Genomic DNA, 72,089 nt, shown 5'->3' with positions numbered 1-72,089 from the left:
CCTTAAGCGTCTCCTGAATTTTACAGCTCTGCTGTCATCTGTACCCTTGGATTCGCTGCGTGCTTGCCTCGTCAGCTCTGACAACTGCAGCACAGCAGCTAGAGGTAGGAAGTACCATTGAGATTGTGGTGCTCTGCCGAATACATGTGCATGCTTTTTTCTTTCTAAAGCCCCTTCACAAGTGTCTGGTCTGGTCACGTGGTGTTGTACTTCCGTAACAGGCAACTGTGGGAATGGTTCCCCTTCCGGCATCATGATAAGTACAATGTCCGCAAATGCCATGCTGACAGGGCCAGCTGGAGATAGTGGTGTCAGTCCTAGTAGCCTACAGAGGAAAATGTGCATGCTGAATGGTGAGTGATTTGTGGCCCGATGCCCTGTTGGGATGTTTGCTGCCAAACGGGTTTGACTGCTGGTAATTCATGGTATCCTGAATAGATGGAGTTCCCAGGTCTTGGAAAAACTTGTACTGCGTGCACAATACTGCTAACATTCTCACAGTAGTTGTCCCTACACATACTTCATATCATCATTAAACAAACACACACACATCAAAAAATGGTCACTTATGCTGGCAGTCACCAGCGTGTGCACCCACAGTGAGTGTTAATGCTCTGGCATGCAGCTGCACACAGGTGAGCCCAGTGTGGACAACTTGTGTGTAAAGTTTCCACAGAAAAGAATCACGCAAATGTTAAGAATATGAATGAGTGTTGTTAAGTGTGTATGGAGTGATGCATGCATGTTAGGTTAAAAGACAGGCTGTCTAGACAAGGAAGCCAGGTGTTTCTCTGAGAGCAGTTACAGTACAGAGGAACAGACACAGGGGCTGCTGGCTGACATGTTACGCAAGGGATTCCCCCTGAAGCAGCAGTCTGCTGTCCATGAGATCCATGAATCCCTGCTCTTGATTTAAACCATAAAGCTGGGGGGAAAACCCTTAATATATTATTTCAAGTGATCTATGGTGCATCAATTTATCGATTAACCTGTTCAGCACTTCGTTACGCGCTTCTTTACGGGTAATGAGTGCTACATAAATGCAATACTACCCATGTTTTTCTAATAACTGATTATCTACACAATGTTTGAAGATGGAGTCGTAGACCCTTTTTAATTTAAAAGTCTCCATGTAATGCATCTTATTTGAATGCCAGTCATTTGCATTTTAAATTTCTTCTGTTTTAGCACCAGGGATCGTGTGTGTGTGTGATTTGTGTGGGGGGGGTGGTCACTTGGGCAAGGGTCGCCCCCCCCCCAGAGGGGGCAATATATTCTATGCCATTTCTATCCCTAATGGGGGCGGACTGGACTATTTTTTTTTAGGCCCATCTGCCCTCCAAGGGGGCAGAGAACACTAGACACCAGGGAAAATTTATAAATGTTTGGTGGCGGGTGTTTGTCAACTGGCGAAGTATTTGCATTTGTGATTATAAAAGTTTATTTCTCCTTTTTGTTCTAGTTTAAAGCTGGTGCTTCCTTTGCTGTGGCTTGTTGCAGTTTTGGCAGTGGTTGTCCTGCGGTTTGCGTAGTTGCAGGTTTTAGGTAAGTAAATAAATGTACTCCAAAGGAGTATTGTTGCCATGCATGAATGACATGTTTGTAGATGGTGTACTAAATGCAGGATTGTGTGTAAAATTGTGATGTGTCCACTTTGTGTTTTGGGGAATTTCCTTTCGCGGGCACTAGGCCTACCCACACAAGCGAGGTACCATTTTTATCGGGAGACCTGGGGGAACGCTGGGTGGAAGGAAATTTGTGGCTCCTCTCAGATTCCAGAACATTCTGTCACCGAAATGTGAGGAAAAAGTTTTGGGTTTTTTTGCCAAATTTTGAGGTTTGCACAGGATTCTGGGTAACAGAACCTGGTTAGTGAGAGTCCCACAAGTCACCCCATCTTGGATTCCCCTAGGTGTCTACGTAAAAAAAATGCACAGGTTTGGTAGGTTTCCCTAGGTGCCTGCTGAGCTGGAGGCCGAAATCCACAGCTAGGCACTTTGCAAAAAACAGCTCTGTTTTCCTTGGGAAAATGTGATGTGTCCACGTTGTGTTTTGGGGTATTTCCTGTCGCGGGCACTAGGTCTACCCACACAAGTGAGGTACCATTTGTATTGGGAGACTTGAGAGGGGAAGGCTGGGTGGAAGGAAATTTGTGGCTTCTGTCAGATTCCAGAACTTTCTGTCACCGAAATGTGAGGAAAAAGGTTTTTTTTTGGCCAAATTTTGAGGTTTGCACAGGATTCTGGGTAACAGAACCTGGTGAGAGCCCCACTAGTCCCCCCCATCTTGGATTCCCCTAGGTGTCCAGCTTTCAAAAATGCACAGGTTTGGTAGGTTTCCCTAGGTGCCGGCTGAGGTAGAGACCAAAATCCACAGCTGGGCACTTTGCAAAAAATAGCTCTGTTTTCTTTTGGAAAATGTGATGTGTCCACGTTGTGTTTTGGGGCATTTCCTGTCGCGGGCACTAGGCCTACCCACACAAGTGAGGTACCATTTTTATCAGGGGACCTGGGGGAACGCTGGGTGGAAGGAAATTTGTGGCTCCTCTCAGATTCCAGAACATTCTGTCTCCGAAATGTGAGGAAATGTGTTTTTTTTTTGGCAAATTATGAGGTCTGCACAGGATTCTGGGTAACAGAACCTGCTCAGTGAGAGTCCCACAAGTCACCCCATCTTGGATTCCCCTAGGTGTCTACTTTAAAAAAATGCACAAGTTTGGTAGGTTTCCCTAGGTGCTGGCTGAGCTAGAGGCCAAAATCCACAGCTAGGCACTTTCCAAAAAACAGCTCTGTTTTTTTTGGGAAAATGTGATGTGTCCACGTTGTGTTTTGGGGCATTTCATGTTGCGGGCACTAGGCCTACCTACACAAGTGAGGTACCTTTTTTATCGGGAGACTTGGGGGAACTGTGGGTGGAAGGAAATTTGTGGTTCCTCTCAGATTCCAGAATTTTCTGTCACTGAAATGTGAGGAAAAAGTGGGTTTTTTTCGCCAAATTTTGAGGTTTGCACAGGATTCTGGGTAACAGAACCTGGTGAGAGCCCCACTAGTCCCCCCCATCTTGGATTCCCCTAGGTGTCTAGCTTTCAAAAATGCACAGGTTTGGTAGGTTTCCCTAGGTGCCGGCCGAGCTAGAGGCCAAAATCCACAGTTGGGCACTTTGCAAAAAATAGCTCTGTTTTCTTTCGGAAAATGTGATTTGTCCACGTTGTGTTTTGGGGCATTTCCTGTCGCAGGCAACAGGCCCACCCACACATGTGAGGTACCATTTTTATCAGGAGACTTGGGGAAACGCTGGGTGGAAGGACATTTGTGGCTCCTCTCAGATTCCAGAACTTTCTGTCACCAAAATGTGAGGAAAAAGTGTTTTTGTTGGCAAATTTTGAGGTTTGTAAAGGATTCTGGGTAACAGAACCTGGTGAGAGCCCCAACAAGTCACCCATCCTGGATTCCCCTAGGTGTCTAGTTTTTAAAGATGCACAGGTTTGGTAGGTTTCCCTAGGTGCCGGCTGAACTAGAGGCCAAAATCTACAGATAGGGACTTTGCAAAAAACATATCAGATTTCAAGGTAAAAATGTGATGTGTCCATGTTGCGTTTCCTGTTGCGTGCATTAGACTTACCCACGCAAGTGAGGTACCATTTTCATCCGGAGACTTGGGGAAACACAGAATAGCAAAACAAGTGTTATTGCCCCTTGCCTTTCTCTCCATTTTTTCCTTCCAAATGTAAGACAGTGTGTAAAAAAGATGTCTAGTTGAGAAATACCCTGTAATTCACATGCTACTACGGGCACCCCGGAATTCGGATATGTGCAAATAACCACTGCTTCTCAACACCTTATCTTGTGCCCATTCTGGAAATATAAAGGTTTTCTTGATACCTATTTTTCACTCTTTATATTTCAGCAAATGAATGACTGTATACCCGGTACAGAATGAAAAACCATTTATTGGCTCTGGGTACCTAGAGTTCTTGATGAACCTACAAGCCCTATATATACCTGCAACCAGAGGAGTCCAGCAGATGTACCAGCACATTGCTTTTAAAAATCTGACATCGTAGGAAAAAGTTACAGAGTAAAATGTGGAGAAAAATGGCTGATTTTTTTCACCTCAATTTCAATATTTTTTTATTTCAGCTGTTATTTTCTGTAGGAAAACCTTGTAGGATCTACACAAATTACCCCTTGCTAAATTCAGAATTGTGTCTACTTTCTAGAAATGTTTAGCTTTCTGGGATCCAGCATTGGTTTCACATCCATTTCTGTCACTAACTGGAAGGAGGCTGAAGCACAAAAATAGTAAAAATGGGGTATGTCCCAGTATAATGCCAAAATTGTGTTAAGAAATTGGGTTTTCTGGTTCAAGTCTGCCTGTTCCTGAAAGCTGGGAAGATGGTGATTGTAGCATCACAAACCCTTTGTTGATGCCATTTTCAGTGAAAAAAACACAAACGTCCTTCCTCAGCCCTTTTTTTCCATTTTGTTGAAAAAAATGAAATTTTCACAGTATTTTGGCTAACTTCTAGGTCTCCTTAAGGGGAACCCACAAAGTCTGTGTACCTCTAGAATCCCTAGGCTGTTGGGGAAAAAAGGACACAAATTTGGAATGGGTATTTTATGTGGACAAAAAGTTGTGAGGGTCTAAGCTCGAAATGCCCCAAATAGCCAAAAAAAGGCTTGGCACCTGAGGGGGAAAAGGCCTGACAGCCAAGGGGTTAAGCAATGTATCTGATCAGAGAGTATATTTAACACACACATTTCTGGGTGGGGCGAAACATATCCAGTTTCACCAACCAATTGCCTCATGTACCTTCTCTCCTCAGATTATGCAGTCACTTAAGTAAACCAGCCGTCAATCACCAAATGACAATTTAGGGCATATGTACAACACCCTTGCTGCACAATAACGCTACAGCAGCCTCACTTTTCTGATGCTCCTGCTGTGCAGTGTGCCGGCACATATTTACAAGGTCATGTAAAGCCACATTCCATGGCCTTTCATGGTCTTGTAAATATGGCCCCCTTTCACTCATAACTCTGCTTGAACGGGGCATTCCATGGGTGTTGCATGTGTTCCAATGCAACACCCATGGACTCTGACACATTCCCAGATGAATAAGGTTTCATAAACCTGGGAATGTGTCAGATTTCTGTGTCACCCCAGGGGTGGCATAAAATTGTCACAACAAGGATAAATGCCTTAATTTCTATTTGTTTTGTTGCTTTTTCTGTGTGTGCTGCCCTGCAACACACATAGAAGGAGGAAAACACCATTAATGATTGTTTTTGTGCAAGAAGGTGTACCTTCCTGCACATGAACAATCATTCCTGCAACCCAGGTGCCCTTGCACCATGGTGCAAGGGTTCCTGCGTTGGTGCAAGGCAGCCAATTGTGTGCCAACACAGAGGAAGGAACAGAGATGCGTTGTATTGCAGTAAATACAACTCATCGTTGCACTTTCCTAATGGCCAGCGCAGTGCTGCAAGCTGGCTTGCGCCACTCTGCGTCATTTTCTTGTAAATATGGGCCTTTGTCTCTTATCGATTTGATGTCTATGGTCCAGTGTCCTGGACTTCATGTGCAAAATGCAGGAGTGAGAATATATGAATAAATGTATGCATTTCTTTCTTGCTGGGCGGTCTCTAAATGAGGATCTGTGATTATGAAAATCATGTATGTATGGCAGGGCTGTGCTAATTTCAGATAATATCCTTTAGCGTAATTATGCAAGAGACAAAATGACACATACTGCAAATGCTGTATTTAGAGCTGTTTTAAACACGAATGCCTCCTCACATCCATGTTAGACTCGCCCACATTTGGTGCCAAAAAACTCAAGTGCCATGTGTAACAGCTGCTCACCTTCTGTAGGTTCACCTTGGTCCTGTGCCCCGGGATACGATTTTTACCAAATCGGATGTGAAATTGTGCACTGTGGTGCAATGGAATCATTTCTGGAATTTCGCAAAATAAGACTAACATGAAATGGTCGAAATTGCATGAGATAAAACCAGCATAAAAAAACCACCAAAGCCTACTGTATGGCTAACGGCCTCATCTAACATTTGTTGACAGGCCTCATTATTTTGTGTATAAGGAGTGCCCGTGGACAAAGTGTTGGGCATTTTCAACAATCTCATGCAAACTAATACAGGCATTTGTGGACATGACCAGTGGCTAAGGGCAAAATGCGTCCTACAGATTTGTGGAATGGACAATAAATAACATTTCACCTAGGATTTCCACCTAATAGATACACAAAGGCCTTTTGCAGAACTTGTGAACCTTACTTCGACCATGTTGTTGACAGCGCTGGAGCATGCATCTGCACCCTGCATCCTTTGAAATAAACCAATAAACAGTTACTCACAAGACAAAGAAACATTCATCTCTAGATGTCATAGTGTGTTGGAAACCGATTATCGCAGTACCACTGTGCTCACTGTAGTGTTCTTTTAGTCTGACCTGAGAAGTAATGGCAGCAGCACTCTAAACTGGACTTTTTCCTGTGGCCTGTTTGCTGGCCTGGCTTCATCTGGCTCAGTTGCTTGGGTCCGGCAGAATCACTGGGGTGACACGTTAGCCAGCAGACGTACATCACGCTCAACATGGGCAACACACACCACTGAGCTACACCGATCTTCAGAAAGTCACACGTTTCATGAAACATACTTAAAACATACTTACTATTCATGGGCTCTGAAAGGGCACTCGTGACTTTTTCGGTCACTTTAATGTTGTACCAGGAAAGCGTGAGCCTCGACAGCTTTGTTGGGTGTTCAGCACTCCAGTCATTTTTTGATAAATTGAGAGCAGATTTCCTGAAAATTACCTAAAATGCCAAAGGGAAAACGAGCAGTTCAGAAAAAGCAGTTTCACACGGCCTTTCCTTTTTCATATCACCTATCTACACTTTTATATTTAACTCCCTTGGTTTTTTTTTCATTTGGACTATTCCAAGTAGATTCTAACTCATATTGTGATTTACTATTTTCCTGGATGGTGCTTAGAGAAAGACTTAAAAAAGACACATGGGGGTTATTATGATCCCGGCAGTGAGTGTTAAGCTGGCGGTACATACCACCACATTATGAGATTGGCGGGTTAGCTGCAGCCAACCCGCCTCTTCTCCACTCATACCGCCATGGCAGTATGAGCCACCGGACCAGAGGTGTGTATCTCCAGCCCGGCGGCCTGCACAGTACCGCCTGCGGCATTATGAATCTGCTTACCACCATGGTTTTCGTGGCGTTAACGACACGAAAACCATGGCCGAAGGCCCTACCGGCGGCTCCCCCACCCTTTAACACTCACTCGACACCCTCCACCCCCCTCCATCCAAACAGACCCCTCCGATCCTCACAGGCACCCCACACCCCCTCCGATCCTCACAGACCCCCCCACCCTCTCTGATCCTCACAGACACACACCCTCACCCCCTTCAATCCTCAGACACCTGCAGACATGCACCACGCATACATCCAGTCACTTACACTGGCATGCACACATTCATACATGCATACATCCAGACTTGCTCACCTACATTCTTACAACGATCACACTGACATGCAGACACACACTCACTTCACCATTCTAACATGCATACACTCACACGCATACAACCACACAAACAACACAACATACACAGACCCATTCATGCACTCACTCACACATTTGTGCGCACACTCAGACACACACACACAACACCCCAACCCTCCCACCCCCCTCCCTTGTCAGAAGCCCAACTTACCTTGAGCGAGGAGGTCTTCCTGCAGGGAATGGGAAGGGGCGCAGCTACCGCCAGTATTGCCCCGCCAACAGAACACCGCCAGGCTGTATGAATTGTCATAATACGGCAGCAGCATTCTACTGGCGTGTCGGTGGTGGTAGCAGTGCCACCTTACCACAGTCCACCACCATGAACACTGCCGGATTTCCGCCCTTCTTGTGGCAGAAGTCCGGCAGTGCTCATAATATGTGGGACGGATGGTAGCCGCGGTGGCGGTATTTTGATGGCCGTCACCGTGGCGGTAGGTGTTTTTTACCGCCGATGTCATAATGACCACCATAATTCTTGCAAAACCATAGCTAAGAAGATCTTACTGATTCTTATGACAGGGACATAGCTTACATTACAGAGCCATTGCAGGTTTGAACAGCAGAAGGGTTATATCCCTCATAGACTCTGGATCATAAGAAAACAGAAGTAATTATCACTCATACACTGGGAATATATGGATGGAAGTGCTAGCATTTTGTTCTTAAACGTCAGATGTCGATTTATGATTACATTTCGATTTCAAAGGTAAGCTTTCCATGTTAGAAAAATTAACTTAACTCCCACAAACCAAAGGTAATTATTTTCTAGAAAAACACGTTTGTCCTGAAATAACGGCTCTTTAGCTCATAAATGTTCAGTGTCCAAACATCATTTTGTACTGCTACCACAAATAGATTTTGCCTTGCTTGACTCTGTAACCATCTCATACCATGAATATCTGAAACATGTCACGAATTCAGACTATTAGGCTAGGGCCAGCTTTATACTAAGGGCTGGCACGATCTTGGCATGGTGGTCTAATATTAGCTAGGATTCACATTACATTATAAGTAAGGCTCCCGTTTTATGGAATTTATTTTTTAACATTTCCATCTGTATTTATCCATATTTATTTTTTGCTTATTTAATCCATATTTATCCATCTTTATTTTAGGTTTTATGAAAGGATGAAGCTGAAACTAGTATATTTCCAGATTTATTTAACCGGTAAATGTGCACGCATGCTTGAAGGCCTGTCGGGTTTTAATGATGTGAATACCAGCAGATGATAAATCAATGCACTTATTTGAATACATTGAAATTTTAGTATCACTGTTGTGCATATCTACTGCTTTTAAAGCCTCTTCACTAAATTTCGTTTCTTATTTCAGCCCTCTTGCCCGTGAACCTGCACAGCTATTGGCCTGGCAGTCATGGCTGAAACCATTTAGAATCCCTCAAAAAGGAATCCAGTTTCTGTTTTTATCCACTTTAAAAAATAAATACAAACAGGAAAATTAATGGTTTTCTGTCTGTATTTAGGTGTAAAAAGTCAGTAAAAACGGAAAGCAGTGAGCCTTCATTATTAGGAGGGCAACTGGAACTATGTGATTTTTGTGTTTGCTGCATTTTGTGAATAGCATTTGCTACATAATCCATCGTCTGTGAACTTTATCAAAAAAGTGTGTTTTTTTTAGTTCAAAGTGATGAAAACTCTCTAAAGACGCAGTGAAACATTGCCATGCAGTGGAAGGCCTTTAGCAAAGGTTAACTGGTCACCTGTCTGATTTTGATTGCTGTATGTGGGTGCTACCTGATATGATGTGAAACCTTTGTCCAGTGTTAGTAAGTGTAAAAATAGTAAAATAATTTAGGAATACTATCACAAAATGTGCATCCCTCTGCCTCATCATTTGCCTTTTCTTGACAAACAAGTTAGTAAACCTTGCCACATAATTTGGTCCTCGAAAAACACGAAAGTCCATTGGCCCTGTTTGTAAGGCACCGAGCGACTGTAAGATTTATAAACAAAATAATCTTGGCAATTTGTTTTGGATTTCTGCTTTTAGGCATTTTAGAACTCGCATTTTTATTTACAGAGTAAAGCAAGGCATCACTGCTCACACATTATAATGTGTTTTTATTTCACAGACTCTCAGTGCAATGAAAGGTACCCAAGGCTAGTAAGTTCATTGTCACCAGTGGACTGCAGCACTTTTTGTGCCACCATTGCTTTGACACAGAGAAAACAAGGCTCCAGGTCTGCCATTACAGCCGAGTCGGGTAGGTTTTATACTGCCAAATCAACATGGCAAAATAACCCATTCGTCATGCTCAAACGTTTCCTTTCAATATTTGTAAGTCCCCCCTCTGGCAGGCCATAGTAGCCCATAAGACAAGGTGCCATATATTAAAAAGAAGGACTTGCCAAATTTAAACTTTACATGTCATCACAATGAAACCTGGAAACTGCTAATTTTACTGTAGTAAGGCTGGTAATCAAATTGGCTAACATGGAGTTTCACTAGCCCATGAGCTAGGGGCTAACGTCCATTTAGGACCAACGAATATACTACTTCAAGGTATCAAATTAATTGTTACACTGAACTCGACTTATTGTTGTAGTCGACATTAAAGTAAATTTTAATGCAAAGGGGACTTGAAGAAAGTCACCACTTGCTTGCCCCAAAGGTCTAGTAACCATTTCTGGTTAACTACAGCAGTTGTCACCCGAGACAGCATGCTGCCCTCCTGCTACATGGTGTGAAGCACTCCCAGGAGGAAGGAAAAAGGGTATGCTGGAGGGAGGAGGTGTGGCCTCCAACTGCCATGATGGCACTGGTGCACTGGCCATAGTGGTCCAGCTTCAATGGCTACCGTCTCTGAGAGGCAAATGTGAGCCACACCTTAGCTTGCCTGCTCTTTGTGTAGGTAAACAGTATGGCATCTCTTTCTGAGAAAGCAAGGGACCTGTTTCAGAACTGGTTCTCCAAGAAGGGTTGGCAATTAGCCTAGACCTTCCTCAAGGATGACTGGACACATGTCAAGGCTGAGCCCCAGGCTCTGTCACAGGGAAAGAAAGTCCAGAAATCTTGAATTTGGGCAGAGAGATGCGCTATGGGATTGTTTAATGCTAACCATACAGGAAGATATGTAAAAGTAGGTAGGGCTGCCATTTGGGAAACTGCTTAGCCAGACAGGACATCAGAAAGAGAAGGGCAGCCCCTGCTCTCCAAGGGCTAGTTGGCTAGCCTCCTGGTAAGCTTCACCAAGAGGTCTCCTACAGGTCCTGGATCCTTGGCCAGGGCTAGAATTGTCTCCTTCTGACCAAAGGACTGCAACTTGAGAGCTATAGCCAAAGATAACATTTTCTGAGCCCAGTGTCTGAGGCTCATAGACCACCACAACTTTCCAGTTTATAAGTAGCCTCAAACGCGTCTGAGAATTTAGAATTTCACCTGAACTCTTGAGTTCACCAATCCACTGACGTCAAACTCAAGAATGGACTCAAGCTGCAGAATACCCGCTAAACTTACTGTTGATAAGAAAGAGAACCAAAAGTCCAACGAGAAAATCTTGACTGGTACTAACCAAGCACCTGTCTCTTACCTCAAATTCCATCGCGGTTCACAAATGCAACAAGCCACCGAAAAAGGCTTCAGATGAGATGTGATATGCTGAAAAATACCAAGCAACACCACACAATTAATCAGCAAGTCGCTATTCTGTCCTGCACCTCATTTTTACACAAGCTATTAAACGTTCCCTTCTCGCGACAACTGAGGCAGAATCTATTATGAGCCTTAACAATGGAGGTCAGCAAACACAAACCACCGGTGGGGAATAAGGGTCAATATATATCAGCGTCTATGAAGTGCATATATGCCACAAAAAATGCATATTAGTTTGGCAGGACTGCCATCACATGGGCAGACATTCAGAATAACTCACAGGATCAATTTTTAGAACAGCTAAGTGAGCGGCTAATAACACCCTGAACCAGGTAAATACATTTTCTTTGGCGGTATTAGCCACAATAAGTACAATTGTGGATCTGGTGACTTTTTCAGTGGAAGGTATGCCCTCACTGTAACTTTCAGTCATTTGTAGACTTTCTGTCTGATTTTTCTATGCTCAAGAAGCCATTCTCTACTGCACAACTCATGGTGAAATTGGATGGTATGAGAAGCCGCATAAGAATGGCAATCGCAGTCCGGTTCAGTGGGCATACTGCTTCCATTCCTGGAGTTTCATGTTATAACCTAAGTGCTGTAGTCTTGTTTTGCTTTCATTGCAATAATTAGACTAACAAACATGAAAACAATGATTTGTTGGTGGAAGTACAGTAATGCAAATGAAACTACCTGGAGGGAGATGTCACCAGCAGCAAAATATATCAAGGAATATTCCACCGGATTGCCGGTGTTCCATATATTGGCCAACCACAGAATATGCACAGCATGATCCTTATGTAAGATACAATTTATTATCAAGCGAATACAGAGTGCTTCTGGCTTAGACCAAGGAGGTATTCACAGGAGCAAGGGTGTAAAGGCCAGGATTTTCCCGATGTGCAGGTCTCATCTGATGTGGCTGTACAGGTGCTGTGCTTAGCAACAAAAAAGTTGAAGTTTGCCCCACCACAGAGGATACATGAACATCTCCTCTTCTCCACGTGCAGCAGGCGAATCATGTGGTCTCTAATGTGGTGTATTGCTCTAGCCACATGCTTAACCTTGCTTGGACAGATGTATTAAACATTTAAAATATTTGCGAAGTGTGTAAAAATACTGCAAATACTTCTGTGTGTGCGTATAACAAAAATAATTGTATTTTAATTCTTTTATAAAAAAATAAAGCTATTATGAATAATGTTTGCATTTTGTAAAATTACTTTTCTTTACTGAAATATTTTATTAAACTACAGTACAAGTGTTTTACAGTACAGATATTGTATTACATATTGTTTATATAAATAGCAATCTAAGGAAAATAAATAGGTTTCCGTGAAAAACATTATAAAATATATATTTAATGATTTGCACTTTTTATAGTGTATTATTTAGGAACATAAATGTTTTCAGAAAAATATTATGGTAATATACTTTGTATTACACATTTTGGCTAAGTGTACTGTTTTTGTTTACATACTATGGGCCTCATTCTGACCCCGGCGGTCTAAGACCGCCGGGGCCAGGGTCGGCGGGGGCACCGCCGACAGGCCGGCGGTGCCCCGCAGGGCATTCTGACCGCGGCGGTTCGGCCGCGGTCAGAAGAGGCAAACCGGCGGTCTCCCGCCGGTTTACCGCTGCCCTTAGAATCCCCCATGGCGGCGCAGCTTGCTGCGCCGCCATGGGGGATTCTGACACCCCCTACCGCCATCCTGTTCCTGGCGGTTCGCCCGCCAGGAACAGGATGGCGGTAGGGGGTGCCTCGGGGCCCCTGGGGGCCCCTGCCGTGCCGATGCCAGTGGCATGGGCACGGCAGGGGCCCCCGTAAGAGGGCCCCGCAAAGTATTTCAGTGTCTGCTAAGCAGACACTGAAATACGCGACGGGTGCAAACTGCACCCGTCGCACCCCTGCAACTCCGCCGGCTCAATTCTGAGCCGGCGTCCTTGTTGCAGGGGCATTTCCTCTGGGCCGGCGGGCGCTCTTTGGAGAGCGCCCGCCGGCCCAGAGGAAATGTCTAAATGGCCGCCGCGGTCTTTTGACCGCGGTGCGGTCATTCAGCGGCGGTACCTTGGCGGACGGCATCCGCCGTCCGCCAGGGTCATAATCAGGCCCTATATGTTTGTAGTTGATATTATGACAGCAGACATTTTTGCACACACTATTTTTGTATTTATTTTTCGTAGTCTGTTATTGACGTTTACAATCGAGGAATGTGAAGTCAGTATTTTTGTTAATTGATGTCATTACATTATTATGTGTATGTCACAACGTTTTGGTATTTGTTATTGTGATATGAAATATATAGGGCTTGTATTTCTCTTTAAATGAATGACAAACCTGCAAAGTCGTACCTCACAGCACAAAGATGGCATTTCACAAGCTCGGTATGTTAAACTCACCAGTCATCCATTCATTGTCCTGTTTACTGAGACTGCCAACAGATAACGTAAATGAAACCTCCAAGAGAAATATAAAGCATTTAGTACCCATCTGTTTGTAATTTTTGCAAATGTAGGGAATGAGGCAATATGATAGAGTCATCTGCCTAGGATCACAAATTGTGTTTACATGGAAACAAAGGATTTGAAACCAGGGTGTCACATTAGTCACCACTCTATACCAGAACCACCTTTTGTGCTGAGTTCAACTGAAATTTCATACTGGCTGGCAAATGGTTTTAGTACAACTAAAAGAAAACGGTCTAGCTACGTTAAGGCTGGTTTCTCTCGCCTATTGCCTATCTTTCTTCACTATTTTCTATTTTATCTGTGCTTTTCCTGGTCCTATTGTGTGGTCCCTAATCACAAGGATGATACAAGCTATATGTCTGAGGTATGAACTCATAAATCTATCCCTGCAGCTCCTAGGAAATGATTAGTTAAGAAAACCAGAATGTAAATATGAAATTCAGTCCACCGAAGCGATAGCTATGGCAGTAATGTCCTTGTTGTCTGCTGCTGGCCATGACCTGCCACCCCTCCAATCCCTAGGCATGGGCCCCTCAGGATACAACACTTTGGTGAATGTTGAAGAGCAATTCCTGGCTGCTTTGACTGTTCAGGCAACCTTCTCACTTACGCTCTACCGAGTAGTCTGCCCAGACACCCTCCCTTTTTATTAGGACTAAAAACACAGCCAGCCATGACTGACAACAAATTGTCTCTGGGCCTTCCCACCTGCTTGTAGTGTGTGGTGAAATAAGGCGAAGATTACTTCTACAGCAAAATAAATCTCTTTTCATCATCTTTATGCCAAATATCCCACAAGAGCACAAGCTCCAATCCGGCCTTGCTCTCAATATTCCAGGCCCCTACTTTATATCGAACCTCAACATTCTACAATTCTATTACATGTTTCATATTCTAGTCAAGAAATACTATACTTTTTTGTGAACAATACTCCCATTTCTACAAGAAGAAAGGAATTAATGACATTTTGTAAACGTGACAAAATCAGAATTATTTATGGTTTTACAAATCTTCTACTATAATTTGTAATGGCATCACCTTTGTCACTTTCCAAACTCTTCTCAGTACAAGTACATGTAGAAGAAGGAACATCCTGTTGTAACCTATTAGAACAAAGAATTGTTAAGAGTAGTAGGACTAGTTTCAACATTGTCTGACAAACCCTGGTCCTTAAATTGAGACGAAATACCTAAGAATCATCTTCATTTGATAACCAATGCATCATTAGACCACGAATATTCATCCTTATCTTCAATGCTATTCAGCATCATCGTTCAAAAGTAACTTCTAACTTCGTTTCAACCACACCACAAACATATTCCACAACAACTTGTATTTTAATAACACAGGGCTATTGTCAATTTATTTGACTCTAAATGTAGCAAATGCATAATCTCCCTTTATGAATCTTGTGTTGTTTTTTTTCCACAGTTACCCAATCATTAACCTTTATATTTTTACTAAGAATTATTTTCACTTTATCATGGTAGGACTTATTTCGTTGTTGAACCTTAATACATTATCTCAAATTTTCAGATTACCATCCTGAATTTTAATTATACAGCCATCAATTGAAATATCAGTAAGCAAGTACTTCAATTTGGTTTTGCCTTCCCATGATCCTAACTAAAGGAAATGGTGAAAATACTGTAATTGCATTTAACATATTGTTGTAATTTCTTACTCTGCCCCTTACACACTTTTCTCCATTCAGATTGGATGCAATAGCCATCTGTTCACTGTCTTTCATAAATCTATTTACTGGTTCCACATATCCATTCAAAGATGGAGAATCTGATGGTGTATTCTCCTGTCTACTGCCTTGAATTTTAGAAAATGACACCATCCTTTCTGACACAATTTTTATATTATCCTGGAACAGAATGTCCAGAATGCCTTCTTCCGCAAAAATGTTGTACACAACACAAGAACAACATCTGCAGTGGGATTCTTTATAAATTCATAATGTATACACTTTGAATAACAATCAGTAAGAACAATCAAAAGTCGCATACATTCCCTCAACAGATTTTAGAGTCCTGCAAAGACAATAGCTAACTTGCTCCAAGGTTTATTGAGAATGTCAACATAGCGCATTGATTCTTTAGATGTTTTCCATGTTTATCTGTTTTTAAACACTCACTGCACCAGTCATAAAATAGAGCAACACTAGCATCAAGACCTTGTAACCGTTAATACCTCATAAATAATTATTTTTGTTGCAGTTCAGCTAGAATGACCTTCATGTGCTAAAGCTAACTTATTACGTAAATTGGTGGGAGGCACTAATAATCCTTTCCTGAGTAATATACCATTTTCAATTGTCAATTCAGAACTACTTATAAAAACATCTTAACAATACATTAATACTTCTGATACTAGGCGAACCTTCAATCACTTTTTTTTTTAATCTTGCAACAATTGAACATCATTTGCATATATTTCACTCCACTTACCAATTGAGATAGTTCCCTCATAAAACTGCGGAGCACTCATTATTGCAATAACATATTTATGTTTATATCTTCCTTTTCATCCACCTCTTGTGAAGCGGCATTCTCAACAAACCATCAGTTCTTACATTCTTCTCACCTCCTACAAGCTTTACTTGAAAATTATGTTCCTGCAATTTTGACATCAACCTCACCAATCTTTAAGAAGCATCACTTACAACTTTGCCATCCACCGTGAAATCCAAGGGTGCATGATCCATAACCAACTCAAATTATACTCCTCACCATAATATTTCCATTTTCCTAAGTCCAGGCAAATGCTTCTCTTTCATTTGTGCTGTCATGCACTTCTGATTCTCTTAGTACCAATTTGATAAAGGCTACAGTATGCTTTTCTTCCTTCTACAATCTGAGTAAATAGAATTCCCAGTCTAAGCCCACTTGCATCACTAGAAATATGGCGGTCATTACAACATTGGCGGTAAAAGCCGCTTACCGCCGCGCAGAAGACCGCCAACACACCGCCGCGGGCGCGGAATTCCGCCACAGCTATTATGACCCACAGCACGGAATCCGCCAAAATGTAGACACCCACACAAGTCCGCCACACCAAAGGTCAGTGATAAACTGGCGAAAACAAAACCTCCACTGTCACGCCAACAGAAATACGCCTACACTATTACGACACACGAATCCACGCGGCGGTCTTTCAACCGCGGTATTCCATTGGCGGTACACACTGCCGCGCTCAAAATACACACACACACATACAAAACACAGCCAGATTGGACAATTCCAAATACGCACACCTGATACACATACACACACCACTCCCACACACCCATTACAATATAAAACACACACCCACATCACCCACAAACCCCTACTACCAAAAGAGTTCTGAAAGAAGGCCAGAGAGAGACAGCACCAGCAAGAACAACAGAATCCACAGGCACACAACACCATCACCCACAGAACTTCCACGCACCTCACACAACACACCACTACATATCAGCACACTTATCACCACTCACTCCAAGGTGGGAAAGGGCCACAAAAAACCCGGCAAGTCTGGGAAGAGCAGCAGGGCGGAGAAGACCGCCATCATCCCCGCTGCCCAGGAGGCCACCTCCAGCACAAGCCCAGCTGCCCAGGACAGGACCGTCAGCACAAGCCCAGCTGCCCAGGACCGGACCGCCAGCATAAGCCCAGCTGCCCAGGACCGGACCACCAGCACAAGCCCAGCTGCCCAGGAGGGGCCCGCCAGCACCAGCCCACCTGCCAAGGAGGGGCCCGCCAGCACCAGCCCACCTGTCCAGGAGGGGCCCGTCAGCAGCAGCCCACTTGCCCAGGAGGGGCCCAACAGCACCAGCCCACCTGCCCAGGAGGGGCCCGCCAGCACAAGCACTGCTGGGCCATGAAGGACCGCCAGCAACTGAGTCCCTGCAATGGAGACCGCTGCCTCAAGCACCGCTGCACAGGGCACCGCAGTCTCAAGCACCGCTGAACAGGGCACCGACGTCTCAAGCACAGCTGCACAGGGCACCGCCGTCTCAAGCACCGCTGAACAGGGCACCGCCGTCTCAAGCACCGCTGCACAGGGCACCGCCGTCTCAAGCACCGCTGCACAGGGCACCGCCGTCTCGAGCACCGCTGAACAGGGCACTGCCGTCTCAAGCACTGCTGCACAGGGCACCGCCATCTCGAGCACCGCTGAACAGGGCACCGCCATTTCGAGCACCGCTGGACAGGGCACCGCCATCTCACGCACCGCTGCACAGGGCACCGCCATCTCATGCACCGCTGCACAGGGCACTGCCATCTCATGCACCGCTGCACAGGGCACTGCCATCTCAAGCACCGCTGAACAGAGAACTGCCATCTCACGCACCGCTGCCCAGGGTACCGCCATCTCAAGCACCTCTGCACAGGGCACCGCCATCTCAAGCACCGCTAAACAGGGCACCGCCGTCTCAAGTACCGCTGGCCCATGAGCAGCAAGGGCACTGACGCAACTGAGTCCGTCACGGGGTGAATGATGCACTCTGGGCACCATGCCCCCTCCAGAACCAGTGGAGACTGTCATCCACTACCTCTGTCCTTAGCAGGATGAAGCACTCTGGGCACCATGCCCCCTCCAGAACCAGTGGAGATTCACATCCACTATCTCAGTCCTTGGCAGGATGAAGCACTCTCGGCACCATGCTCCCTCCAGAACCAGTGGAGACTGTCATCCACTACCTCTGTCCTTAGCAGGATGAAGCACTCTGGGCACCATGCCTCCTCCAGAACCAGTGGAGACTGTTATCCACTTGAGAGACTGTGGCTTTGCACTCCCCAGGATATGGCAGTGGGCAACCCACCCACTGTAGAGGCTTGAGAGACTGTGGCTTTGCACTCCCCAGGATATGGCAGTGGGCAACCCACCCACTGTAGAGACTTGAGAGACTGTGGCTTTGCACTCCCCAGGATTGAACAGTGGGCAAACCACCCACTGTAGAGGCTTGAGAGACTGTGGCTTTGCACTCCCCAGGATATGGCAGTGGGCAACCCACCCACGGTATAGACTTGAGAGACTGTGGCTTTGCACTCCCCAGGATTGAACAGTGGGCAAACCACCCACTGTAGAGGCTTGAGAGACTGTGGCTTTGCACTCCCCAGGATTGAACAGTGGGCAACCCACCCACTGTAGAGACTTGAGAGACTGTGGCTTTGCAGTCCCCAGGATGGAACAGTGGGCATGTGGCCCCCTCGTGGATTTGGCGTCGTGCACTCAACCGGCTGAGGTGCCCCCCCTTTCCCCCCCCCTATTTAGTTGCTCTCTGATGCCCCTGCAGTGTTCTCTCTGTCATGGTCGGGGATCTTGTGTGGGCCTCGCCCATATCGTGTGGTCCCAGTGTTCCACGGACTTTCTTAGAGCACTACCTGGACTACTATGCTTGGTATATCTTTTGTACATGGTATATATATATATATTTCTGCCTACTTGCTTTAAATATATTACAATGGTTACACTCATTTTCTATTGTCTTTGCATTCTTCCGGGGGTTTGGGGGGGGTGTAACTGTGATGTATTAATTTGCATTAGTGTGTGTGTTGTAGAGGGTGAGGGTGGGGGTGTTGCGTGTGCATGTCCCTGTTTTTTCCCTCCCCCTCCCCTGTGTCGTAGGTGCTGTACTCACTGTGGTCTTCGCCACCGCCGTTCGTGCTCCTGGTAGAGGAGCAGGAAGACTATTGCAGGTAAAATTTGAGTTCCGGATCCATGGCGTCCTCGTTCCTTGTGGGGTGTGTAGAGGTGAGCGTTTTCCCTTCGGGATTCCTGGTTCCGCCGTGTTTTTATCCGCGGTTAATCCGTCCCGGAAAAGGTGGCCGATTGGCCTGTCATAATAGTGTGGAAGGTACATTGTCTCCCGCCTGTCAGTTGGCGGTGACCGCCTTGCTGTTCAATCAATCAATCAATCAATTAATTTGTAAAGCGCACTATGTACCCGTCAGGGTTTCGAGGTGCTGGGGGGGGGGGTAGCTGCTAACGTTCGAAGAGCCATGTCTTGAGGAGTCTCCTGAAGGTGAGGAGGTCCTGGGTCTGGCATAGGGAGGTCGGGAGTGAGTTCCAGGTCTTGGCGGCGAGGTAGGAGAAGGATCTGCCACCAGAGGTCTTGTGCTGGATTCGGGGGACGATGGCGAGAGCAAGGTTGGCAGAGCGAAGTTGACGTGAGGGAACGTAGAAGTTGAGTCTGGAGTTCAGGTAGGTGGGTCCGGTGTTGTGTAGTGCCTTGTGTGCGTGGGTGAGGAGTTTAAATGTGATCCTCTTGTCCACTGGGAGCCAGTGGAGGTCCTTCAGGTGGGGGGAGATGTGACATCGGCGGGGTATGTCGATCAGGCGGGCGGATGCGTTCTGGATGCGTTGGAGTCGTTTGATGTCTTTTGTTGGGATGCCTGTGTAAAGTGCGTTGCCGTAGTCGAGTCTGCTACTGACGAGGGCTTGGGCCACCGTCTTTCTGGTTCCTGTTGGAATCCACTTGAAGATCCTGCGGAGCATGCGGAGGGTGTTAAAACAGGAAGAGGAGACAGCGTTGACCTGTTTGGACATGGTGAGAGCGGAGTCGAGGATGAAGCCGAGGTTTCGTGCGTGGCTGGCAGGGGTGGGTGGGGGGCCCAGGGCGGTGGGCCACCAAGAGTCGTTCCAGGCCGAGGGGGTGCGCCTGAGGATGAGGACTTCCGTCTTGTCGGAGTTAAGTTTCAGGCGGCTGTTGCTCATCCACTCGGCGATGGATTTCAGTCCCTCGTGGAGGTTGGCTTTGGCGGTGAGAGGGTCTTTGGTCAGGGAGAGGACGAGCAGGGTGTCATCGGCGTAGGAGATGATGCTGAGGTTGTGCTGACGGGCCAGTTGTGCGAGGGGGGCCATGTAGACGTTGAACAGCGTTGGGCTAAGTGAGGAGCCTTGGGGGACGCCGCAGATGAGGTTGGTGGCTTTGGAGCGGAAGGGCTGTTTGTTTGTACCGCCGTGGCGATCAGAGTGTTAAAGTGGCTGTCTTTGTTGGCGGTTTCTGCCACGGTCGTAATTGCAATTTGTTTACCGCCGGCCTGTTGGCGGTCTTACCGCCGCTTTAACACCGACCGCTAGGGTTGTAATGACCACCTATATTTTTTCATAAATTATCAAATGGATCTAACGGAGATGCATTAAAAATAATATTTTTAGTATTTAAAATGCTTCATCTTGTTGTCTAATCCAAGCAATAACTTAATTTTTAATTAGTAATATTCTTAAGGGTTCAAAATGATAAGCATAACGATACAATAAGTGTACGCAGTACTCACTTAACCCTAGAAAAGGTCTCAGTGTGTCCTTTTCTGCAGGTTTAGGTTGTCTCTAACAGCCTTCACAAGATCTATTTTAAGTGATATTTCTTTGATTGACAACGTATGCCATGAATAATCCACTTTACTTTATAAAAAATTCAATTTTTGTCTACTAACATTCACGGCAGTTTGTTTTATAATTTGCATGTTTGCAAAGTTGTTTCTAACACCACTATGTTCCTCTAAAGTTCTTGCACAAACTAAGAAGCCATTCTGGAATGTTTATATTCCATTACACCCTTTAAAAAGTGTGACCGTCAGTTTTTGGAACGCGCTGGCAGCAGATGCCAAACTGAACGGTAGTCTAAAAAATTGATAGGCACCACAAATACCACAAATGTGGTGAGACCATGTGACTCTTAAGATAACATTATCTGATGCTATGTCGATTTTAAGTCTATGATAGGAAACATAAGGCACCTCCAATAGCTGACAATACTTCTTGTATCCGAAGCAGGGTGTGACAATGTACTACAATATTTTTATCCAGGGAATGCAAGCTGGCACATAAACAAATAATGCCACTTTTTTCATGTTTTTGTCACTTGCTGGCACCCATTCAGATGTATGTGTCTGCTTAATACCTTCCTTACACAAAGATTCTAATACTTTCTTTTCATGTTTTGTAACTGACAAAGAAGCAGGGTGTTCTTTGGTTCTTTGTGTGTAATGGTAAAGCTCCTTTTTTAAGTTTCATTTTATGCTTAAAGACTTTGACACATCCTATATGTAGTGCAAAAGCTTTTTTATGCTTGTCACTTATGTCATTGATATCCAACCACTGCTGGCGTTTACCTGCAAAAATGGAACATCATCAAGACTAATGGGTCTGTCAGTACATAGAACCTGATTTAGAGTTTGGCGGATGTGTTACTCCATCACAAACGTGACAGCTAACCTGTCCGCCATATTAAGATTCCCATAGGATATAATGGAATTGTAATACGGTAGGCAGGATAACAGTCAAGTTTGTACCCCATCCGTCAAACTCCAAATCAAGCCCATGGTCTCAAAATAACTCCAAGCTTATCTAAATCACAGCCTCTCACAATATTTCTTTCTTTCTTGACTACATATATTTTCATTACAATTGTGTGCCTCAGGAACTCAAGTGTGTCTACAAAATAGCCAACGACGGAGATTTCAAAATCTCCAAAATGTTTTTGATTTACATCAGTTTTGTAGGATTCACATTTCTAACAATTCATCATATGTCAGCTCTGAAAGATGCGGAATCTGCCTTTACATTCTGATCACATATTTGATCTTTCTAAACAAACCAAACTTAAACTCCCCAAACATTAGAAATTCTAAAATTATAGTTGTACCACAGTACCTTAACTATAACTCGAGCCTTTCAGATGCATTGGTTTGTCTCTTTCATATTACATCACTTACACCACATAAAATCATAGCATTCAAACACACACACTTATTACATCTCAAATGACATTATTTGGGACAATTCCGTGCACGGTAGCGTGTCAAGCCATAGATAATATAGTGTGAGTAGCAGGTTGACAACAGTGTCTACAGAAGTGCGCAAGTTAAAGTAATTTGATGGTGGTGCATAAATTATTATACATTTAAGGTATAATTATAACTTTGAAATTTCTAATGTTTGTGCAGTTTATGTTTGGTTTGTATAGAATGAATAAATAAATGTTATAGTAATTGGAATGTGGTGTTTAAATTATAAATATAAGGTATAACTATAACTTTAGAATTTCTAATTTGTGTAGTTTAAGTTTGGTTTGTATAGGAAGAATAAATAAAGATTCCCTAATTATAACTAACTGTTAACCTTTGTTTTTTTCATTGAATTTCACTTGTTTTTATTTTTAAATAAAAAAGTGTTTCAAATCATAGGGTGGAGTGCCGTTAAGTGGACTGTCAAAGAGTACAATAGAGCAGAGTGTTGTAGATCTAGTGTCATACAATGGAGTAGTGTAGAGTTGACCAGCATAAAGTGAAGTGATGTAGTGTGGAATAGCATGGAGTGGCACACAACAGAATGTCATAGAGTGGAATAGCATACGGTGGAATGTCATAGAGTGGAATTGCGTAGAGTGGAGTGGCATAGAGTAGAGTGGTGTAGAGAGGCATATAGTCAAGTGGCATATAGTGAAATAGCACAGAGCGGAGTGACATAGAGGGCAGTGGCATGCAGTCGAGCGGCAGAGTTGAGTGGCATAGAGTTGAATAATGTACAGTGGAGTGGCGTACAGTGGAATATTGTAGAATGGAGTGCCATATAGTGGAGTGGCATAGAGTGGAATGGTGTGGAGTGGCTTACAGTAGTGTGTCCTACAGTCAAATAGCATAGAGGGTCGTGGCATAGATATTCGTGAAGTGGAGTGCTGTTGAGTGAAGAGGCATACACTGGAGAGTCATACAGAGGAGTGGTGTACAGTTGAAGGGCATGAAGTGGCATGGAGTGTCGTACTGTGGAGTTGTGTTTCGTACAGTGAAGTGTTGTAAGATATTTAGTTAGTTCTAACAATAACTTTTTTTCTTCTTTTCTTTTTTAAGATTCTTTCTGGAAGTCAACAAGACCAAACAAAACTATAGTCTCAACAGGAGGCAGGAGTAAAATACATATATTTTTTTTAAAACTAAGGGTGTTGGGGAGGACACTGGTGAGACATGGACAGCTCACAATGTGTTGGCAAATCCCTCTCTCCCTCAACAATCACTGTATGGGAGATGAGACAGTATATTGCAGTACTGCCATACTGTTTGATAATTTCACTATTGTGCCTCTACAACTGAATTGGCATCACGGTACCAGAAGCAGGTACTGATACAGGACCAGGTGCATCAGCAGGTTGTGTAGGGGCAGATGTAGCAGAAGAAGTCAAAGGTGCTACTATAGAGACGGATGCGGTGGGTGTAGGTGGAGGTGCTGACACGAAGAAGTTGACTGTGTCGCAGTAGCTGGAGAAGTGCAGAGAGCTGATCTTTCTGCGAATATTCCAAAACCTTTTTTAAGAGGTGCCCATCTGTGTGCCTGTCTAGAGCCCAATTATTTAGTCTGTGGCTGGTGTCTTCCAAATAATGACCTTCTAGCTCAGGGGTCTCCAACCTTTTCTGTGATAGGAGCTACTTATTTTCAATGAAAGTTAATCCGAGCAACTAATATTATTAGTGTTGTTATAGTAATCACATCAGACTAAATTACATTAAGAGCCTCTTTATCTGATATTGCTATCATTGATCATCTCAGTGAAACAGGTGGGGCTACCAGCAGTAAGGTAAATACAAATGCTTTGTCAATTTAGAATGCCCTGTACATGAGTTATCTATAATAGCTGCCATGCTCATGCAATGCCCCTTGAGACAAGGTAATAATATTAGCAATAAGTATCCTCAATGTCCCATAATTTATTACACAAAATAAGCTTGAAATATATCTAACATCAGCTTACAAGTTATAAAAATGCACACTATTTTGTCTTCAATATAACCTCACTTTTGGTACATATATTAATTCAACCAAGCAAGAGCTTTTAAATAGGAGCTGGGCTGCACAGAGGAGAGGTATTTACAAGCAGCTGAAGAGCTACTAGTAGCTCAAAAACTACTCTTTGGAAACACCTATTACAGCTAATGGCTACTTCTCAATATGTGGAAAACCAAAGAATCAACACAGATCGCAGATCCCCAAGTGACTGCAGAAAGACTTTCAGGATGCTGGTGTTGAATATCACCTAGGTGAGGATGGTTTCAGATCTCACATGTTCACTAATTCATCCACCTATACATTCCTCTCAGTGAGTAAGGTACACACTCCGTAGGTCTGTCTGTAACCTACGTATCACTCTTGCTTTAACTGTAAATGTTCTGTAAGCAATGAAAGCTTATTCTAGTTTGTCAGGCTGGATCTTTTCTGCGGGGAATGGGAGATTGTATTTAACATGTTCTGTGAAAGAGGGAAGCTTGCTTTGCAACTGCTATGCTGTGGCAATCTGTTTTGTGAGGCAGCTTGCTGTTGCCCAATTTGTACATGTCCTCTGATTGTGAAAGTTTGTGCTGCTACCACCCTAGCTGTACATTTCCTCTGTAAGTGGGAAATGTGTACTGTTTTGCCCAAAACATACCTGTTTTGCGCAGAGGTGTTTCTACTGGTGTTGCCCCATCCTAAGAAAAGAGGATATTCTGAATGCACTTACATAACTTGCCCTATAACCCAGGGCATGTGTTGCAAAACTTGATTTGAGATAGCTAGTCCTGAGGAAGGTGCCTTTCCCTTATGGCCATATGCGAGGCCCAAAACATGTTGATGGAAGAGAAGCAGAGTCAGTTCTGCGATCCTCCAGTTTATTCTTGTGGTACAGAGACACCAATAAAAACATGTTTAGATTTACCCCTCACCGTTTCAATATTGGTTGGACAGTTTTCAAAGGTAGAACATAAATGTCGTTATAAGGGACACAACCTCACTAAAACTAGGAAACCCATGACTAGGAGATGGCACAAACAATGATCGATAATACTGTTGGATTCTTTGCAGTGCTAGATGTGCAAACCACTTATGAAACATACCCCAGTAGTTATGTGAGGAGTCATCTTCCTGTGCAAGTACATTAATGTATGATAGTTCCATAGGAGGTTTGGCAATTTCTTTCAAGAGCTTTATACTTATTTTAATGTTTTCATTCCCTCTTTAGTGGTTTAGCTACCTGTGTTGTGCCGGTCCTGTATGTGTGAGAATTGTGGTAGTCATGGATGCTCAGTTATGAGTCAGCCAGGACATGGAATGCCCGGGCTTCCTTCAAGACGAGTATTTGCAGTCATTTCCAACTCTAAACATTTAAAACACAAATAACACAAAAATGGAAAGTTAACAATGCATCACCTCAACTAGATGACCAGATGTCAACACAAAACCTGCCATCACAAAAACATTCCTACACAATGTCCCCAGACATCCACATCATGTTACTAAACTACACAGCACTACAAACTCTCATACCTTCTCCATCTTCCACAAGCAGTACAAACATTTCATCAAGGGCAGCACAGTGCACCACACATGCACACCAGTGGAGGCCAGCTCTCCAAAACGCCCAACACCAGGCCAACTAGCTGGCTAAACCAATATAACCAAGCACCAGGGTGAGGAAAGCTCTTAATCTACACCCAGCACTACGGCCTCTGGAAGCTGTGTTCAGAAGATACTCCAATTTTTTCTGGTGCAATGATGATAGCCTCCAGAATGCAGATACAGAAAACCTATTGACACAACAAAACAATCAGACATTAGAGCAGTCCAGCAATACAAACATTGACATCAGACAATGTCAGCAGGCAAAGAAGTACTCTCCTACTACACACTAGAGCAACTCAGGCACTGCTATTCAAACACATTAATGCAGAAACGCATACGGTCCATACATATCATGGCCTCCAACTTGACTTCTGACAGCAAATAGGCCTCCACGTCATAGGGGCATTAATGGGAGAGGCAGGCACCTCAAGGGTGTGGGAGTGGTGAGGGAGACTTGGATGTGGAAGCAGCACGTTTCGGTTTGGGCTAGGGAGGGGTGACTTTGGCACTGGGAGGGCTGGATTGCTTGCTGGGTGGAGGAGCAGGGAAAACAAGGAATGAGAGGTGGAAGGGCCTGAGAGGGGCAGGGGGACATGGCGTTTACGGGGACACGGGGTGGGAGAGGAGTAGGGAAGAGGTCAAGAGCGACAAGGAAAACTTTCTTAGGTACATGTGGTGGTCACATGATTGAGGGTTGTGAGTGGAGGTAGAAGGAGCGCTCGTCTGACATGTTTGTGTGCTGTACATTGATGCTCGTGTGTGCAATGTGTGCATGTGTGTGATGGATGAATGTTGGGTGGGTGAGTGGGTGCGTGTGCATTCATTAGGAGGAGGGGTATAGAGATGGGAAGAGGGAATGGGAGATGTGTGAGTAAATGTTATGGTGGTGTGTGCAAGTGAAGTGGATGTGCTGCAGTTGGCAGAGGCGGTAGTCGTGGTGAGTGCGGAAGTGGTGTGTGGGGTGTGTGTCTGTGATTCTGCTGTTGTGGTGATTGAGGGTATGACAGCAATGTTAGCAGGACCAGTGTGTGAAGATGTAGTGCTGGCAGGTGTGAGTGGAGATGTGAATGTAAGGGAGGAGGTGGAGGGGGAAGTGTCTGTTGTTGTGTTTGCAGATGTGTGTTCTGTATGTGCATGCCTGTGTGAACGTTTGTGATGCCTATGACTGTCTATGCACACCTTGTCTGTTATAGTGGGTGTATGCTGGTCTGTCGGTGTGCTTTGGATGGGTGTAAGGAGAGGGGTCATGGATTGGGAACAGGTAGCTGGAGGAGGAATGGAAGATGAAGGGACACTGGCTGCCATCAACGAGGAGGCCAGAGCCTGAAACGATCTATGTAGGCCAGACAAGGCACGTGAATGCCTTTCAGGAACACATTAGACTGCTGCATCTGGGATGACAGTCCCTGGGTGGCATTCACGATGGTTGTCTGCCCCACTGAGATAGACCTCAGGGGGTCAAAAGCCTCCTCACTGAGGGCAGCAGTGCTGACTGGGGAAGGGGCAGAGGTGCCTGCAGTGAAGGAGACACCCACACTCCTGGGTGATCGGGCACGGGCAATTGGGTGGGGTGCTAATGGGAGGGCGGTGCGCTACCGGGAGGGTGGTGCTGGTAAGGAGGGTGGCGGACAAGGATGGTGCTGTGGTGGTCCCAGATGGGTCCGCCACCACCAGGGAGCCGCCATCAGAGGAGGAATCTATATCAGATGTGTTGGTAGCTCCAGTCTCCCATGAGGTGCTCCCCTGGCCCTCCTTCCCACTGGTCTCCTCAGCTTCACTGGTGCCAGCCTCCTAGGGCCTGTGGGCTGCTGCATTCCCACACACCCGTGCCCTTCCTCCTTCACCAGATGATGCTAATGCACACATAGACAGAGGTGGAGAGAGAGAGGAGGGTGGGAGAAACAACAGAAAGGGAGGAAATTATGATATCCCACACATCCACTTCACATACAAACAATCCACATTACAGCCCCTGCCGGGCAAACAAGAGACCATTTAGCAATCATTTACAATTGAGTCATGCAGGCGACTCCCAAACTCATCAGAGATCACCTCAACCCTGCAGCCTAAACACCTGAATGAAGACCACTATATGCCTATCAACTGCCTAAATGACTTATGACCTATTATGACTTCCAGCTCAGGAACATATCCAACCACATGTCATCCGTTACGGGATGATACAAATCTGAGCACAGAGGGACTGAGCACAATAACTAACTGACAGGAATGTGTGGAGTACATGTGGCACAGTGGTCCATTGATGTAGCAAGTGTAGCAATTGCAATGTTCCTGTTTCATGCCTGTCATAACCCATATACAGTGACAAGATGACCAACTTGTACTACTACAGTACACGAAGGGATGGAGGATGCAGCCTGTGACATGATATCATACTTGAACAATGCATATGTACAGGTGAACGTGTGTCACAGTACCAACACTTCTTTTCCTGAATGGCTCAACTAAGCTAACGTGATACACTCTACATAATTGGTGTGACAACCAGGACTGTACATTCCCTAAATATCATCTGACCATGTAAATTCCAAGTCCAGTGAGGTTCACAGTACACAACCATGCAGAAGTCAGCTGACAGTCAACACTTACCCCCTTATGGTTGCTGTTCTGCCTTCAAGCCCCCATCCAACTCTGGATAGGCCACTGTCAGTATGCAGGCCATTAGGGGGGTCAGTGTCCGACGGGCACCCCTCTCACGTTGAGAGGCCGTCCCCAGCTGGGCCTCTACGGTCTTCTGGGCCCAGAGTCTCAGGTCATCCCACCGCTTCCTGCAGTGGGTGCTCTGCTGGCTATGGACCACCAGGGTCCGCACTTCCTTGGCGACGGCTCTCCATAACCCTTTTTTTCTGGTGGGCGCTGACCTGCTTGGGAAACATTCTGAAAATGGGGGACATGATGTAAATAATACCAATATAACTGTATCCTATGGTGACACACAACAAGCACGGATCATACACACTGCCAATATCCCACACATATAAAGTGTAGGCAAAACACCTGATCAGTCATGACATGTCAATGTACACACACATACATCGTCAAACACCACCCGACATGTGGGACAACGGACGTTGTACTGACCTGCTGTCCTGGAGCACCATACAACCGCTCATACAGGGGTAGGACCCCTTCCACCAGTTTCTCAAGTTCCTCCGTAGTGAAGGCTGGGGTCCTATCCCCTGCAGTGAGTGCCATTATTGCTCCAAGATACAGGACACAACAGCACACAAAGTGGAGGTCTGTCTTGCCCGAACGCCAGGAGTCACGTGATGTGGTCCATACAAAATGGCGGTTTAGACCACAGCATGACTGTCACCGCAGACGGTGATCATCATTGGCCCCAGTCTTCCATATATGTCAATGTTAACTAATAAGGAGTTGCACGGCAGTTCAGACCGCCTTCCGCCATGACGACTTCCACCGGCAAATGAGGTCACTTCCAGCTGTGCAATGCATGCCGGACAGGCGGATGCCATATTAGTCTGTAAATGACTGTCCTGGGTTCACACTGTGTAATTACATGCATGTTGTCACAAACAGATACGTTAGGTCACACATTGTGGATAATGACACATGCAGTGAGTGTCTGGTGACATCACCACACTTGTCACTACAGTTGTCACCATATATGATCCATATAGTGGAACACATGGAAGGTGTATGTGTACATGTCATGCATACGTCCATTGCCACAAGGATTATGTGCCATTGTCTGGTTAGGAATGGAGTGTGGAGTAGTGTGTCTTCCCACAACATGACAGCCAACTTGCATGAATAAAACTTCCTGACTATCGTATATCATACTTGGTGCCCTCCATTGTGAGAGTTTCCCAGATTGTTGTTTGTGTACGTTTGTGCATCGGGGAACTGGTCGCCTAGTTGAAGCCAGACCTGCTGCTGGGTTTGAGAAATCCCCATGCCGTTCCTCCAACAGTCCAGGTGTTGTCAGTCCTGAATTTTCAGGCGAGTGGCTCTTTTTAGGTTACAGTGGGACTGGCTGCAGGGTTTTCACAGCCCCAGTTTAGTAAGGTGTTGCAGGATGTGCTGGATGCCCTACTCAGGCATGTGCACAGGTACATTAGGTTCCCGCAACGTCCTGAATTGCCCACTGTAAAAGCAGCCTTCTACAACATATCAAATGTCCCACATGTAATTGGGGCCATTGATGGGACTCACATCGCGTTGGTACCTCCGAGGACCAATGAACAGGTCTACAGAAACTAGAAGAGTACATATTAGCTCAATGTACAAGTGGTGTGCCTTGCAGAAGAATACATAACACATGTGAATGCTAAATTCCCAGGATCAGTACATGATTCCTACATCCTGAGGAATGGCATTGCCCCTGCAATGATGTCACAGCTACAGGGAGAAAGGGCCTGGCTCCTAGGTATGTGTACTGCTCGCCATGTCAGATGTTTGTACCCCTCAAAACACAGTTAGCACTCTGCCTGGCACTGTTACCTATAGTCATATTCCCTTTTCCACACAGGTGACTCCGGATACCCCAACCTGCCCTTGCTCCTGACACCTGTGAGACATCCAACTACAGGAGGGGAGTACAGGTACAATTAGGCACATGGTCAGATGAGGTGAGTGATTGAGCGGACTTTCGGTCCCTTGAAAGCTAGATTTCCTTGCCTACGTGTGTCCAGTGGTGCCCTACAATACCGACCAGGAAATGTCTGCAAGATCATTGTTGCATGCTGCATGCTCCATAATCTGGCCCTCAGAAGGCACATCCCACTGTTGGAGGAGGGGTACATTGAGGCTGGAGCAGTGTTTGGGGCAGGAGACTCTGATGCTGAGGGGGAGGCAGACAAGGATGAGGCACATGACAACAGGACTGACATGATTTGTCAATACTTTCAATGATGTACAGGTATGTGTGAATTGCATGTCATCTGCACATGGAAGATGTATTTCTTAAGCCAGTCTGTAGCCAGTATTTGCATGCATCAAGTTGTGTGTGTGAACTACAGCATTCCATCTTGCTTTCTGGCCCTGAAAGGTAGGTGACTTACCATGAGCCTTATGGTTCTACCAAAGGTTTAAGGTCCTCAGTCTGCCTGTTTGGGGAAATGTTAGGAGGACTTATCAGTCTTGCCCTGCTGTATAGGCATGTCAAGCTGCATTGTCAGCTGCTGTGTGGCAAGTACCTGTTCCTGACTACTGAGGGAGGTGAACAATAAAGAATGTTACCTATGTTACATCTTTCCTGTCCCACAGGTGTGTGAGTGCATATGCAGGTTCTCACATCTGTGGTATCATAACTGCTGGGCCATCCTGTGTATGTGTTTGAATGCTGTGGATGTATGACTTGGTTCACATGTCTTACAACATTGTGCCTATTTTCATTTAATCTCCCCTCTTCAGGTCACATCTCTGTCTACAAGCTGATTACTGTATTGTCTGTTGCCATCGTTGCCACTGGATATCATTACAATTTGGATGTACTTAAACATCTGCTGGGGTGTGTCCCTACATCTGTCACTTCAACATTGTTGTGGTGCCGGCATGTGTTTAAATTTGCTGCATGGAAACAGGTTTGCCACTACATACAATGAAGAGACGTGCACCCTGACTGGTGGGAATTTGTGTTTATTAAGTGTATGACATCACAATCCAAAGGAGTGGGGTAATGGTCTGGGTGCTGATCAGAGTAGGTGGTACAGCTATTTATCTCACAGGTTCGTATCCATTTGCCCGGTACAAAGTGGACTTGGTTTTGGACAGCCAACAGGGTGTAACGGTGGCACACAAGGGTGACAGTTCAGCAGAGGGATCACTTCCTGGTGGGGGGGATTGGTCTTGGCCTCAGGTCCTGAAGGATGTCTGTATGGGCAACCTCTTTTACTGGGGGTCCATCAGCTGCAGGGGTAAGGGTGCTGGTGGCCTGTGGATCCTCATGCTGGGCCTCCATTTCAGTAGCAGGTGCTGATGTTTTTGGCAGTGGTCTTGCCTGACTATTGGATGGGGCCTGCTGTTGGTTTGAGGATGTCTTCAGAATATTGTTTAATTCCTTGAACTCCCCTAATATGGAGACCATGGTGGCACTGAGTGCCTGCCTCTGCTGCATGGCCTCCTGGTAGTATTCCCACTTCAGCCTTTGGGTGTTCTGCAAGGTGGTGAGTATCTGGCCTATCTTGTTGTGGGTTTGCTGGTAGGCTCCCAGGATTCTGGAGACGGCCTCCTGGCCAGTCGTGTACTGTACCTGCCTCGTCCTTTGGCTCACGATTGACCTCTCACGAGCCCTTACCCCCGGTGCCTGTGCCTCTGGTGAAGTGTGCCCCCCCACCCCCCACTGACACCAGGACCATCGTTGTCTTAGATTTGCACCGTTGACTTCTGCCCCTGTCCTGTGGGGTACACTGATGTTTGATGTGACCTTGGGAAACTGGTATGGGAAGGTGGGCTCTGCAGTGCATTGGCTGCCACATGGGAGGTTGTTTCAGTTGTGGGCAGGGTGAGGCTGGTGATGGTGAACTGACCACTTATGCCTGATGGGCCAGGTTATCCATATCCAGAATTCCCTGGGAGTCCTCCCCTATTGGACCTGCTTCCAGGCCTGGGCTTTCTGTCACTGGGCTCCTCTGCTGTGTGGCAGTACTTGGGAGACCTGTGTAATTAGAGGTGTTGTGTCAGATGATGGTATTGTAGCAGTGACACACATGGCTGTATGCCATCATTGATTGGATTTGCAGAGCGGTAATGGCATTGACAATTACCAGTCCATGGCTTGTGTTACCATCATTGGAATGTTGCAATGGGCCTATTTTGTTGAATAATTAATGTTTGTCTTGCTACTGTCAGTGCCATGTACTGATGTGCATTCCTTATACTTATTGGCGATGGGGAGTAACATGATTTAACGTGCAGTTGCAGAGATATGATGTGGATGTAGCTGTCAAGCAAGGGTAAGGAGTGTTGCATTGTGGTAGTTGTGGTGTGAGGGGGTGAGGGGATGGTGGGGGTACATGCTGTGCAGAGGGACATGTTGGCTGGAGAGTACAGTTGGCTTACCAGTGTCCAGTCTACTAGGTATTCCCGTTAGCCCTTCTGGATGTAGAATGGCCAGGACCTTCTCCTCCCACAGTGACATTTCTGAGGGAGCCGGTGGGGGTCCGGCGCCAGTCCTCATGATGGCGATATGGTGCCTGGAAGCCATGGCCCGTACCTTCCCCAGAGGTCAGTCCACCTCTTCCTAATGTTCACCGTTGTGCGTGGGTGGTTCCCCACTGCATTCACCCTGATGACTATCCTCTGCCATAAGTCGTTCCTCCGGGCTATGGATGTCTGCTGGACCTTTGCTCCAAACAGTTGCGGCTCCACTCTGACGATTTCATCAACCATTACCCTCAGCTCCTCTTCTGCGAATCATGGGTTTTTAAGGTGGTGCCATGCTGGTTGTGTTGTGATTGAGGTGTATGTTGTGCAAGGATTCTGGGTGTGCTGTTTGTTGATGTGAGTTTGGGTAGACGTGGTATGTACGTGTGCTCTTTGGTGTTTGTGTGCAGTGGTGTGTTGTGCGATGCGTGTTCAGTGTGATGGTGTAGAAGGCTGGCCTGATTTGTAGTGGGTACCTAAGGTACTTACACCTTATGCCAGGTCCAGTTGTCCCTTATTAGTAAAATGTAGGCAGTGTCTAGAAGCTAGGCTGTCTAGGTAGCTGTAGGCAGAGCAGCCAAGGCTGAACTAGGAGACATGCAAAGCTCTTGTAATACCACTGTAGTCACACAGTACCTACCCACAAGAAAGACAATGCTCAGGCCCTCATTATGACATTGGCGGTAAATCCCACTTACAGCCATGCTGACGGCTGCCAACATACCGCTGGAGCAGTGGATATCCGTTCACCATATTATGACACACACATACCAATCTGTCACTATTCAGCCACACACACAAGTCTGCCAGCCCAAAGGTCAGTAATAAACTGGCGGTATCTAAACCCACACCGTTACGCCAACATAACAACGCCCACAACATAATGACCCCCGAATCACCACGGTGGACATTCAATGACAATAAACCATTGGCGGTACATACCGCCATGCTCAAAATACACACACACATACAAAAGAACACCACATTGGACAATTCAAACTACACACACATGACACCCATATACACCCCCCACCTACACACCCACACCACTATAGAACACACATCCACACTACACACAACCTTTTACGACTACAAATAATTGCCAACAGAGAGAGACAGCAAGAGCACCCACACAACCAGAGACACACACCACCATCACCTATAGACCATCCACGCACCTCACAACACACACCCCAACACATCACCCTACACACCCTCACCCACACCACTCACACTACACCCACAGCACCACAATGACACCCCAGATTCTCTGAGGAGGAGCTAAGGGTCATGGTGGAGGAAATCATCCAGATAGAGCCACAGCTATTTGGATCACAGGTGCAGCAGATATCCAGATATCTAGGAAGATGGAGCTATGGCGGAGAATCGTGGACAGGGTCAACGCCGTGGAAGAGCACCCTAGAACAAGGGATGACATCAGGAAGAGGTGGAACGACCTACGGGGGAGGGTCCGTTCCATTGTAGCAAGACACCAACTCGCTGAACAGAGGACTGGCAGTGGACCTCCACCTCCTCCCCCACAACTAACAACATGGGAGGAGCAAGTCTTGGCAATCATGCATCCTGAGGGCCTGGCAGGAGTAGCAGGAGGACTGGACTCTGGTAAGTCAACTTTATACTATTATCACCCCCTACCTGCATGCCATCACATACCCCCACCCCACCCTCACTCACACACCCCACCATCACAACCCACTCAACCCAATGCCAAGCCCAGCATGCCATACCAATGCAAGGACAGCACTCACGGACCTGCATGGACACCTATCACTAAAGCATGCACACTAGAGAGAATCAGCTAGCCCACCACATAACAACTCACACAAGGCAAAGCTTCCAGGGCAATAACAACCATAGAGGGCAACCCACCCATGCACAATATCTCACACACAGAAATAATAACACTGCATTTACATCCCCACAGGCATCCCAGCCAAGGTCACCGGAGAAGAGGTGCCAGCAACATCCAGTTCCCCCACTGAAGAGGCCCACAGTGATGACAGTGACTCTGCTCGCCTGGATCTGGATGTCCAACTTGGTCCATCAGGGACCTCCGGACAGTCTGTTACCCTGGCACAGTTCCACACCACCACAGAGCCTCCCCCCTCAGGAAACACCACCACAGCACCCACCCAGCGTGCCCATACCTCTGACCCCAGGACACGTCAATCAGGAGTTTGTCCACCACTACAGGGACCCCACGCCACCCCACAAACCCAAGAAAATTAGGGACCTGGGGTCAGTGGCAGGGGGCACACGGTTCAGGGGACAGAGGCACATGACAACAGTAAGCTGGGAGGACTGCTGTGCACCAGGGAGAGGACAAGCCTAGGGAATCGACTCTCCAGGAGGTACTCACTGCGATCCTGAGAGCATACCAACATTCCCAGGATACGCTGGGCCAGATCCGGGACAAGTTGCAGCAGAACATGCGGCTGCAGGAGGGACAGTACCAGGGGATCAGGGAGGACTTGAAGTCTATTAACACCACCCTGGTCTCCATTGCAGGGTTGCTGACAGACATGGCCAACATTATGAGGGAGGCAGTGTCACACCAGCGGGCCCCTGCCACTAGCCAGTCTACTGAACAGCCCTCCACCTCCGCTGCCGCTAGTGGACAGGAGGCCCCGCCACAGGACCAACAGGCTACCAGCACCCCTCCCCCTACAGAAGGAGAACCACCCCACAAACGTTCCCTGCGATCCAGGCAGAAACCAGAGACTATTGCCAAGACCCCCGCCAGGAAATAAGACTCTACTGATTCTCACCCTGGTGTCCCACTCTGTCACCCTGTCCACCTTGAACTGCCATTGCTCCCCTTCCTATGCCCCCTTGGACAATGCACCTGTGCTACAAATAGACTGGACTCTACCCTGGACTTTACTCCATCATCACCCCAACCCATTGCACTTCCCCCTTTTCTTCAGAGCACTGCAATAAACACACTTTGAAAAAATACAAGTATGGAGTATGTCAAATGATTTAAGTATGTATTTGTTCAACAAGGTTTAAACATTGCAATTCAACTTTATAGTAATGTATACATAGGAAAGACCTGTAGTTGGTTGCAGTAAACACACCAAGAGTGACAGTGGGGCACCAACGTCTGCAAAAAGAGTTGCCAAAGTGTACAGTGAGTGGGCATAGAACTGGGAATTTACAGCCTGCCAATGACAATGTCAAACAAAAAACTGTCAATGTAATGTGAAGTTACACTGTCTTACCTGTGTATCATTGGAAGTATTGTCGTATCACTGCAGAACTGTTGTCCTCATCCGCTGCCTCCTCATCTTCACTGTCCACAGGGTCCACTGCTGCCACACGGCCACCTCCAGCCTCCTCCTCCTGCTGAAAAGGCACATGGCAACTCAAGGCAAGGTTATGCAACATGCAGCATGCCAAGATTATCTGGCAGACCTTCTTGGGTGAGTAGCACAGGGATCCACCTGTTAGATGGAGGCACCAAAACCTGGCCTTCAGGACGCCAAAATGCACGTTCAATGATCCTTCTTGTTCACCCATGTGCCTCATTATTACGTTCCTCTGCCCTTGTCCTGGGATTCCTCACAAGGGTCAGTAGCCATGCGAGATTGGGGTAACCAGAGTCACCTGCAAATATTGAAGGACAACTGTTAGCCACACACTAACCCTTATGGTCCACACCATACCCATACCCCAACATCCACTGGGTGTGAACCAGGGCTCACCTATTAGCCTCACCCTGTGGCTCTGTAGTTGGGCCATCGTATTTGGGATGCTGCTATTCCTCAGGATAAAAGCATCATGCACTGAGCCTGGATACCTAGCATTGACATGGGAGATGTACTGGTCCGCCAAACACACCATCTGCATATTCATCGAGTGAAAACTTTTTCGATTTCTTAAGATCTGTTCATTTTGCCAGGCGGGGGACAAATGCAATATGTGTTCCATCAATCGCCCCAATTATGTTGGAGATATGTCCCATTGCATAGAAGTCAGCCTTCACTGTGGCCAAATCCTCCACCTGGGAGAAAACAATGTAGCTGCACATATGTTTAATCAGGGCAGCCAACCCTCTGGTCAGCACTATTGAGAACATTGGCTGTGACATTCCTGCTGCCAAGCCCGCTGTCACTTGAAAAGAACCAGTTGCCAGAAAATGGAGCACTGATAGGACTTGCACAAGAGGGGGGATCCCAGTGAGGTGACGGATAGCAGATATAAGGTCAGGCTCCAGTTGGGCACACAGCTCCGTGATTGTGACCCTGTCAAGTGTGTAGGTGAGGATAATGTGACTGTCCTCCATTGTTGCCAAGTCCACCAGGGGTCTGTACAAGGGTGGATGTCTTCATCTCCTATTCATCTGCAGCGGTTGCAATCTGTGGGGCAAAAGAGTGAGGAGCCGTTCATAATCTGTACATTGTAACCACTACAGTTCAATGCATGATGTGAATTTTCAATGTATTAGTGTCATATGTCCTGAATGTACAATTGTGAACTGTGATGCAGTTATGATCCATGGCCGCCCCCCCTGAAATGGCAACCGCCTGTCCTGTATGGAGGGACAGGTGGAAATGAGGTAATTCCGCTGCCGTGCACCGTTGTGGGAGGCGGTCGGGAACCGCCGTGCAACTCTTCATTGGTTATTATTTGGCCCTATGGGGTACAGTGGCCAATGGTGATGTACGCCAGCAGTGACTGTATGCACTGCCACGGAAGTCACAGCCATTTTCTATCTGATTCCTCATTTGCTACCTGACCTTCAACAGGAGAGGACCTACACTGCATGCGCTGCTGTGACTTGTGTCTGGAACCTACTATAGCTCATGTGACTGGTGAAAGGGTTTTCTGCCTTCACCTTGGCGGAGTTGGAGAGACTAGTGGATGGGGTCCTACCTAAGTACTGACTGCAGTATGGGCCTCCAGACCAACAGGTGAGTACACTGTGAGCACGATGCATGGGGCATGAATGCATGAAGTGCTGTGTGTGAAGGCCTCATGTAGGGGGGATGGTGGATGGGCCCTGGACAGAGTGTAGCATGTATGCTGGGCCATGTCTGTGCGTAAGGGGATGGGAAGGGCTATGGTGGGCCACGAATGTAACAGGCAGGACGGTCTAACTAATACCTTTTCCTGTGTATATTTCCTCTGCAGATCAGCGCCCATCAAAAGAAGGGTAAATGGCGTGCCATCGCCAAGGACATTCGGACCCTGGGGGTCTACGGCAGGTGGAGCACCCACTGTCGGAAACAGTGGGAGGACCTGAGATGCTGGGCACGGAAGATGGAGGAGGCCCAGCTGGGGATGGCCTCCCAATGCGGAAGGGGTGCACGTCGAACCCTAACTTCCCTGATGGCCTGCATACTGGCAGTGGCCTATCCAGAGCTGGATGGGCGCTTGGAGGCATCACAGCAGCAACAAGGGGGTGAGGACAGTGCCCATCATTACTACTTATGCCTAGTGGGGTGGTATCCGGGTGGCGGATGTGTGCCTCTGGGTGCCCCTAGGCCAGGCTTGACATTGCAGAGTGTTGGGCAGGGTTCTGATGTGAAATTGCTCCAACCTAGCTGGTGGGCATCCACTACTAGGCAGGAGTGTGTGTGGGTCCCAGGTATGCTGTAGTTGGCAGTATGTGTCCCTCTCCATGCCCTGATGACTAGCATTGTTATTGGTAGTGCATTGCCTAGTACGTAGGGCTGTTCCCTGTGTGTGAGGGTGATGTGTACGTTAACGGTGGTGTTGGTGCAGTCATTGACCAAGTGTATCCTTTGTCTGTCCCCCCCCCTTTATGGTTTGTCATCCTGTCCTTATGTGCATTAGCCTTATCTGGCGGAGGAGCAGAGTCACCGGCGACGGAGGGAGCTGCATCCCACAGGACCCAAGAGGCAGAGTCCACCGACGGTGAGGGCACCAGTGGGACGGAGGGTGAGGGAAGAACCATAGCGGAGACTGGAAGGGACAGTTCGGACATGGATACCTCCTCTGATGGAAGCTCCCTGGTGGTGGTGGACACCTCTGTGCCTACCCCAACTACAGGTACAGCCACCAGTCCCTGTACCAGCACCGCCCTCCCAGCAGCCCCTCAGCGAGTTGCCGATGCCCCCTCACCCAGGAGGGTGGGTATCTCCTTCACCCCAGCCACCTCAGGCCCTGCCCCAGTTAGCCCTGCTGCCCTGAGTAAGGAGGCTATTGACCTCCTGAGATCCATCTTTGTTGGGCAGTCAACCATTGTGAATGTCATCAAGGGGTTGGCAGTTAATGCAACAGACCAATGCATTTCTGGAGGGCATTCACACTGGCTTGGCAGCCCAACAAAGATCAATTAAGCCTCTTGCCTCCTCTCTGATGGCAGTTGTTGTCCCTGTTTCCACCCTCAAACTTCCTCTACCCAATCCCATTCCCCTCAACCCCAACCTATCCCAAGCACAGAGGCAGATGAGCATACACACAGGACAACACACAAAAGTGGCACAGGCAAACACAGGCACCACACTTCATCCCACAGGCACTCACACAAACACCATCCAGATGCAGACATACCAACATCCACTGCCTCCAATGTGGCCCCCCTCCTCCACCTCCGTCTCAGTTGCGTCTACACTCTCACCTTCATGCACTACATCCTCATCCATTACCGCCATCACCAGCACACCTAGCAGAGCACACACCTCACTGGCAGTCACCACCCCAACATCCATGCACACGTCCCCTGTGTCCTCTCCGACTGTGTCTGTGCTCCATCCTCCCAAGTTACACAAATGCAAGCACTCAGATGCCCAACATCATCCACCTCACAACAGCATCCAGCCCATGCACCTGCACCCAAACACAGAAGACCGACACCACCTACAACCACTCCCTCTTCCTCCACTCCCAGACCTTCTCCCTCTTTCCGCCCCAATGTCCCTAAAATGCTTTTCCTCTTCACCATTGACCTCTTCCCAACCCTCATCCCCCATCCTTCACGTCTGGCCAGGGTGTGTAAAACCCAGGCAAGCACCTCAGCCACCCAGTCCACAGGCCCAGTAGTGTCCACAGCAACTCGTGGTGGGAAAGAATTCCAGGCACCAGGCAGCTACATGGAAAGGGTGCCTACCCCAAGTGCTGCCAGGAAGGTCAAGGTGCCACCCCCAGCTGCTACAGTGAAGGTCAAGGTGCCACCCCCAGCTGCTGCCAAGAAGAGCAAGAAGCCATCACCAGCTGCTCCCAGGAAGGGCAAGGGGCCTGCACCAGATGGCAGGAAGGACAAGGGGCCTGCCAACCATGGTGGTGCAGTTGTACGAGGCTGCAGGGGATGGGCAGGAGCTTCCTTCCACCACCACCAGCAGCAGCAGCACAACCACCACCAGGAGCAGCAGGAGAAGCACCACCAGTGGGCAGCCGTCTGAGGCTGCAGGGGATGGGCAGGAGCTTCCCCCCCACCACCAGCAGCACCACCACCACCAGCAGTGGGCAACCCGTCCGAGGCTGCAGGGGATGGGCTGGAGCTTCCCCCCACCACCAGCGGCAACATCACCACCACTGAGCAGCCGTCACCAGGATGAAGATCACAGGGCACAAAGCCCCATCCAGAACCAGTGGGTATGGCACCCACTCACCCCATCCTCCCCAGGATGAAGATCATAGGGCACAATGCCCCCTCCAGAACCAGTGGGAAACACGCCCACTCACCCCATCCTCCCCAGGATGAAGATCATAGGGCACAATGCCCCCTCCAGAACCAGTGGGAAACACACCCACTCACCCCATTCTCTCCAGGATGAAGATCACATGGCACAATGGCCCCTCCAGAACCAGGGGGGAACACATCCACTCACCCCATCCTCTCCAGGATAAAGATCATAGGGCAAAATGCCCCCTCCAGAACCAGTGGGCAAGTCACCCACTTGAGAGACTGTGGCCTAATACTCCCCAGGACCAAGCACAGGGCATTTTGCCCCCTCCAGAGCATGTGGGCAAATCACCCACTTCAGAGACTGTGGCCTTGCATTCCACAGGACCAAGCACAGGGCATGTTGCCCCCCTCCAGAGCATGTGGGAAAATCACCCACTTGAGGGACTGTGGCCTTGCACTCCCCGGGACCAAGCAGAGGACATGTTGCTCTCTCCAGAGCATGTGGGCAAATCACCCACTTGAGAGACGATGGCCTTGCACTCCCCAGGACAGTGCACATGGCATGTTGCCCCCTCCAGGACCAGTGGTGTTGTTCCATCTGCCAGCTAAGATGCCCCCCTGTTCCCCATCCCCCTCAGGTGCCTGCCTCTTTTCGAACTGATGCCCCCACAGTGTTCTCTCTGTGTTGTTGCAGGAGTCAAGTGGGGCCTTGGACTTTGTAATGTGCCCCTGTGGCCCACGAACATTGAGGACTGGGCAGTGTCCCTTGATTTGTAAATATGTATATACTTTTAGATTGGATGCACGTATAACTACTGTATTTATCTTATTACACTCACTTTCATCTAGTTGTGTTGTCCTTGCATTATTCCTGAGGGGTACGGGGTAAATATGTTTTATTACTGCATCTCCTTGTATGCATGGTGTATGGTGTTGGGGGTGGGGGTGTTGCGTGTTGCGTGTGTGTCACTCTCTTTTTCCTCCCCCCGTCCCTTGTGGGCTAGGGAGCTGTACTTACCGCAGTCGTCTTCACCGCCGTTGGTGTTCGTGGTGGAGTAGGACGGAGAAAAGCATTGAGAACATATGCAGTTCAGGCTCCATGGTGGTGTGGTTCTTCCCTGAGTCTCCGTAGGTGAGTCATTTCCCTTCTGTGCATTGTTTCCACCATGCTTTTGATGTCGTTGACACCGCCCCGGAAAAGGTGGCAGTTTCCTGTGTCTTAATACAGTGGGCGGAACATTGACTTCCGCCGTGGTGCCTGTTGATTCTGCCCTGGTGGTTGGTGTGGTAAAGTGGCTGTCTGTCTGAGCTCTTTCCGCCATGGTCATAATTTGCCGGTATTTATCGCCAGCCTGTTGTCGGTATTACCTCCAGGGTTGAAATGAGGGCCTCAGTGTTACCAAAAATAAAGGTACTTTAATTTTGTTACACAAGGCCAAAAATATCTTAGAGGCTATACTCCCTTAGGGGGTAAGTATTATACACAAAATATACACTAGTAACCAAAATCATGTAAGTAAACAGTCATAGAATAGTGCAAATAGTGAAACTCACCATAGGTTACAATGGTAAGTAAAGGACCGCACCCCAGAGCCCAGGAAAGCAGGAGTAAAGTACATCAAGTTTCTTCAGAACAAACTAGATAAAGAATTATGCAAAAACCAAGCAAGACTGCAAGACACCAACGGTGGATCCCTGGACCTGAAGACCTGCGGAGAGAGGAGACCAAGAACAGCTGAAGAGTCCAGGAAGAACAGGAGCCCCTGCTAACTCGGATGAAGGTGCAAAAGTGGATTCTCCGGTTGGAAGAAAAAGTCAGAAATGCACCAAAGAAGACAGCTGCGGGTGCCTGCTTGGTGCAAGAGCTGTCCCATGTCGAGTAGAATAATGCAGGCTGGTTTTCAAGCTCACGCTAAAGATGCCTTTGGTGGGAGAAGGGGCTACCTGGACCCAGGAGGGACCTGGGGATCTCAACTCAGACTGAAGTAACAGAGGAGGCTCTCAGCACTTCAGAGAGCCCTCAGAAGATCAGGCAGCACCCACTGGAGTCCCAGGGACACAGTGATAAAGGAGTTGCAAATCACGGTTGTCGCAGCACTACACAAAGGGATCCCACGCCACCCGAGAACAACTCAGGGAGCTGAGCGTCACAGGATAGAGTGTTGGGGACCAGGGGTACGAAATGCACAAAGGATTCCTTGGAGAAGTGAACAGAAGCCCTAGGATCTGCAAAACATGCGGTGCACAGGGGTACTGTCTGGCTTGGGTGGCAAGCTCTTACCTCCACCAAATTTGGACAGTTGGACCTTTGGACAGTCTGGGCCACTTAGGTCCACCACCTGTGTTCCAGAATCTACGCTCGTCGTCAGGAGAGGGGACCCAGAGTATCCGTCGTCACTGCAGAGAGGTGCCTGCTGAAGCAGGAAAGTGACTCCGTCACGCCATAGGAGATTCCTTAGGTCCTTCTGGTGCAGGATGAAGACAGGCAGTCCTTGGACTGTGCACAACCTGGAACCTGTTGCAGTTTCTGACAGGAGTTGAGGTTACAGAGTTGCAGTAGCCTTCCTGGATACTTTGTTGCAGTTGTAGAGTTCCTGGAGCAGTTCTGCAGTTGATTCGACGGTAGAAGGTGAAGCAGAGGTTGCAGAGGATTCCTGCTGGAGTCTTGCAAAACTGAATCTGAGGAAACACCTAGAGGAGGCCCTAAATAGCCCTGAGAGGGGGATTGGTCCCCTAAACAGGTATGCACCTATCAGGAGGGGTCCCTGATGTAACCTGCTGGCACTGGCCACTCAGATGCTCCCAGAGTTCCCTGACCATCCTGAAAACAAAATGGCAGAATCCAGCGACCTCTGGAGGAGTTCTGGGCACCACCACTGGGGTGGTGATGGACAGGGGGTGGCCACTCCCCTTTCCTTTGTCCAGTTTCACGCCAGAGCAGGGACTGGGGGTCCCTGAACCGGTGTAGACTGGATTATGCAAGGAGGGCACCATCTGTGCCCTTCAAAGCATTTCCAGAGGCTCTGGGAGGATACCCCTCCCATGCCTTGTAATATCTATTTCCAAAGGGAGAGGGTATAACACCCCTCCCCTAAAGGAAATGCATTGTTCTGCCTTCCTGGGATTGGGCTGATCAAGCCCAGTGGGCAGAGGCCTGTCTGTGAGGTGGCAGCAGCTGGGGCTGCAGTGGAAACCTCAGAAGACTGGTATGGCAGTACTGGGAGTCCACGGTGGGGCCCCCAGGGTGCATGGAATTGCCCCCCCCCCATACCAGAATCCTATTGGGAGTACAATTTCCAGTTCCTGGACACCTCACATGGCCATATTCGAAGTTACCATTGTGAAGCTACATAAATGTATTGACCTATATGAAGTGCACACTTATAATGGCATCCCCGCACTCACGAAGTCCGGGTAAATGGGCCTGGACGACGTGGGGGCATCTCTGCTAGTGTAGGGATGCCATCACACACAGGTACTATGCACCTAGTCTTTAGGGTCTGAAGATTAGACATATAGGTGACTAATAAGTGACCTGGTGCAGTGAAATGGCTGTGAAATGGTGCTTACACTATTTCACTCAGGCTGCAATGGCAGGTAAGCGTTTGTATGAGCTCGTTATGGGTGGCAAAAGAAATGCTGCTGCCCATAAGGATCCCCTGGGACCCCTATGCCCTGGGTACCTAGGTACCATATACTAGGGACTTATAAGGGGTGTCCAGTATGACAATCTGAAGTGGAATACTGGGTTATCAGTATGTAAGTAAAAATTTGGAATCAGAGAGAGCATAAGCACTGGAGTTCTGATTAGCAGGACTCCAGTGACACAGTCAAGCATACTGACAAAACAGTAAAACATACTGACATGTAGGCCATGAACTATGAGCACTGGGGTCCTGACTAGCAGGATCCCAGTGAGACAGTAAAAACACATTGACAAACAGGACACAAATGGGGGTAACCATGCTATAAAGAGGCTACTTTCTCACAGATGTTTCCCGTGGTATCTAGGGGCAGTGCTTCCTTTCAGTGTGCTCTTGCCTCACTCTGTCAGAGTTTCTGGTTGCAAAGGGTCCTGGGTATGTGTGGGGGGTCTTTTGTAGTGCTGTGGACAGGTGTGTGTATGTGTCTCAGGTATTGGGTAGTGGTATTGTCCAATGTGGTGCAGTGTTCTGGTGGTGGTGCATTTTTCCCGTGGTGGATCGGATCGCCAATGGATTGCCACAATGTTGGGACCGCTGTACTGATTTGTGAATCATTATTTGGTGGTCGGGATGTTCTCAGTGTGGCGGTGCTGGTGGAGCCGCCACCTCCTTCACGCTGTTGTTTTGGTTGACGGTGCGCTTTTTTGGGTGTATTTTCGGCAGTGTCGTGTGGGTGACTCTTAATGCGGCGGTCTTTCGGCGGCCGATTGCACTGCGATCTTCAGTAATGACCGCCAAACTCAGAATGACCATCTGAGTGTTACAAAAATAAAGGTACTTTATTTTGGTGACACAAGTACCATAGAGACTATACTCCCGCAGGAGGTAATGAATCCACAAATTATAGACACTAGTATGCAGAAATAGGCATACAAACTGTTAGAAAACAGTGCAATTAGGGAAAATCACAATAGTTAGAAATGGGCCTGTGGGGAGCACAAACGATATACCAAGAAAGGGGAATGCGAAAGTCGGTCCCCCACTTAGGCAAGTGTAGTACCACAGCCCACCCCCGCGACCAGGAAAGAAGGAGTAAATCAGAGTAAGTTTCCCAGAACACACACAGAGAAGTAAAGAAGTACACTGCAAAACCCAGAAGAGACTGCAGGACACCAACAGTGGATAACTGGACAAGAAGACCTGTGGAAGAAGGGGACCAAGTCCACGAAGCACAGAAGAGTCCAGCAAGAGCAGGAACCCGGATGAAGGTGCAAAAGGTGAACAACTGGTGAAGAAGAAAAGTCAGCACTGCACCCAAGAAGATGAAGTTGAGTTCCTGGAGGGTGCAAGTGATGTCCCACGTGGGATGGAGGACTGCAGTCAGGTTTGCGTCATCGGAGTCCGCTAACAAGCCTTGGCACACACAAAGCTCGCAGTTAGCGGAAAATGACTCTGCCGGGGACCAGGAAGGACCAGGTGGAATCTACCCAGGAGGGGGAGTCAGAGGGCCCCCCCAGCAACACAGAGAGCCCACAGAAGACCAGGCAGCGCACAGGAGTCCCACAGGACAGGGACAAGAAAGGTGCAGAAGAGGCCCACGCAGGACTATGAAAAAGGCTCCCACGCCACAGGAGGATCACTCAGGAAGCTGTGCTTCATAGGATAGAATGCTGGGGGCTAGAGCTTCAAGATGCACAAAGATCTTAGAGGAAGGATGCCAAAAAGCCTTGGTAGCTTCAAAAGACTTTGTGCACAGGGGTACTGTCTTGCGTGGGAAGGCAAGGTCTTACCTCTACCAAAGTTGCACAGCTGGAAGAGAGGACCGTCTGGACCACTTCAATCCACCACCCGTGAAGCAGGATCCACCCAGGTCAGCCGGAGAGGGGATCCACGCAGCCTGTCGTCGTTGCAGTTGGTGCATGCAGAAGCAGGGGAGTGAATACTTCACCCCAAGGGAGATTCCTTCTTTCTTCTGATGTAGGCTGAAGACAGGCTGTCCTCAGAGGATGGACAACCAGGGAAATGTTGAAGTTGCTGGATGGAGCCGGAGATACAATATTGCAGGAGGCATCTTGCTTCTTTGTTGCAGCTTGTTGGGTCCTGAAGAGTCCAGATGCAGTTTCTTCAAACAGAGGTCGAAGTGGAGGATGCAGTGGATTCCTGCTGGAGTCTTACAATCCGAATCTGAGGAACCACCCAAAGGAGAGACCCTAAATAGCCCTGAAGGGGGGATTGGTCACCTAACCAGGTAAGCACCTATCAGGGGAGGGCTCTGACGTCACCTGCTGGCACTGGCCAATCAGTTGTTCCCAGGGTTCCTTGCCAACCTTAAATCCAAGATGGCAAAACCCAGGGACCCTCTGGAGGAGCTCTGAGCACCACCCCTGGGGTGGTGATGGAGAGGGGAGTGGTCAATCCTCTTTCCTTTGTCCAGGCTCATATCAGAGCAGGGACTGGGGGTCCTTGAACCGGTGTGGATTGGTTTATGCACGGTAGGCACCAAATGTGCCCTTCAAAGCTTTTCCAGTGGCTTGGGGAGGCTACCCCTCCCAAGCCTGTAACACCCATTTCCAAAGGGAGAGGGTGTAAAACCCCTCTCCCAATGGAAATCCTTTGTTCTGCCTTCCTGGGCTTGAGCTTTCAAGTGATAGGATGGCAGAAACCTGTCTGGGAGTTGGCAGCAGCTCAGGCTACGTGGAAACCCTCAGAAGGCTGTAATGGCAATACTGGAGGTCCGCTAAGGAGCCCCAAGAGTGCGTGGAATAATACAACCAGTTCTTGCAATTTCCTTGGGGTATGATTCCAACATATTTGATACCAAACATGCCTATGTTCTGATTTACCATTATGTAGCTGGACATAGGTAGTGACCTATGTCCAGTACACGCATCAAATGACATCCCCGCACTCACGAAGTCTGGGAAAATGGGCCTGGAGTTTGTGGGGGCACCTTTGCTAGTGCAGGGGTGCCCTCTCACACAGGTACTTTGCATCTACCCTCTAGGCTAGAAGGCCTACCATAGGGGTGACTTATAAGTAACCTGGTGTAGTGAAAAATGGCAGAGAAAGGGTGCTTGTATCTTTTCATGCAGGCTGCAATGGCAGTCCTGCCAAAGCTTTTGTTTGCCTCCCTATGGTTGGCAAACTATATGCTGCAGCCTATAGGGATCCCCTAGAACCACAAAGTCCTGGGTACCTAGATACCACATACTAGGGACTTATAATGGGGCACCAGTGTGCCAACTGTGGATGAAATACAGTGATAACATTAACCAACAACTAAGTTTAAGGGAGAGAGCATAACTACTGGGGTCCTGATTAGCAGGATCCCAGTAGACAGTCAAACACACTGACAAACAGGCCAAAAGGAGGGGTCACCAAGCTAGAAGGAGGCTACTGTTCTACAGTGCTTAAAAAATTAAAACAGAAATCACTTGGGAAATGTTGTATCAGACCTGAGGATTCAGGTTTCCTAAATAAAACGAAACATTGAAAAGTTAGTCGCCGAGAAGTAGCGCCAACCTTCCCATTAAAATGTTTTGCTTTTTTCAATATAAAATTATAATGATATCTTTAGTAATTTAAGTATTTGTTTGGTGTTCACTTGTTTGTGTATTTTTTGCAAATTACTGTTTTAATGTTTGAAATTGAAATCGCGAAATTGCTTGGGTCCATGGCTTCCAGTAATGATTCAGTGGGGGTCCTCAGGAGTCAAAAGGTTGGAAACCACTGTGTTAGGAAATAATGTTTTATTTCTTAGTATTCCTACCAATATGCATTCTTCTCCCTTTCCACTGCTCCTTAAGGATCTCTCATGCACCCTTCTTGTCGTAAAATTAATTTAAACATTATGGGCCAGATTTGCAAGAAAGTGGTGCATTATCTGTGATGCGCCACTAATCTTGCGTTCCCCCTAACGACACCTTGTGTGTGCCGTATTTACAATGCCTTGACACACGTTAGGACAATAGCATCAAAATTTATGATGCTATTGTGGTACTTTGCAGGATTAGCGCCATAAATTGTCGTGCTAATCCTGCGAAGTAAAGGAAGGCCCATTGAAAGTAATGGGCACGTCATTTTAACACCTGCTATCTGCAGGTGATCAAAATTACGCTAAAAATGGTGCTGTGAAATGTTGTAAATTTCACTGCGTCATTTTTACGGGCCTCCCTGCAGAGGAACAACCTCCTTACATACATTATGCGTGGAACAGGCATAATGTGGCGCAAGGGGGAGCAAAGTGGAACAATTGTAAATATGGCGAAAGGGATTGGCCTCCTTAATGCCACATTAGCGAAATGACGCTAGTGTGGCGCTAGGGCCTTGTAAAGCTTGCCCATTATGCGAGCCTGCTTGTCGAAAAACTCTGAAGCGCACTTCCTCCCTGACAATCTGACTAACCAATCAACACCACTGCGATGTGCCCTGCCTTGGACAGGTGCACCATGTGCTGCCTTACAAGAGCTGCCAGTGAAGATGTGCCAAAGCAACATCAGACACCTCAAACGTAGACCAGCTCAGGTGCGTCATACAGGAAGAGAGCCATATTGGTACACTGACATAATGAGCCAATCTCATTTTGACACACTTTTCCCTAATTGAACCTTTTTCCCTAACTACTTTTGTGTTCTGGGAGTTGTAGTCTAGATTAATTTCAGCTGCAGTGAATGGGGCAAAAATAAGACAGAATAGTTTTAAAGACGATTTCCCAGAAACGTGGTTTCACCGTGAAGGGCACTCTAAAGTCACTATCCTGGAAGGTTAGCCCCCTCTACCACGCCCTGCAGTCCACGATTCTTATTCCAATTTAGACAGCCTTAGCGGTAGTTTTTCCAGACCACGTGGCTTGTTGGCTTGAACTGCCTGAACAGACACCGGGTCCAGGGCTTGAAACGGTAGGAATGCGAGCAGAGAAGGGGGCGAGGAAGGACCAGGCTCTGGAATCTCGCCCTGATTAGCTGAACGCAAATATTTTGCCAGAGCATCTGCTCCCAAGGCCGGGATAAGACAAGGAAGCTGGGAGGAAAAAGATGCCCTGTTCAACTTCCTAGGAGGGGTTCTGGCAGGCGTGCAAATCTCGGGCGGTGCTTAATTTGTTAAAGAATGAGTTCCAAGGGCCAATTTTTTTTTGCTCAGAAGCCCGAGGCCGGTGCTGTCGAAGGTCGAGGTGATGAATACCGAGGCTGTTTAGTCTTAAATCCACTTGATGCCTCCTTAATCCACCACCAGACACTTTGGGGGTCATTACAACATTGGCGGTAAATGCTGCTTACCGCCTTGCAGAAGACCGCCAATACACGCCCGCGGAATTCCGCCACAGCTATTATGACCCACATCTCGGAATCCGCTGAAATTCAGACACCCACACAAGTCCGTCACACCAAAGGTCAGTGATAAACTGGCGAAAACAAAACCTCCACCGTCACGCCAACAGAAACTTGCCCATGCTATTACGACCCACGAATCCACGCTGCGGTCTTTCAACCGCGGTATTTCATTGGCGGTACACACCGCCGCGCTCAAAATACACACACATCTCCAAAACACCGCCACATTGGACAATATAAAATACACACACCTGATACACATAGAAACACCACTCCCACACACCCAACACAATATAAAACACACACCCACATCACCCACAAACCCCTATGACCCAAAATTAGAGACGAAGGCGACAGAGAGAGAGCACAACAATAGACAACCCCACCACACAGATCACACAACACCATCACCCACACAACATCCATGCACAAAACACCACACACCACTACAAATCACCGCACTCATCACCACATACACCCCACACACATCACCTACACCACCCCATGGCACGCCAAAGACACCCCAGGTTTTCGGAGGAGGAGCTCAGGGTTATGGTAGAGGAAATCGTACGGATAGAGCCACAGCTATTTGGATCACAGGTGCAGCACACCTCTATAGCTAGGAAGATGGAGCTATGGCGAAGAATAGTCGACAGGGTCAACGCAGTGGGACAGCACCCAAGAAATCGGGAGGACATCAGGAAGAGGTGGAATGACCTACGGGGGAAGGTGCGTTCAGTGGTCTCCAGGCACAACATCGCGATTCAGCGGACTGACGGCGGACCCCCACCTCCTCCCCCACAACTAACAACATGGGAGGAGCAGGTCTTGACCATCATGCATCCTGAGGGCCTCGGAGGAGTCGGTGGAGGAATGGACACTGGTAAGTCAAATCTTAACTATCACATCCCCCACCCTACCTGCATGCTATCACACACCCCTACCCTCACCCCCTCCCCTATCACTCCAACTCCTCTCTAATGTACTAATAACACAAACCACCCATCCCAACACCAAGCCCTGCATGACACAACAAAGCATGGACACCCATCACTAAAGCATGCCCACTGCACATATCTATAACAACCCCTAACCATTGCACACCATGACACACACAGATGCAATAATCATGCTTTTATACCCCTGCAGGACCACTACCCAAAGTCACAAGACAGGAGGGTCCAGACATCTCTACCCCACCCACAGAAGAGGCCCACAGTGATGACAGCAGCTCTGGCCAACTGGATCCAGATGACCAGCCTGGACAGTCATGGGCCTCGGGACAGTCAGTTCTCCTCGCACAGGCACAGCCCAACACTGACCTTCAACCCTCTGGTAACACCAGCACAGCACCCACCCAGCGGGCCCATACCTCCGTACCCAGGACACGTCAATCAGCTGTGTGTCCACCACTACAGGGAACCAAGGATAACCCACCACCCCAACAACAACAGGAACCTGGGGGCAGTGGTAGTGGGCACACGGTCCAGGGGACGGAGGCACAGGAACAAAGGGGAACTGGGAGGGCTGCCGTGCGACAGGGGGCGGGCAGGCCAAGGGAACCCACTCTCCACGAGGCCCTCTCCTCCATCATGGGAGCATACCACCACTCCCAGGATACGATGGCTACGGTCCTGGCCAAGTTTCAGGAGACCCAGCGCATGCAGGACGAACAGTATTTGGAGTTCAGGGAGGAGCTCAGAACCATCAGCTCCGCCCTGGGCACCACCGTACAGGTGCTGAAGGACATACAGAAGACCATGAGGGACACCGTGGCACTCCAAGGGGCCCCTGATACTAGCCTGGACGATGAACTGCCCACCACCTCCACCGGCGCTAGTGGACAGGACACCCCGCCACAGGACCACCACACCAGCACCCCACCCCCTGCAGACGAATAACCACCCTGCAAGCTGTCCCTGAGATCCAGGAACATGACAGAGCAAGATGGCAAGACCCCGCCAGGAAATGAGACCAACCTGATTGTCATCCCACTGTCCCACTTTGTTACCCTGTCCAAATTGGAACTGTCCCAGCTCCACTTCCTATGCCCAAATGGGCAGTGCACCTGTGAGACTAATAGAGTGGACTCTGCCATGGACATTCCTCCACCATCACCCATCACCATTTTGCCACCCCCTCCAATAATTAGCACTTCAATAAACACCCTTGAACCACAAAACAATCTGGAGTCAGTCTGTGATTTTAAAAATGTGTATTGTCTATGACAATGACAAAATCTGTTCGAAAATGTAACGTCAACATACCTATGTCACACATCACAAGCCCATGAAGAATGCAAGCAGATGACACACTTTGGTAACCACACCTGTGAAACCGTAATGGAAATGTACCACTCAGTTAGCAAATACTGCTTCAAATTTACAGACAGGATAGAGGTAGAAGTGTGAATGTAAATGTAATAGTAAAAAACATTGTTCTCACCTGTGTGTCACTGGAAATATTTCTGTATGACAGAGTCCCTGTTATCAATGTCTTCTTCCTCTGCTTCCTCCTCATCACCGTCCACAGGCTCCACAGCTGGCACAACACCGTCAACTGGACCATCCTCCTGCAGAAAAGGCACCTGGCGTCGCAAAGCAAGATTGTGAAGCATAGCGCAGGAGATGATGATCTGGCACACCTTCCTTTGGTGAGTAGAATAGGGAACCACCTGTCATATGGAGGCACCTGAACCTGGCCTTCAGGAGGCCGAAGGTCCTTTCTATCACCATCCTAGTCCGCCCATGTGCCTCATTATAGCGTTCCTCTGCCCTGGTCCTGGGATTCCTCACTGGGGTCAATAGCCATGACAGGTTGGGTTAACCAGAGTCCCCTAATAGCCACACACGATGCCTCTGGAGTTGACCCATCACATAAGGGATGCTGCTATTCCGCAGGATGTAGGCGTCATGCACTGAGCCAGGGAACATAGCATTTACCTGGGAGATGTACTGGTCTGCCAAACATGCTATCTGTACATTCATCGAATGATAACTCTTCCGGTTCCTGTACACCTGTTCACTCCTGTGGGGGGGGACCAAAGCCACATGGGTCCCATCAATGGCACCTATGATGTTAGGGATATGTCCCAGGGAATAAAAGTCACCTTTAACTGTAGCCAAATCCTCCACCTGAGGGAAAACGATGTAGCTCCTCACGTGTTTCAGCAGGGCAGACAACACTCTGGACAACACTTTGGAAAACATAGGCTGGGACATCCCTGATGCCATGGCCACTGTTGTTTGAAATGACCCACTTGCTAGGAAATGGAGCACTGATAGCACTTGCACTTGAGGGGGGATTCCTGCGGGATGGCGGATTGGTGACATCAGGTCTGGCTCCAACTGGGTACACAGTTCCTGGATTGTGGCACGGTCAAACCTGTAGGTGATGATTAAATGTCGCTACCCCATTGTCAACAGGTCCACCAGCGGTCGGTACACCGGAGGATTCCGCCATCTCCTCACATGTCCCAGCTGACGGTGCCTAGGAAGGACAACAGCGACCACAGAGTCAACCAATTCTGAGGTATGTACCCACAGCTACACAGAACACGATACAAAATACAAAAATCTTCCTGTATGTGTGTTGAGTCCAGGCCTAGGTATGTGTGACGCAGTTGTAAATGAAGCCATGTGGGCCCCTGAAATGGCGGATGCCTGATGTCTAAAGTGGGACAATGGGATGTGAGGTAACTGCGCTGGCATTGTACACCGTCGCGGTAGGCGGTCGTAGACCGCGGCGCAATGCTGCATTGGTTAACATTGGACCCTATGGGTCCCAGGAGCCAATGACGAAGTGCGCCGGCGGTGATGATACGCACCGCCGCGGATGTCACTGCCGCGGACGTGACCGCCATTTTTTATCTGTTCAATCACTCGATACCTGATCTTCGACAGTAGAGGACCTACACTGCAAGTGCTGCTGTGACCTCGGTCTGGAAGAGACAATGGCACGTGCGTCTGGGGAAAGGGCCCCTGCCTTCACTGCACAGGAGTTGGAGAAGCTCGTGGACGGGGTCCTCCCCCAGTACACGCTACTCTACGGTCCACCAGACCAACAGGTGAGTACATAGGGTGCAAGTTGTATGGGCTATGCCTGGGTGGAGAGGGCTGGATGTAAGTAGGAAGGGGGCAGAGTTATGCGACCATGAAGGAGTGTGAAAGCATGTGCCACATGGTAAAGGCAGGGATGTGGGCCACTCACTATGACGGTGCAGTTGATAATGACTTCTCTTCTTCCCCAGTACATGTCATGTAGGTCAGCGCCCACCAGAAGAAGGATATTTGGCGTGCCATCGCCAAGGACGTCCGGACCCTGGGGGTCCACCAGAAACGGAGCACCCACTGCCGGAAGAGATGGGAGGACATTCGCCGCTGGCCGCTCAGGCTCACCATGACCCCCCTGATGTTCCGGATCCTGGCGGTGGCCTACCCTGAGTTGGATGGGCGCATGAGGGCATCACAGCAGACACAAGAGGGTGAGTCAAACATCATTCAGCTGACTTTGTGCGCAGTGGAGGGGTCTGGGTGGGGGAGGAGGGCTGTGGGTTTCCCTCGGCCAGGGCGAGTTCCGTAGGCTAGGCCTCTCCGTAATGCAGGCCATGTGCCACTCCACCCCACCTCTGTAGAGTGCCAAGTACAGGTATACATGCCCCTGTGTCATCTATGTGGGCAGATGACACTCATAGCCATGAAGGCCATATCCCAGGAACTGCATCTGTAGAGGCCAAGAGCACGGCGTAGTGCAGGGGGCTGCTGTGTCTGTATTGTCCGCCAATGGTAGCAGTAAGCCATGCACTCAACCTGTCTTTCTTCTGTTTCCCCACCCCTTTTTGTGCTCTCCTATTCTTTTGTGCATCAGCATCATCAGGCGGAGGTACAGGGGCACCGGAGCACGAGGGAGCTGCGTCCCACATGGCCATGGAGGGCCACACCACGGACTCTGAATCCACCAATGGTACGGAGGGCGAGGGGACCTTCACGGCGGGCACCGGATCAGCAAGCAGCGACACAGACTCGTCCTCCGATGGGAGCTCCCTTGTGGTGGCGGCAACATCTGTGCCCCCCACTTCAACAGGTACAGCGGCCACCCCCCCTACCAGCACCGCCATCCCAGCAGCCCCTCAGCCTTCGCCCCGTGCCCGCTCATCCAGGAAGGTGGACATCACCTTCGCCCCAGGCACCTCAGCCCCTGCCCCTGTCACCCCTGCTGCCCTCAGTGAGGAGGCCATTGACCTCCTCAGGTCACTCACTGTTGGGCAGTCTACCATTGTGAATGCCATCCAGGGTGTCGAAAGGGAGTTGCAACACACTAATGCATTCCTGGAGGGCATTCATTCTGGTCAGGCTGCCCATCATCGAACCCTGCAATCTCTGGCCTCAGCACTGATGGCAGCCATTGTCCCTGTGTCTAGCCTCCCCCCTCCAACTTCCTCCACACAGACCCAATCCCCTGTACCTCAACCTATCCCAAGCACACCATCAGACCAGCCTGTACACACCTCAGCACACAAGGGCAGCTCAGGCAAACATAGGCACCACACATCCCATGTAGTGTGGTTAGTTTTACGAATCCTTTGCGCATTAGCTTCAGGCTTTAGGCCTTTGTGCACTTTGCCCTGGATGTATTTTATTCATTTGCTTGCAGCTTAGAGCCTCTGTGCACTTTGCTCTAAATGCTTTTTATTAGGCTTCGTACTGTTATTTTTCAAATAGCCAGTTCTACGGTCTTGTTTTATATTCCTATCACACTGTTTAGCCTACTTCAGCACTGGAGTTCTCCATAACACATTCCTGTTTACTCTGTGCTTCGGTCAAGGATACAGTCTGGTACATTGCCGATAGACGTGGTAGGAGTTTAGTCTTTGGCATTCCTGCGTAGGGACATTTTGTGATCACGCTGACATGTTAGTTATAAAATCACTTCCTTGTCCCAATACACGCAAGAGGGAGATTCCGACCAGGGAACCCCAACTAGACGCTGACTGCCTCGTTGCAGATGCTGAACCAAGATCACAGGCCTTTGCTCAGGTATGAGGGCTGATGTCGCCCCAGTGATTCAGAAAGGCAAGTTAGAAGCTTAACATGCTGTGCTCGAAATAGATCAAGCAGAGGGAGAGTAGAAACTAATAGACACGATGATAGCTTTGTTCTTATGTTTTACTCTCCTGGTGACTATTTCAATCCTACTGTGTTGTATGGTTCTGGTTATTGCGGCTCACTCCTTATTATCTAAAATACAGTTGTTTTATTAAAACATTATATAAAACTTATACTGTCCTTGTCATTTGTATATGAGATCATACTGGAAATGAGAGAGTTGGTTCGGATCTGAGTGACCACGAGTTCCCTGAGAAGTTCCACAGATGTCATGCGCTCGGCTGCCCAATCATCTCTTCCCCGTGGGAGAAATGAGGCACTGCTAGTTAGCCAGAGCAAAAAACGGATTTAGGGTGACAGCGTTCCTTACACGTGGGTCAGACTCAGTCCCCCACACCGTTATCGATCCTGCTGCCTAGAAATCCAGTAGTCTCATTTAGGATAATGAGAGCCCACGCGACATGGCGCCACCAACGATTGGTCTGGCTCTAATATTTAGGTCCGGCTGACTCTCTCGGTCTCATATATATTTAGACTACTCTGTTCCGTAAGCGGAGACGTCCGTGGGGCTGAGGATTTCCGCCGCCACAGGATGGGTACATCCTATTACTTAGTGGTTGGTTGTTCAAGCTTGAACTTTAAAAGGAAAACCCCGATACTGGTGTGCCTTCTCTGACCTAGTGCTGTTTTTTACAAATGGCGAATCCTAATGTAGTGAATATAGCGGTCAATATGCGACACGCTCACAGGACATCTGATAGCACATGGACTGACGGTCCAAGGGGGTCCGGTCACTTTTGTGGTGGACGCCCATGCAGCCTATAGAACAGAACTTTTTTATTCTTGGGTCGTATTTCCAGCAGTTGATGGGGGTACAAACACTTTTCACGAATACACAGTTGCGAATGTCCCTGGACAATACAGGGCTTATGCATACTTAGAGATACCTTTATCTTATCAAGAACACCATAATTGGCTTGATGGCACCCTCCCACACACAGTAGCTCAGGTAAGGTTAGGTCCACTGGGTAATGATGGTCCGACCTGGCCTTTGTTGACTACTTATACACCATATCCTGCGGTTGCTAATTTGGCAGTGGCTGACGTACGTCGTTTATATATAGACTTAGCAACTACATACAGAAGACTGGTTCAGTTTGTCATGCAAGCATTGAATACTAATGCAGCACGTGCTGCTCCGGCGAACCCACAAGCAGTGGTTCCGGGTATTAATCCGGCAACTGTGCATTCAGTTATGGGTAAAGTACCGGCAAAACGTGAGGAGACTCCATTTTGGCTGGCGCAAAAAATTAATACGCTGGAAGCAGTATTTCCCCATACGGGACCTCAGGATAAACATAGAATTTTGACGATGTGTTTGCCGTATGGGATGGTTCCTCCGGTGGACCTTTGTAATACCTGGGGCACGGTGTTTGCCGTGCTCTATACTACGGCACATGGTACACCGACATTAGCTAATTTACCGGAAGTGCTTAAACAAATTCAAGATGAATATGGGGCTGCCCCTGCCTTAGATTTGGGCATGCAGTTAATGGGCAATTTTGCCACAGTTTCTTCTATTATTTTGAGTAATCTCAAGGGAGAGGCAGTAGCACTAGCAGTGCGAATGCGTCTTCGGGACGTTCCGCAGATTAATCAGGAGCGGGAACTTCCGAGAATAATAGCAGAGACATATTCCAGTATTGGTCGCGATAGCCTATGGGCTAGACCACAAAAACACCAATTACAGGGTAAAAATAATAAAGATAATGCTAAACAACAGCAGCCTGAGGGTACTAAAAAGCGCTGGGAAAAGAAACAGCAAACACCTAAGAAAGATGGGGGACAGTCTCCGCAACCGGAGACCCCACAGAATAGGTATAATCTCAGGAATAGGGATAATTTAAAGACGCCTGATAGATATCAATATACTGATACACGCCAATCTCGTTCCTTTCAGGACTCCTCGGACAAGAGAAGTGAAAGAGGTGGGCGGTCAGAGCGGAGAACTGAGTACGTGAAACCGAGACAGGATTCACAACGCTCAACTGAGGTTTCTATTAAACAAGAAGAGAAACCACTGCAACAAAAACAGCAATTTAAAAAGAAGAAAGTGGCAGCAGTCTCAGTTAGACATGCCGCTCAAGAAGAGAGTTCTCTTGACGAACAAGACATGGGCGTTAGCACTGTTAGACAGCGCGGCAGAGGTCACAATAGTTCGCCGGAGTCTTTTAGAGCATCTGGAGGTGAAAGCAACTGATGACTTCATACAAGTCGAAACGGCGGATATGCGAGTCTCTGATCCTGATAGAGTATATAACGTGACTCTGCAATTAGAAGGGGACATTGACCGCATTATACACGCCATCTTTTGGGATCATATGACGTTCTGCTGGCCGAACAAGATTGGCTGCCTGACTTTGTTCGCGACTGTCCGGTGGGGGAAGAGGTTATTACACCTTCCTTCTCACCACTTGTTCCGAGAGAACTAGCGGAGTCCTATAGTAAAATATGGGCTCTTGCACAGGCCCCCGCTCTATATAGAAATAATGTGGGGTGGGATAGACAATCACCTTATCATGTAATTCCAATAAAGGGCGAACCTCAGCCGCAGCCGCAGTATCCTATCAAATTTGAAGCAAGGGCATCGGTTAGGAATATTCTTACACAATTGGAGTACCAGTTGTGTCTCGCCAATGAATAATCCCTTATTTCCGGTTGCTAAACCGGACCATTCATATAGGATAGTGGTGGATTACATACATTTAAATGGTCATACACGCACATATGCAATACAGAATTCACATAGCGCAGCGCTTATGAATAATATAGTGCGTAAAAAATACAAAACAACGTTAGATATCTCGAATGGATTTTTCTGCCAAAATATAGCGCCCGAAAGTCGGGACTATACCAGTTTCAGTGCGTTTGGCTCTCAGAAAAAGTTTTGTCGTTTGCCTCAGGGGTATAGGAATAGCCCAGGACTGTTTTCGGCTCGTGTAACTGAAATTCTGCACGAGTTGGACCCTGAAGCGTTATCATATGTTGATGACATATATCTGACAGACGATGAGATTTTGCAACATCTAAGGCGTGTATCACGCATTGTTGTGGGGTTTGCTGATATTGGCTATAAGTTTAAATTTAAGAAATCGAAGATTGCTTTCCTCAGCATCATTTTCCTGGGATATGAGTTGTCGAGAGAGGGCAAGAGCTTAGCGCCACATTTTTTGGAGAAATGTGCTCAATTGCAGCCTCCTAATACGGTTCGGAAGCTCCAGTCATTGTTGGGGTTTCTGAATTTTGGCAGAACTTACATTCCTGATTATGCCACACGTATAAAACCCTTATACGAGTTGATTCGTCTGAATTTTTCGAGTAGATTTTGGACGATTGAGCACACACATATACTACGAGATTTGCAAACCGATCTCTTAGCAGTTCAACATTCACACACACAGGACAATAAAACACATTTAGTCATCAGGGTGATACCTGGGGCTGTTGGGTTTACATATTTCACCTTTAATGAGGGTGAGACTATCCCGATTGCATACAAGTCCCACTTGTATTCTGCTGCAGAACAACGATTTGCACAGACTGAGAAAATACTCACTGCAGTACAGATGGCTGTGATTAAAGAAAGACCGCTTGCCCAGGGCCAACGCATCATTGTTGTTTCCCCGATACCGGCCTTAGAGGCTGTTACAAAAGCAAGTGTTCCTAATTCGAAAGCTTTACACCCGCGATGGATACAATGGGCTACGTCTTTGACAGCCACTGATGTAGATTACATATTTGACCCTAAACTGCAGACTCAAGAATTTCTTCAATATGAAATGGAGTACCCAGTTCCTGCTGGCACATTGCCTATTGACCAATATCAGGTGGTCATGTATACCGATGGCTTTGCGCAACCAGCGGTTGGGACTAAACAACAGTATTCTGCTGCATGTGCGGTGGTGAGCGGAAATATGGAGGGGGAAGTGTTCTGCCCCCGACATACTTATACTAAAACCTTGGGAGATTGCACGGCACAGATGGCTGAGCTCAAAGCTCTATTGTTAGCGTTGGAGCACGTGGATCCAGCGATTTTAACCTTGCTGGTCTGTGACTCCTACTACTGTGTTCAGTCTTTCAATGAATATCTACACTATTGGAAGTTGAATGGGTTCAGAGATTCTAAGGGCAACACCATTAAACACAAATTGTTGTGGGGTAAGGTTGCGGATCTGAAAGAGACGCTTCCTAAGGTCCATGTTGTGCATACACTTGGACACCAGCGCGTTGGAATACACGTTGCTGGGAATACTTTGGATGATGAAGCCGCGAAGTCGGCAGTGGCTGTAGCCACTGTGACCGCAGTGACTCGTTCGAGTTCCAAACCAGACACAGAGATTTCGGCTGCCATAAAAGCTACGGCTGATGGCACGCCATTTCCTAAAGGATTTCCTTCTAAATATAGTTACTGCTTGAGTAGTGCGCTCAATGCTGTTGTTAATATTCCAAGCAGCATTGGTGTACGTGAACTACCCAATAAAATTGAGAGACCTCAATTAATTTCTGCAGCACATGAGGGGGTGGCATCTTCACATGCTGGTGTGGCTGCCACGATTTCACTTTTACAGGCTTGTTACTGGTGGGCCGGTCTCTATAAAGAGACAAAGCAATATGTCCTTTGTTGTGACGTTTGTCAACAAATTAAAGCTTCGTCGGCTAGACGCCCGCAGCAGATGCCCCTTCTAATTTCAAACAAACCTTTACAGTGTGTGTACTTGGATCATTGTGGTCCGTTGACCCCAGACAGTGCATACAAATATATCTTGGTTGCTGTAGATTCGTGCTCCAGATTTGTGTGGGTCTGGCCACAACGCTCGGCTGACGCTCGGACTGTTATTAAAGATTTGCGCATCTTTGTCGATACATTTGCAGTTGTGGCTTTTCATTCGGACCAGGGCTCTGCTTTTGCCTCTAAGGCATTCAGGGACACCATGGCTTCGTTGGGGGTCCAACTCCAATTCTCGTCTCCATTTCATCCCGAGGGAAATTCTGTCGTGGAACGTTTAAATCGTGATTTAAAGCAATCCTTAACGGCCAGAGTTATAGGTACGGGTCGTAGTTGGCTAGCCCACCTGTATGGAGTACAGAGAGCACTTAATAACTTGCCTAGAAGGTCCCTGGGGGGGTCGTACTTCATATGAGTGCCTGTTTGGAACACAAATGTATGTTCCTGATCTAGATGGGCCTGGTGTGGAGGCGGCAGATACGCCCTTTGACATAAATGATCGTGTCACTGTTTTGCAGGATTTACAACAATTCCGTGAAGGTAACTCTTCTGCAAGTGCTGCCTCCTCAGGAATTAAGGATGAGCCAGTAACTCCTACTGGTTGGATACCCAGGATTGGGGATCTAGTGCGTGAAAAGGTCGCAGTAAAGAAAGAATTTGGTCCTTCTTATCGAGCACCTGTCCCTGTGTTAGGGGTTAGCGGCACGAGAACTATGATTTTACCGCCACTGCAAGGGGCCAAAGGAAATCGCTTTGTTTCCATTGATAATGTCAAGTTACAACATGTGGCCGATTCTGCACAGCAGACCAAGAGGGACACCCAGTAGTTCCGGAATCCCTCTCACTACTGGGGAAGAAGGCCCGCTGCAGGTGATTTACACCGACGCTGTTTCATCTCCGAGCTTGGGGAGGGTGGAAGATGATCTTGCGATTGTTCCACAGACGAAGATTACTTTGGAATCTTTTGATCAAGTTGCTGTACGTTCTACTGATGTTTCTGAACATGTGGTTTATAGCGTGCCTAGGCAAGAGCCTCCATCTGCTTCTTTGTTCACAGTTGCACCTTTTGCAAGAACTGCCTCTGGCTGCTTCAACGACACTGATGATGCTGTGTCAGGCTCCTCGTCCTCACTGTCTTCGGTCCGAGGTCCACGTAAGCTGCTGTGTTGGCTTAAACGCACATATTTTGTTTTTCCTTGGAACTATTTGTGGCTTTTTATGGCTATAATGACTATTTTTTTGTGGTTGGGATTTGTGGTTACTTTTTTTCTAGTAATACATGATCATTTTCTTCCTGTACGATCTGATATTGAGCATGTGGAGACAGTGTTAAAACCACATTTTTCGTCTCATATGGTTCGCAGAAACTTGTCCAATGTAAACATTTCTGCAATACCGATTCCGGATGGGATTGTGTGGGATAAAGTAATGTTTGAGATATATGGTCCCACAGAATTGATTCAAATACCGTATGTTCTCAAGTTATCAATGAATGATATAGTTATACCAGGCATTGTTTCTGATGATTGGGATGTGAAGACAATAGATTCTATGCTGACAGACTTGCAATATTATACTGTCTATGACGATGAAGATGCTTACCTATTTAGAGATAATCATGGTGACATGTTTTGCTACAACGATTATGGACACCACTTTATTCATAAAGCAAGTAGCCCTAAGTCCATATTTGATTATGTGCAATGGGAACATTGCCCAACTCCTCCACAAGGGAGTTCAAAAAAGTATTATGATAAATTTGCATATTTTTCTGGGCATAATCAACAAAATGCTAAGTCTTACTATTTTAAAGTTACTACGTATGCTAATCAGCAAATGTTATTGACCGATACTAAATTACTGTATTCAAATTTGTTTGTGTCTAAACTTTCGGTTGAGGGGTATGAATATTGGTTTAAGACTGTTGATTTAAAAAGTGTCTGGGGAACGAAAAATTGGCAAATGCAAGGCAGGGACACATTATTTAGAGCATGTATTATCCCTGTGCAGATGATTTTCCTCAATGACACAGTACAACAGACTAGCTGTTTGGGCTTGGCAACGATTAGAGAGTTAAATTTGCCTAGTATACCTGTCCCTTCCAAATTGAACAATTGGCAGCAATATGTTAATGCTACGTTTAGTGAGTTTACACACTGGGTCCAGAATGGTACACTTAACACTTCATTGGTACATCCGGGCGGGTGGTTATTATGGCCTGTAGACGCTAATAAGTGTCATCAATGTTTTGTCACCTCTTCAGGGGGGTTCAGGACTAGTAGGGCAGACCCTCGCTACATTTCACCAGAACATGCTGATATCATAACTACATACAGCGTGGGAAAGCTTTGTCAGCAATGGTTGAAGTCATCCACGCTGGATGCAGTTAAATCACATCTCACGTTACTGTCTAATGATACTGACTTACAAGATTTTTTGTCAGGACCTAAGGTACCATGGAAGAAACGATTTTTATACGAAGTATATAATGAGATTTGGAAGCTTTCACAACAGGAGGCAGCGGCCCGGTTGAGGCAAATTGATCAGGAACACCTGATACAGGCTTTATCTGTTGTGGATAATGGCATGCATACCCTTTCTGACCGTGTTTACACAATTGACAGCATCGTTTCCTCTGCTGTAGACATTATTAAATCAGATATGTCTTCTTTATATCATGGGCAGAGTCAGACGCGGTCCATCATGCAGCTGGGTTGGACTCTTCAGACCTTGAAGGCAGGTCGCGTTCTGTGGCAGCACATTCGTGCCAGGGAGATCTTTGTCTTCTTTAATTTAACTCGTCAACAACTGCTGATGGCTAAAAAGGAAGCGACGTATGTCATGTTGAATATTGAAAAATTGGAGAAACTGCCTTTCACGGTTGCTGAGATTCCGTCAGCTGAGTGGTTGATTCATGGGGTAATTAATCTGCCTATCTCCACTCTGCAATTTACTTCTTGTTTGAAGCACATTCCGGTGGGTAGAAATGAACGGTTGGGAGACAGTTACATACACGAGGTGTGGGAACTTCCCTTTCTATACAGATGTATTAATGGTTTGAGGGAGGTTTTTCTTAGCGGTAGTGAATGCAAAACTTCTGTCAGCCATTCCATGGTTTGTAAACAGCTGTCCTTGCACGGAGCATGTAATGCTTCGATTGCTAACTTAGCGTGTTATCTGAAGGGAGTTCCAGTCCTGGTTATTAAAAACACCTTCCAGGTGCTTTCTAACGGCAGTTACATTGTTCTTAACAACGAACGCTGCTGTGGCATGCGTCCCGGAATAGTTTATGTTGTCGTTGTCACCAAGGCCGTTACGTGCTGTGGGAATGTGTTGTTTCCCCCCACTCAAATTAGGGAGGTAGCGGACATCTGGCCTCATATTGCTACTTCCAAGGTTAATTTTGACAAGTTGAGTCGACTGAAGGCTTTATTGTTTCAAAAGCATGTGGCCCTTACATCTGCTAGCGAGACATACGCACTACAGGTGGCAAGGTCATCAGCGTAAATACAGTCCCTTTTGAATACTAACTTTCCGAGTCACTTTGGTGAACTTGTGGGACGTATATTTAATGCGTCCAGCACTGCTGGAATTGCACATTTTTTCAAAGCCGTTGGTGTTGGTTTTGCTCACACCTTCTCTTCCATATTCGGTTTGATACCTTCGGCTATACACTCTATTTCGGAAGCATTTTTGGGGGATTCCCGATTACTTTGGCTTTATTGGCTGGAGTCTTGCTATTATTGCTATTTTTCGCAATGGCTGTCCCGCCACAACGAGATCCTATATTGCTGCTCCTGTCAGCGCAGCTGTGTCGTGAACGCATGATGCAGCATTTTGGAGCAACACTCCTGGGACATTTGGAGTGTGACTGTTCTCTGTCATTCCAACCAGTTTTGGATTGTGTGCAACCCGTGTTTCGGTGCCTTTGGTGCTCGTTTGAACATGCACTGGCTTTCTGTCTCTCACTGCAGCGCCCTCCTGTGGTCGATACTGATCTGTTGATGTTCCCGATTAGGGCTCATTCCCAGACTTGTGCACTACGGTTGCGTTTGCTTCGTGAGGCAGTTTATGAGATTCCCTTCCTGGAGGAAGATGGTATTGTCTCGTTCATGGGTCCTGCACGGGGTGCCGCCCTGAATGGTCTTGGGGCTTTGGAACACACCTGCTCCATGGTACTTTGTGGCGTGGATCTTCCTAAATTGACATATATCGAAGTGGAGGAGCTCCTACGTTCTATTGCTTCTGTCTGACAATTGGATTTTTTTTCTCCTGATAAAATTGACATTATATTGAATTTGGCTTTATCGTCACATGTTTGCTAAATTTATGACTTTGTAGTCTTCTGACCTTGTCGAAATATATATATTTTTAATGTATTGTTTATATCTGGGGCATACTTTTATATTATTGGAACCACTTGCTACCGACAAGGGGAGGGTGTAGTGTGGTTAGTTTTACGTATCCTTTGCGCATTAGCTTCAGGCTTTAGGCCTTTGTGCACTTTGCCCTGGATGTATTTTATTCATTTGCTTGCAGCTTAGAGCCTCTGTACACTTTGCTCTAAATGCTTTTTATTAGGCTTCGTACTGTTATTTTTCAAATAGCCAGTTCTACGGTCTTGTTTTATATTCCTATCACACTGTTTAGCCTACTTCAGCACTGGAGTTCTCCATAACACATTCTTGTTTACTCTGTGCTTCAGTCAAGGATACAGTCTGGTACATTGGCGATAGATGTGGTAGGAGTTTAGTCTTTGGCATTCCTGCGTAGGGACATTTTGTGATCACGCTGACATGTTAGTTATAAAATCACTTCCTTGTCCCAATAAACGCAAGAGGGAGATTCCGACCAGGGAACCACAACTAGACGCTGACTGCCTCGTTGCAGATGCTGAACCAAGATCACAGGCCTTTGCTCAGGTATGAGGGCTGATGTCTCCCCAGTGAATCAGAAAGGCAAGTTAGAAGCTTAACATGCTGTGCTCGAAATAGATCAAGCAGAGGGAGAGTAGAAACTAAAAGACACAATGATAGCTTTGTTCTTATGTTTTACTCTCCTGGTGACTATTTCAATCCTACTGTGTTGTATGGTTCTGGTTATTGCGGCTCACGCCTTATTATCTAAAATACAGTCGTTTTATTAAAACATTATATAAAACTTATACTGTCTTTGTCATTTGTACATGAGATCATACTGGAAATGAGGGAGTTGGTTCGGATCTGAGTGACCACGACTTCCCTGAGAAGTTCCAAAGATGTCATGCGCTCGGCTGCCCAATCATCTCTTCCCCGTGGGAGAAATGAGGCACTGCTAGTTAGCTGGAGCAAAAAACGGATTTAGGGTGACAGCGTTCCTTACACGTGGGTCAGACTCAGTCCCCCACACCGTTATCGATCCTGCTGCCTAGAAATCCAGTAGTCTCATTTAGGATAAAGAGAGCCCACGCGACACCCACAGGCACTCACACAAACATCACCCACATACAGACACAGCAACATCCACTGCCTCCACTGTGTACCCCTCCTCGTCGTCTCCCTCCTCCCTCCCAGTCTCGTCTATACTCTCACCTGCATGCACTACCACTACAGCCACTAGGACTCGCACCAGAACACCCAGCACCACACGCCGCTCACCTGCACTCACCACCCCACTACCATTTACACGTCCCCTGTGTCCTCTCCCAGTGTGTCTGTGACGCCCCCTCCCAAAGTACACAACCGCGGGCACACACACACCCAACATCCATCCACCTCACGACAGCCTCCAGAACATGCACCTGCACCCAAATCATCAAAAGTGACACCTCCTACAACCACCTCCTCTTCCTCCACTCCCAGATCCCCTCCAGCTACCCGTCCCAGTGTTCGTCAGAAACTTTTCCTGAGCAACCTTGACCTCTGTCCCATCACCCCCCCTCCAATTCATAGGTCCCATAGTAGCACCTCAGCCAAAACGATTCCGGTACCAGTGGTGCCTGTTAGAGGTATGTGGAGTGCACCGGGCACCAGGGCAGCCAGTGTGACACAGAGCCAAAGCACTGCCAGTCCATCCCCTGTGAAGCACCAGAAGTTGGACAGTGCCCGACGGGAGAGGGGGAAGACACCTGCCAGCATAGCCGCCCACAAGGGTCCTGGGGGGAGTGTCGAGTCAGCTGTGACCCCTCCCAAGGTGGTGAAGGGGCAGAAAAAGTCTCCAAAGTCTGGGAAGAGCAGCACGGCGGAGAAGGCCGCCATCCTCCCCAATGCCCAAGACGCCACCGCCAGCCCCATCGTCACTGGTCCGGAGACCACCGCCAGAGTCAGTGCCCAGGAGGGCAGCACAATCGTCACTGGTCCGGAGACCACAGCCAGAGTCAGTGCCCAGGAGGGCAGCACAATCGTCACTGGTCAGGAGACCACCGCAACAGTCAGTGCCCAGGAGGGCAGCACAATCGTCACTGGTCCGGAGACCACCGCCAGAGTCAGTGCCCAGGAGGGCAGAACAATCGGCACTGGTCCGGAGACCACTGCCAGAGTCAGTGCCCAGGAGGGCAGCACAATCGTCACTGGTCTGGAGACCACCGCCAGAGTCAGTGCCCAGGAGGGCAGCACAATCATCATTGGTCCGGGGACCACCGCCAGAGTCAGTGCCCAGGAGGGCCCCGGGAGCCACAGCCCCGCTGGGCAATGAGGGACCGCCATGGCACACACCGCTGCACCGGTCAGAGACAGCAAAGTCAAGCACCGCTGAACAGGGCAAGCACCGCTGAACAGGGCAAAGACCACCATGGAGAGCACCACTGAACAGGGCAAAGACCGCTGAACAGGGCAAAGACCGCCATGGACAGCACCGCTGAACAGGGCAAGCACCCCTGAACAGGGCAAGCACCGCCAACTCAAGCATCGTTTGCCCATGAGCGGCAGGGGCAGTGACGGAACTGGGACCGTCACGGGGAGCATGATGCACTCTGGGCACCAGTCCCCCTCCAGAACCAGTGGAGACTGTTATCCACTTGAGAGACTATGGCTTTGCACTCCCCAGGATGGTACAGTGGGCAAACCACCCACTAAAAAGACTTGTGAGACTGTGGCTTTGCACTCCCCAGGATGGCACAGTGGGCAAACCACCCGCTGAAAAGACTTGTGAGACTGTGGCTTTGTACTCCCCAGGATGGTACAGTGGGCAAACCACCCGCTGAAAAGACTTGTGAGACTGTGGCTTTGCACTCCCCAGGATGGTACAGTGGGCAAACCACCTACTGAAAAGACTTGTGAGACTGTGGCTTTGCACTCCCCAGGATGGTACAGTGGTCGAACCACCCACTGAAAAGACTTGTGAGACTGTGGCTTTGCACTCCCCAGGATGGTACAGTTGGCAAACCACCCACTGAAAAGACTTGTGAGACCGTTGCTTTGCACTCCCCAGGATACATCAATGGGCATGGAGCCCCGTCGTGGATCTGGCGTGGTGCTGTCATCCGGCTGAGGTGCCCCCCTTCCCCCTGAGGTGCCTGTTGTATTTCTATCTGATGCCCCTGCAGTGTTCTCTCTGTTTCAGGACAGGTATTGTGTATGGGCCTCGTCCATGCATTTTGGGCCCAGTGGTCCACGGACATTGAAATGTGCATACCTGCACTACTAATCGTGATGTATCTATTTGGAATGTGTATATATTTATGTATATATGAGCTTACTGTATTGTGAAACATTACAATGGTTGTACTCATTTATTTTTGTCTTGGCATTCTTCCGGGGTGGTTGGGGGTTGTTACTGTGATGTTTGGAAATGCATTGGTATGTGTGTTGTAGTGTGCGAGGGTCGGTTGGGGGTGGGGGTGTCCGTGACTTTTGCCTCCCCCCTCCCCTTTATCGTAGGTGCAGTACTCACCGTTGTCTTCGGTGCCGCCGTTTGCTGATGTTCGTAGAGGAGGAAGACAAGCGCAGGGAGTATTTGGAGTTCCGGCTCCATGGTGCCATCCTTCCTCGTGGAGTGTGTTAAGGTGAGCGTTTTCCCATTGCAAAAGCTTTTTCTGCTGTGTTTTTATCCACGGTGTATCCGCCCCGGAAAAGGTGGCGATTGGCCTGTTGTAATACTGTGGGCGGTACTTTGTCTTCCGCCTGTCTGTTGGCGGTGACTGCCACGCTGCTTGTCTGTACTGCCGTGGCGGTCGGAGTGTTAAAGTGGCTGTCTATGTTGGCGGTTTCCGCCACGGTCATAATTCCCTTTTTTTTCCACCACCCTGTTTGCGGTATTACCACTGCTTTAACACCGTCCGCCAGGGTTGTAATGACCCCCTTTGTGCCTATTTATATAACTCTTTGAAGTTCTTTGGCAGCCTTTCTTTCTCCCTTTGTCAAGCGTTTCTGCATTTTCCTCCATCTCTTCCCCTTTTGTTCTTCTCTCTCTTGTGTAGGTCAAAGCCTGTTGAGAAAAAATAAATGCCGGTCCCCAAAAGTGACTGCCAATGGGCCCCACTTGTAACGTCAAACTTAATTAAGCACTGCTATCAGGCCTTGGATGACACTTCTGTAACGCAGTATCGGATTGTGAACAATATAGCGCTCTTCATCTGTGAGGCGACTCACAGCGCTATATAACATTGCCAAATACTTCGGTTAACATTCCACCCATAGTGCATCCCCTTACACCGAGGACTCTGTTCATCTTATAGTGCCCCCTGCCTGTGCAGTGACGTCTATCACTTCTCTCGTACGCTCCTGATAACTGGATTCTATCCCCACCCACCACCCATTGTCACTTCAAGATCTGCATTGTTGCACATCTTATCGGCACCTTACAGTGACTACGTCTCGTTAATGTGTATGTTAATAGCAGCTGCACGCGACGAGTTCTCGTTTCACTCCTTTACAAACTGCACAGTGCACACCGAGCATTGCTGGTCCCTGTCCTCCAATAGTGACAGCAGCCTTCCCATTAGTCTCTGTTTCTCTCGTAGTGACAGCACCCTGTAACTCAGTCTACGCTTTCCAAAGTGGCTGCATTTTGACCACGGGACTCTTGTTCTCCAAGCGTGGCTTCTTCCTGAACACTGGGGTTGGCTTCTTGTTTTGTTTATTTTTTCAAATCTCTTTACTGGGTTTTGTGTTGGCATTTTATTCGAAACATATCTGTGAACGCGACAGAGACAAGGTTATTATTGTTGGCACGTTAATCATTAGTGGTCGAGGCGCGCCCTGTTCTAGCTCTGTCAATTTGTGGCTGTTTGTAAGAGCTGCCCTTACGGTAGCCGCACGTGAGAGGTGAGTATGAAAGCTAAACGTCTACTGGGAGCCAAAACTGGGAGTAGAAGGAAAGGACGATGAACAACTCGGGGGTGAGGGCGGGCAATGCCCCTGGAGGTGTTTAGATAATGTACCTGGCTATCAGGTGAGGAGGGTACAAGGGCTGTCACTCCGATGAGGGGGAATTCCCACAGGGGGGCAGCTAGAAGGGATGAGAGGTATAGGCCCAGAGCCCCAGAGGCTTCACCTCTTCAGTATGAGGGGATGGGGCTCTCTGCTACTTGTGCTCTTTGAACTGAAGGAGCATTGCGTGTCAAGCTGCCGCTATAGGAGGTCTCGGTATGTGGCGGGCTTCTTCCCAATGCAATGTGGGGCTCTCTGCCTCTCTCCAACGGGAGACCACGGTATGCCACTCTGCTAGTGTGGGAGGGGCTTCCAGTTTATCGCTAGGAAGCGTTTTGCTAATAGGAGCACTAGATTAGCAAAACAGCCCTCACTACTTGGCTGTTTTCGGCGAGGGAATAGTCCCCGTGCTGTGGCTGCCCATGTTTTAAACGTGTTAAATTAAGTGAACGTGGCTTTGGCGGTGTGGATTTCATCCCAGTAGTGCTAGAGCACTAGATAGGACCACGGCATGTGTTAGAGGTCTGCAGCGCCTTGAGGGCAGCGTGTGCCTGTTACCTGTTACCTGGGCCGTAGTTGGCTTACTGTTATAGTAGCATCAATTCCTTGAACTGTGATTGGACCCAATGCATCATCTTTATTCACCTTAGAGTGATTGAATCATCTGTTACGGTATTTGGTTTTCCTAGACTGACTGCACCGCATGAATTAAACTCTGGTCCCCCTATTCTGACTACTGCCTTTGCATAATTCCTTATTCACCCTGTAGTGACTCAATCGTCTATATCTGTCCTCTGTTCTGCTATAGTACTCCATCCTATGCATCAGCCTCTACTGACGCTGTAGTGACTCAATCTTGTCCGTCTGCCTTTCTTTCTCCTGTAGTACTGCATCCTACGCTTCAGCCTCTATCCCTCCTACGGGACCTCTACCCTCTGTGTTAATCTCTATTCACGCTGTAGTGACTCAATCTTGTCCACCTCTCTTACTTTCTCCGATAGTACTGTTTCCTCCACATCTACCTCTCCTACGGTGACCGTATCCCGTGCCTCGGTGTCTGCTCCTCCTTTCGTGACCCTCTAATGTCTTGCTTCTTCCACCTGCAGCAGCACACTGGACTTCTGTTTTATTTCTCTTACCGAGATGTCACATAGAGCAGTGGTCTACTTCACACCTGCAGTGATGGTTCTTTATGCATAAATAAATCCTTATTCAAATGTGTTTGGACTCTGTGCATCATGCATCTTCGCACCCTATAGAACCAGTGCTTAATTTGTGCTTGTTGTTTCCGGTGCTAAGCACCGGCACTTATTTTTGAGGGCGGGGCTTATTCTTCTGCCTCAAGCATTTGCCGCGAGCAAAAGACACATTTGGGAAAGACGGAGGAAGAGAAAACCGAAAAAGCGTCACAAAGAGAGAAAGTAGAAAGCTGCAAAAGTGAGGTGAAAGGGCAGGGACTGGCTGTAAATTGATTGAAGAGGCCCGAGATGGGTTCAGTATTACGCTGCCTCAGTATTCCATGTTCGCACATTTAATTGCAGCAGCCACATGTTTAAGAGGAGGGCTTTGAGCACCGGCACCTCTTTATTTGCAAATTAAGCACTGTATAGAAACAAAATCCCGTGTAGTGGTAACTAACATTCGACCCTAAAGTGATTCTCCCCTTGCATCTGTAAAACTTTCTCTGAGAGAGCCAAGTCACCAAGTCATTTGTGTACAAGTTTCATTTCCATGATTAGGCCCTTTCACAAAGTATAAGTACGGGTAGAGCGCTCTACCTCTGTCTGCACGGAAGTTTCCAACTTCTGGAATTCACAAACGTTTTTAGGAGCGCACATGGAAAGCTGCACCAGAACTGTTTCCAGGCGTACTTCTGGGAAGGTCATGTGACATTGCCAGTGGGATCCTATACCCACGGATGAAGTTCTTCATAGTACAGTACTCGGAACCAGTGGAGTATTAGCCTCTGTGCAAATGCAAATTTTTTCTGTTTTTGAGAGGAAATATTTTTCCGTCTGGAGAAACCCCTTTAGAAATGGCCTTGGTTGGGGGAAAAAATTAGGGGTGTGCGGGGAGCTCCTCT

The sequence above is a fragment of the Pleurodeles waltl genome, chromosome 9 (genome assembly GCF_031143425.1).
Source record: "Pleurodeles waltl isolate 20211129_DDA chromosome 9, aPleWal1.hap1.20221129, whole genome shotgun sequence".
Taxonomy (NCBI): domain Eukaryota; kingdom Metazoa; phylum Chordata; class Amphibia; order Caudata; family Salamandridae; genus Pleurodeles; species Pleurodeles waltl.
Note: the sequence above shows the minus strand (reverse complement) of the source record.